This window comes from Ananas comosus, linkage group 1, assembly GCF_001540865.1.
Source record: "Ananas comosus cultivar F153 linkage group 1, ASM154086v1, whole genome shotgun sequence".
NCBI lineage: Eukaryota > Viridiplantae > Streptophyta > Magnoliopsida > Poales > Bromeliaceae > Ananas > Ananas comosus.
In genome coordinates, this window is record NC_033621.1 from 2,359,212 (window position 1) to 2,429,051 (window position 69,840).

General features: G+C 35.7%; 8 protein-coding genes across 10 annotated transcripts; 4 read left to right on the top strand and 4 right to left on the bottom strand.

The window, feature by feature from the left end:
- LOC109721287 (paramyosin) lies at positions 2,254-5,853 on the top strand. Its single transcript, XM_020248807.1, has 7 exons — positions 2,254-2,626; positions 3,138-3,240; positions 3,396-4,014; positions 4,333-4,468; positions 4,547-4,714; positions 4,952-5,062; positions 5,353-5,853. Exons 1-7 carry the CDS (start codon positions 2,294-2,296, stop codon positions 5,539-5,541), a joined length of 1,659 nt encoding a protein of 552 aa, XP_020104396.1. The 5' UTR covers positions 2,254-2,293; the 3' UTR covers positions 5,542-5,853.
- LOC109710659 (membrane-anchored ubiquitin-fold protein 1-like) lies at positions 12,621-15,670 on the top strand. The gene is made up of 4 exons (XM_020233385.1): positions 12,621-12,978; positions 13,250-13,404; positions 15,039-15,209; positions 15,295-15,670. Exons 2-4 carry the CDS (start codon positions 13,272-13,274, stop codon positions 15,348-15,350), a joined length of 360 nt encoding a protein of 119 aa, XP_020088974.1. The 5' UTR covers positions 12,621-12,978; positions 13,250-13,271; the 3' UTR covers positions 15,351-15,670.
- On the top strand, positions 17,441-21,059 carry LOC109715984 (heparanase-like protein 1). Its single transcript, XM_020241249.1, has 9 exons — positions 17,441-17,650; positions 18,103-18,139; positions 18,294-18,477; positions 18,665-18,816; positions 18,935-19,168; positions 19,342-19,531; positions 19,729-19,854; positions 19,954-20,053; positions 20,364-21,059. Exons 1-9 carry the CDS (start codon positions 17,441-17,443, stop codon positions 20,721-20,723), a joined length of 1,593 nt encoding a protein of 530 aa, XP_020096838.1. The 3' UTR covers positions 20,724-21,059.
- LOC109710666 (DNA annealing helicase and endonuclease ZRANB3) lies at positions 21,512-34,652 on the bottom strand. The gene is made up of 25 exons (XM_020233397.1): positions 34,157-34,652; positions 33,553-33,909; positions 33,172-33,304; positions 32,671-32,846; positions 31,864-31,937; positions 31,161-31,196; positions 30,945-31,035; positions 30,257-30,316; positions 29,596-29,821; positions 28,873-29,069; positions 27,526-27,627; positions 27,172-27,282; positions 26,484-26,549; positions 26,275-26,373; positions 26,029-26,098; positions 25,834-25,952; positions 25,516-25,680; positions 25,336-25,428; positions 24,283-24,597; positions 23,563-23,747; positions 23,385-23,487; positions 23,126-23,271; positions 22,623-22,702; positions 22,396-22,535; positions 21,512-22,025 (listed from the first exon to the last, which is right to left on the bottom strand). Exons 1-25 carry the CDS (start codon positions 34,478-34,480, stop codon positions 21,885-21,887), a joined length of 3,609 nt encoding a protein of 1,202 aa, XP_020088986.1. The 5' UTR covers positions 34,481-34,652; the 3' UTR covers positions 21,512-21,884.
- On the bottom strand, positions 35,719-38,329 carry LOC109721651. Its single transcript, XM_020249366.1, has 2 exons — positions 38,152-38,329; positions 35,719-36,815 (listed from the first exon to the last, which is right to left on the bottom strand). The coding sequence occupies exon 2, from the start codon at positions 36,702-36,704 to the stop codon at positions 35,904-35,906; it is 801 nt and encodes a 266-aa protein (XP_020104955.1). The 5' UTR covers positions 36,705-36,815; positions 38,152-38,329; the 3' UTR covers positions 35,719-35,903.
- Positions 39,941-43,541, bottom strand: LOC109718188 (tRNA (guanosine(18)-2'-O)-methyltransferase). 3 transcript variants are annotated; one of them, XM_020244265.1, is made up of 7 exons: positions 42,900-43,541; positions 42,216-42,354; positions 41,900-41,961; positions 41,091-41,229; positions 40,525-40,732; positions 40,286-40,331; positions 39,941-40,188 (listed from the first exon to the last, which is right to left on the bottom strand). In XM_020244265.1, the coding sequence occupies exons 1-5, from the start codon at positions 43,472-43,474 to the stop codon at positions 40,583-40,585; spliced, it is 1,065 nt and encodes a 354-aa protein (XP_020099854.1). In that variant the 5' UTR covers positions 43,475-43,541; the 3' UTR covers positions 39,941-40,188; positions 40,286-40,331; positions 40,525-40,582. The 3 variants fall into 3 exon arrangements, with proteins under 3 accessions (XP_020099854.1, XP_020099843.1, XP_020099862.1); XM_020244254.1 differs by having other exon boundaries at positions 39,941-40,331; XM_020244273.1 differs by having other exon boundaries at positions 39,941-40,331; positions 40,525-40,720; positions 42,900-43,539.
- On the top strand, positions 43,865-57,022 carry LOC109715255. Its single transcript, XM_020240183.1, is given in 8 exon segments — positions 43,865-44,113; positions 44,964-45,053; positions 45,140-45,236; positions 45,756-45,886; positions 54,385-54,577; positions 54,579-54,658; positions 55,534-55,656; positions 56,698-57,022. Coding segments are annotated over 8 exon segments (1,065 nt in total). The 5' UTR covers positions 43,865-43,917; the 3' UTR covers positions 56,853-57,022.
- On the bottom strand, positions 47,220-53,804 carry LOC109710260 (methionine--tRNA ligase, chloroplastic/mitochondrial). Its single transcript, XM_020232774.1, has 12 exons — positions 53,526-53,804; positions 52,707-52,850; positions 52,427-52,576; positions 51,974-52,141; positions 51,482-51,606; positions 50,999-51,092; positions 50,626-50,724; positions 49,749-49,929; positions 49,109-49,224; positions 48,285-48,440; positions 47,909-48,037; positions 47,220-47,701 (listed from the first exon to the last, which is right to left on the bottom strand). Exons 1-12 carry the CDS (start codon positions 53,802-53,804, stop codon positions 47,537-47,539), a joined length of 1,806 nt encoding a protein of 601 aa, XP_020088363.1. The 3' UTR covers positions 47,220-47,536.

Genomic DNA, 69,840 nt, shown 5'->3' on the forward strand with positions numbered 1-69,840 from the left:
TTTTGGAGGGCTCTTCTTTTAGTGAAATGTTAAATAGCTAGATGTAATTTACACATATTTCAAAAGAATATGAGTTGGACTGCTATACTATCGATAGTACGGAGACTTTCGTATACCAAACTATTTTCAATGATGCGACTTTCAAATCGATGATCGACGCTGTTAGACTTAATCTACACTATTGAAAGTATCTGAAAACTAAATTTTATAATTTTTCGACATTATTTGGCTAGTGATCAAAATATCTCAAAATTAACAATTTTAATAGTCGATGTGATATATTTGTGAATTTAACGATATAAAAAAATTCAAATCTGATAAGATTTTTATAGAAAACTCTTTTCACTATTTAGAATCAAATCAGTATCTTTGATCTTAAATTTTAATTTTTTATCATCATGCTTTCGATAGTATAGCAGCCGGTCTCAAAGTATACTACATTACAAAATCCAAGTTGTAGGGCACTGAGTTTGTGCTTAGGACTTTGTCTCACATAAAGTGTATGATTCTCATTTTCCCAATTTTCCTATTTTAAGTGCACTGTGAATTGCATGTAACGTGTGTGCATGAATAGTTCAAGTTACTAATTCTTCAAATTTGTTATTTATCAATTAAATAGTTTAATGTATTTTATTTATGTCCTTGTGGTGCTCATAGTATGTCCCTCCTTATTTGGGTTTACTATTGTTGTAGCATCTTAGGATGAAGTTTCATTCTATCCATCTCTGTACTTTTGGGCCAGGCCATTCATCGCAGTTGGGCATGTTTGTTTCACCGAAGGTCATGATGCTCAGGCCGAAAATTATTATTATTATTATTATTTTGTTGTTTGTTGGTATAGCTGCAGAACCAAAATTTTTTAGTTTTCGCTTTTGTTTGGCAGGAAGTGAATCACGAAAAAAATTGGAGTTATGAAAGATAAGTTAATAACTTTGGCCTGGTTTGGAGAGTTTGAGTGTTGATCGAAGGTAAAAGATATGATAAATTAAATAATAAAAATAAATATTTATGATCGAAAACTACTTTACCCCTCTCTACTTTCAGTGAAACAAACACACCATCCCAAACAGTTAGCATAGCTCGGCCAAGAATGTTTCACTAAAGAACTCAAGACAAAATATATGAAAATGGTCGAATATAATTAGATATTTGACAAAATTATATCTGTATCCAAATTCATATACAAATACGAATCGGGATAGAATATTAAACAGAAATTAAATTTTTTTCATAGATTTCTTCAAGCTAGTCTACGAATTTTAAGGCATGATATAATTAGGATGATTATAAGTTTCTCCTCTTTGATATAACTAAGACTAATACATTTTTTAGGTAAAGCATCAGCATCATATGTAATAACTAAATCTCCAGTAACACTCCAACTTGTAAGGACCACACTCTAAATTTGGCAAAATAAAGAAGCAAGTAACATTTTAATAATAAGAGATTAGTTGTTCACGTACTAGGGTTCTGTTAGGAATTTATGAACAAATGCCATATAATTTTTCAAAGATATATATTTTTCTCTCAAACTTTTTTTTTTTTTTATCAAATAGATTTAGATAGATCTAAAGACAATATGGCGAATAAAGTACCTCCCTAATGAGGAATAGGTTACATGTTCGATCTAGGGGTGTCAACGAGCCAAACANGCTCGTTAAAGTATCGAGCCGAAAAATTTAACTCGTGTTCGGTTCGTTAATAAATGAACCGAACACGAACCAAATACGGGTTGACTCATGAACAATAAGTTAAAAGAATTATGAAGTATACATATAAAAAATAAATTTATGAGATCTTATCGGTTTGACTTTGATTTAATAGTTAAAATTTTATATATAAATATTTTTTTTAAATTGAGTTGGCTTTATATTTTAGGTTGAGCTAAAAATTAATTATTTATTTATATATATAAATATAAAATATATGTATTTAAGCTGTTAGCGAGCAGAACACGAGTGAGCTGACCCAGCTCATGTTTGGCATGTTTATTGAACGAGCTGAAAAGTTCAGCTCGTGTTTGGCTCATTTATTAAACGAGTAGCTCGATCTTGAGCTCATTGTAAGCCGAACATGAGCGACGACCGAGTTGGATTGCCACCCCTACTTCGATTCATTTTGTGGGTTTATATGTATTTTAAAAAAAATTGAAACAATGTTGATTGTTGGGGTGACTTGTCCTCAAAATCCAAAGTTTTGAGGTACCAACATGCAAAAAAACCCTCATTCGAATTAAAATAAATAAAAAAAAAAGGCCCCTGGTTTGGGCATTTCTCCGAACGCCTCTTCTCCCATGGACTATGGCGGCGGCCACGCGGCCGAGAAAGGGGCGGCGCCGCCGCAGCCCCCGCCGGCGCCGCCGCCGCTCCGCCGCATAAACACCGCCCATCACCAACCCCAACACCGCCGCGCTTCCGCCTCCACCTCTGCCTCCTCCTCCTCCTCCTCCTCCTCCTCCCGCATCTCTTCCCACAATCTAAACCCTAACCCTAGCACAAGCTCTGACTCTGCCTCCCCTACGAGGCACGACGCACATGGCGCCGCGCCGCGCGCCTCGCACGCCGTAGGATCGTCGTATTGTTATGGCGGCGGAGGAGGAGAAGCGCACTCCCTGAACCATCGACCCGTAAGTGCGCCCTATTCCTTTCTTTGTCAAATTATAATTCCTTTTTTTCTTCCTACAGTATTTGGATAATATTGTGGAAAGTGAAATTTACTAGGAGTTTCTATGCTTTTAGGTTGCAATTATGTGTAGCATTTGGCGATGAAAATGCTAATAATGTATTTTGATAACTCACTGGAGAAATGGCATGGAATGATTTGAAATACGTATTAGTTTTGGATTATATACATTTAGCTGGATTGTTATTTGTTAGTAAAAGCTTCAAGATAACTGCTTTTAGTTTGTAAGTTAATGTTAAATCAATTGCGCTCGCTAATTAGATTATTCCTTGAATCTATGGGTGTTATCGCGGCTTAGTTTTTCCCTTTTGCATTTTCCGCAACCAAAAAGTTAAAGTTTTCCATTTTTGTCGAACTTGCAATTCCGTTGACATTGATTTGATATGTCGTCCTATTTCTTTGACAAACTTCATATGGAATTTCTTCATTTTAACCAAAAAGTTTGATTTTTACAGAGATTGCAGTTGGATGGAAATGGAGTATCCGGGGCATGTCGAAAAGACGAGATTTATATTGAGAAATTGGAAAGAGAACTTCGAAACTGCTCTCAGGAAATAGGTGACTCTTCTTGCGTGTTCTTATGCATTTTAACTAGTAATAACATCACGTATGAGCCTGAATTTGTTGCATTATGTATGCTCATCTGTGACAATCAACTAATTTGCATGGTGTATAATCTTTTATATAGCATTTGCTGATAATTAGAGATTCAGAATATTTGCAGGATCAGTTAAATCTGCGGAATGTTGAGGCAAATTTCATCGGAGAGCATGTACACAGCCTTGAACTGAAGCTCATGGAACTTGAAAAGTTAAATGATGAGGCCAATTCTCGATGCTTGGTTTTGATGGAGGAATTGAATCGTAAAGCAGCGGAGTTGCAAAATTCAGCTTTGGAAATACAGAAGCTCGAAACAATAGTTTTGGATTCCCAGTGTGAAGTTGAGAGCTTAAAACTAGACATAACTGCTCAAGAGGAGAAGTGCTTTGAAGCAGACAGCTTTTCAGGCCAGCAACTTGCTCAAGAGGAAGCCAGATTGGCTTTGCAACTGAGACAAGCCGAGTTACAGCTTTCTGAAGCGCAGCAGGTGATTAACAGTCTGGAGGGTGAGAATAAGCAGTTAAAAGAATTATTATTGGAGAGAGATGCTAAAACCAAAAGGTCCTTCTCTACAGTTGAGGAGAAATTTGATAATTTGCTGAAGCAATACAAGGAAACAAGCGCCAGCATTGGCAGCAAAGTAGACGAGGCTTTTCTTCTTGAGATAAAGAGAGGAAGCGAGGCTTTTCTTCTTGCGTTAAACAAAGAGCTTAGTTTGCCGCATGAAATGGGGTAAGCCTTCATGTAATTCTACCTCTCTGTATGTTGTTAATGTTGCCGCCGTCATCATCATCAACAAACAACAATATGGGGGACTGGGTTTTATTAGGCGTTCTGAATAATTTTTCACAAAAACACCATATTGTCCTTTTAAATGACAAATTGCTATTTGATCTATATTTGTTTTCTAAATTTAATTGTTTGTCATTTCGTCTCAGAAGTTGTCATCTTTTCATTCAGTACAAATATCATACAGATTAGCATTTAATATTGACTCCTATGTCCTTTCCTTCAAATTGTTAGTAGTAATCTTTGGTGCTATTTCTGAAGCAATTTTGAGGACTTTTTGGGCCAATTCCTTTCCAAACTTGCTGTTGTAACAGCATGTGATCAGCACATAAAGTACGAGATTGAGAAAATGGCGAATCAGATTCAGGAATCTGAAGGTCTAATTAAGCAGCTCAAGGTTTGACACTAAATTAATTGGTAAAAGAAGTTCCTTTTCTTTTCCTTTTCGGAAAGTACGATAACTCCATTGTGTCAGGAAGAGCTTCGAGAAGAAAAACTAAAGGCAAAGGAAGAAGCAGAAGACCTCACTCAAGAAATGGCTGAACTGAGGTACCAAATCACAGGCATGCTCGAAGAAGAATACAAACGCCGGGCTTTTATTGAACAGGCATCTATTAAGCGGATTCAGGAACTAGAAGCACAGGTAATATACTTCTCTTTCAGTCTATTTTGAAGGGGCCAATAGTTAGGGGTTCTCTCATTGTAAACTTTTCTCCAGTGCAATTATTTTCTCAGAATACGAACTTAGACTCCCTAGGAGCTCCTATGAAACAAAGGTCGATGACTTCTCTTCATAGATATGCAGTAAAAGTAAAGAACAGTTCCAATGGTGTTTCATCTTATAATTTCTGAAATGTCCTTTCTGCTGTGAAACTACCAGGTAATCAAAGAACAAAAAAAATCTATTGCAGCTCTACGGCGTTACCAGGAAGCACAGCAGCTAGCTACAACTCGATCGTTAGAGATCAAGAAACTAAGGAATGCATTAAAGGTATCTTTTTTTTCATCTCGTATTCTGAGAATATTGGTGCAATGCAGCTTTCCTCTAAATGTAAAGCATATAGGTTTCGATGTTCCTTCATATTGTTATGAGAATTCTTCTTCTATTTCATTTTATTTTGAACCCTAAATTTAAGCTAATGATTTTATCATGATGCAAGATTAACAAACTGTTATTTTAAAATCATCTTCACCAAAATTTCAGCTTGATTTGACTGCTCTGACAAAAGACTTTCATCGAGCTGATTATCTCTGTATATGTATATATATAATGGATTGCAGAGGTTTCACTCAGCAACAAACTCGGGGACAGATGAGAGACTTGAATCTTGTCCATGTGGTTCCTGTGATGAATCACTATGTTCAATGGATAACTTGGTTGGATCGTCTACAGATTCGGAAGCCTTGGAGAAGCCTTTAGTCCAAGATCTTATTCAGTGGTATCCTGATGACAATGCTTCGATTATCTGAGCGGTCATAGACAAGAATGATTAATGAAGATAAGGCTTGCGAGCATGGACCTTTTTCTTGGTGTCGAAGCCTTCTTTGTGGTTGATGATGTATCTTGATTTGTGAAACTGCATCAGTGGAACATTAAGCACAGGGATCGGTAGTACAATATTGTTAGTTTGTTCCTTTTTTTGCTTCAAAATGTACATATGATTATTTCCAGCTTACTTTTTTATGTATAAATGGGTTTATTGACAGAATAAACTCCAAACTCAAGTGTATTCATCTTTTTCTTTTTCATTATTTATTTTCTACACCTGTTGTTCCTTGGACCATTATGATGGAGGGGTGATTGTCGCCAAGATGCAGAACAGCATAGGATATTCGCATATTATTCAACTTTGGAGTTTAACATTGTGGCTAAATATTCGGCTACAGGAAACAAAAATGCAAACTACTCTTCAATTTACCAAGTGTCTGAGGCTTGCTGTGGGATGTAATGCTATTTGGTGAGGTGTTCTTCATAAAGAAGAAACACTCTATTAAGATTCTTCCAGTAGCTTTGTTCTTCTATAGCAGATTCAGAAACACCAGATTAGAACTGTGCTTTTGAGGCTCTTTCTGATTCTTGCTGCACTAGTAGAAGTTCCAAATTTCTTTCTTTGCCTAATAATTTACCTGCAACTACTGCTGCTACTAAAAACAGATGCAAGTGGGGCCTAACTGGCCCCTAATAGTATTAGCAGTTGATTCCTCCACTTTTGCACTGGTCCCTAAAAACTCCAGTACAATTTCACTTCTTCTTCATATAATTGTAAAGGCCCTCTCTTCTCACAAGCATCTTCCTTTCTTCTTGGACTAGTTCCCAGATCTGGAGACCTGGTCTACTGTGGCTTTCCTACACCTGGTCCCATGATGCCCAAAACTTTGAGTTTCCCCTCACCATCCATGTGAATATATGTTCACCCCCCATGGTACAATGGACCCACCAATTAGTGCTTTTGTTCATATTTGTGAGATACTTATATGTGCATGACTATTAGGAAGCACCAACTCACTTAATATGCCTTCATGGGTCTCTTGCCAATGTCCTTAAAACCCCACTCTATTGCTTTCTCCTTTTCCCACCCCTTGTTTCTTTTCATCCTTCTCTTACACTTCAAGCCTAAAGCTATGAAGAGCTCTCCTTGTGTTTCTCTTCATATATAGGCCTATAGTTTGCTTTGTGAGTACAAAAGCCATTCCTAAGCTTAAACAAAGGCATGAAGAGCTCCTACTCAACAGCAACAACTACCATAAGGATCCTTGGGCTACTCCTTTACATATCTATCCTCATCATGATAACATCTAAGATTGTACACTCTACTCCATCATTGCATGAGGATTCGTTGGCGCGGTTTAGCGATCACTACCGCCTCCTCCACCGCCGCCACCTCCGCAACCACAACCGCCACCATGAAAGTAGCTCTTTCATCGCGCCGTCGTGTCTCGCTCCTCCGTTTCGGTGTAAACAATCTCATGGAAGTTTGCCCCGACCACCGCCGACAGGCGAAATTGATCCCAGGTATGGCGTCGAGAAGCGGCTCGTCCCCACGGGGCCTAACCCCCTCCATAATTGAAGAGCTCAAGCTTGAGTTTAGAGGTAGTGGAATTCACCATGAGATCTTTCAACTCATATGTAACTTATCCCTTCATGTATGTAGTACCATGATTTTTTTTTTTTTTTTTCTTGGCCTTTATTGTACTCTACTTCAAAATATTTCTTAGGCTATTGTTGGGAGATCTTTTAACATGAAGATAAATAAAAGAAGTAGAGAGTCTCACAATAGAAAATTTTGCATGTTTCATTCTCAATGAATCTTAATTTTGTATTGGCCTTTTTTGCTTGTAGTTTGTTGGGCTTTGGAAGCTCCATTGCCAATATTTTGTATATCCACTTTTAAGTTTGCGTTTTAACTCATTTTTCACTGTTTCTAATCCTTTTTCTTTGTTTTTCTTTTCTTTTCTTTTTTTAATATGTGGTGCCAACTAAATATATAGGACCATTATGTTCTTTCAACTAATGTTTCTGAACAATTAATCATCACACTTGTGTAAAAAGATGAGAAAAAGAACTTTTGCTGATAACTAATTATAGTAGTAAAGTATTATAACTTACTTAAAACAACCAACCAAATGAATCTTGCAATTTTTTTAAAAAAATTTCAATTAAGTTTGGATCAAATTGCAGGAAATCACTTTCAATCCAGATGCTATCAAACTGGCACCAAATAAATGCAGCCATTCATTAGCATTATGTTCTTATCACATAATTAAATAGACTATGACTTGAAAGAAATCGTAACAAATAATCAACAATATCAAAAGGACCACAAAATTATATTTGAATATATAACTTCTTTAAATTTTGCTTTGCCTTTTTTCTTCTTATTAACTTTTCACATAAATCTACTTACATTGCTGCATTTAGGTGCTTGTAACCATTAACAACCAACTACCTATTTATGAATGCTTTGCTTTGTTTGTCACCTCCATTTAAAGGAGTAACAACAAAGTAAGAAAAAGTCCCACTCATCAACAGATCCTACTAAATTTGTTAGCTTATCAAAAGGATATTTAATATTTCTCATGCATAAGCTCCAAACATTTTTAAGGTTTGAAAAAGTGACAAAGAAAAAAGGTTTCGACATGTTAGCGACTCGTACTAATGATGCTGATTATTCGAATTTTAGACTTTAAGTAAAGATTTACTTATCTGTACAATCGAATCGATAGTTTTGTACATACAATAGTAACAAAGTAGTAGTAGTAAAGTTACGGTTAAATAATGCGCGATTAGGTCCTCTATCGCATTAGCCACATTCTTGATGTAGAGTTTATGCCAGATATTTAGGAGAAGGCATGTAATTAAGACAAACTTTAAGATCATCTGATTCTTGTTGAATAAAAAAGGAAAAGAGTTAAATTGAAGAAACTAAACACCAAGTTTATTGATCAATCAAATTTTAGTGGTAAAAAGGATCTGCAATACTCAGCAAAGGAGAAACTACCAACAAGAAAATGTAAAATCATGAAGAATTTTACTGGGCTGCTATCGGTAGTAAACTACTCGATTTACTACCGATTTGTTTTTGATGATAGAGCTTTCAAATCGACGATCGGCACCGCTGAACATGATCTAGACCATTTAAATTATCTAGAAATCAAATTTCATGATTTTTTGGCATCACTAACTGAACGATCAAAGTGTCACAAAATCTATAATTTTAATGGCCGATATGGTGCGTTTGCTCGTTTAACGGTATAGAAGAGTTCAAATCAACTAAATTTTTGTTAAAACATTCTTTAAACTATTTAAAATAAGATCTAGACTCTAGATCTCAAATATAAAAATTGTATCATCACTTTTTGAAGGATATTCATTTCCAGCCGTTCATTTTTCTGTTCACTTGATGGACAAGAGAACAATATCGAAAATGTGTAAAATTTGATTTCTAGATAGTTTAAATAGTTTAGATCATGTTTAACAATGTCGATCATCAATTTGGAAGCTCTATCATCGAAAATAAATCGGTAGTAAATCGAGCCGTTTACTACCGATAGTATTCTAGCAAAAACTCAAATCATGAAAATCTCAGTTACTCAATTATATGCTGATGAAATTTGCACAAGTATGAGAATGGTGGGTGATTTGAAATAAATTTTAAGGTTCTTAGTTAGGTAGAATATTGTGACAACATGAGATCTAATTAATGGAGATATAAAGGTTAAACATGTTTTTCTTGGGCCTTAATTAATTAACTCTCTCTCTCTCTCTCTCTCTCTCTCTCTTCTTTGTGCTTACCAAGTGTATGTACATTGAGCCTAACTTCTGGTATAACTACTGTAAATCAGGTAACAACAGGCTAAGGTCAGGTTCCGCGTCGCCGCTTTTTTTTTAAAAAATATTTTTTAACATTAATTTTGTATAATTTGATTCGCCGAAAAAAGTACAAATAGTAATTCGGTATAATTTAGTTTTTATGTAATTTCATTTGAAATTTCCCTTATTTTTTAAATATTTTGAATTTGAAGTTGTTTACAGAAAAAAAAAAAAAAAAGTATAGGTACCAGGTTGCCATAATGGGATAGTACAGGGGCTATCCCTACATTTTACCTACAGAGGATGGATCTTCTTAATAAATTAAAACGTTGACATTATTGTTCCGTGCCAGCTGGCAGATGGGCATTGGCTCTATTAAAATAGGTGCCTTATTAATTATTATTGTTCTTTTTCTTCAACCAATTATTTGCAATTGCTTGTTTGAAAATTTAAGCCTAAATTTCAAATAACGAGGGGAGATTTCGTGTAAAAATATATAATCAAAAATATTTATTTTTTTTTTTGCCTAATATTATATTCTGCATATTATAATAAGTCGGTTATGATATACATTTTAAGCTTCTACTAAAATAATACAGAAGCATATCACTATATATTTTCACCCAAACTTTATTTTATTTATTAGCATTAAATGTGCCTCAATACTAAACGAACACTAAATAGAATTATACTTAATTATACTTAATGGCAAATTTATAGAATTAAAAAAACTATACTTAATTATTTTATAGTTTAGCATATTTTTACTCTATCATTTTACGGTTCAAAAGTTGTACTAATTATTTTATAACTTTATTTCTGTTTCACCGTAAAAACCTAACATTAAATAGAATTTAAAAATTTTATTTTATTAACTTATTTAATGGCAAATTTTTTTTGACCAAATAAAAATAAATTATGAAATAGTTAAGAGCGACTCAGTGAACCAACGAGTAACAAAGTAAAAATGCACTAGCTAGTTTTCCCAGAAGTGGAGAGTGTGAAGTGATTTTCTATCGTAAGTGTCCACTCTCTTTGTTTGGCTCACCGTAACTTCACTTTCGTTCGAAACTCAAACTTTCCAGTACATCGTAATTGAATTTGGCCCATTATAGACCGAAGTCAATTACAAAAAAAAAATAAACAAATTAAAGCAAAATACTAACCCTTTTCTCACACCTTCAGTTTTTACATCATTTGTTTCCTGCCAAATAACTATCAAAATTAGAAAAATTTTACTTCCACAGCTATACAAACAAATAGCTAAAAAGCAGTAACTTTTATTTGAACTCTAGTTCATCCGAAAATCTACTTCAATCTAAATTTTACAATCGGTAATTATACAGGAACAAATTGAAGTTTACACAGAACTTAAACAGCTGAGATTTCTTTGATCACATGAAAGCGATTGTGTAGATATATACGAATTCATTTATCTTAATTTATTAATTAATCACTATCAATTTCAAAGCTGCTATCTACAAGAAAGGTATAGAAAAGTTTTTTTTTAAATTCTCTTTTTCTTTTTTGTTTTTAATGGACAAATCAGTGTCTATTTGCAATTCTTTTCATGAAAAGAGGACAAAGTGTACAAATTCACACAGCAAATGCATTGAAAATGATAAATAAATTAATAAAGTAAGTTGCAGTATTAATCACCAACAAGAATAGTTGGTTGTTATTTGGATTATTGCTATTCAAATAGTAAGATTTAATTCTGAACAAATGCATTTCAAAATTATGTAGAAGATTTGTGATCTCAACTTTCCGATCAGTGTACATCACTAGTGAATTTTAAGTCTTGGGATCAGGAGTTTTCAGAATAATTGTATAACACTCAAATAAACCCACATCGAAAATGACAAAGGAATTGTGATTGAAAATAAAAAAAGATCACGAAGCTTTAACAATAATAACCGGAGTTAATCATTTAGGGTTGGTGGTTTGGACTCAAGGAGTTATTAGTATTAGTAGGTCGGATCATTATATTTGATATCAGAACCAAATACCAATTAGAAGTGTGAGAGATGAGTGATATATAGGACAAAATACTGTACCATAGATTTGGTAGGGGGTTACTGAAAGGATTTGGCTTTAGAATCTTACATCGTCTAATACTTTTGAACTTTTTAGATTTGGATTTGGATCTAACGAAAACGTCAGTGTTTAGATAGAGGGAGTATGTAATGCTCTAATAATCCCACATCAGTTGAGATATTGGATAGAAAAGAAATTGTAATTAAAAACATGATTTCTGTAACACCCATATCGGATGTAAAAAGAATTGTGAGCGAAAACATGATTTTCATATGGTTGGAAAAAGAGTTGTGATTGAAAACTAACTAGTTATTACAGTAGCACTGAGATTTTAGAATAACTAGTTTTTTTCTCTTTTTTTTTGAGATGATTTCAAACCACAAAGTATTAAACTTGAATGGTTTAAAATATAAAATTAAATTACAAGTACAAAGCATTACACCTTTTAATTATAAGATAGGACTATAGGAGCAAACTACGAAAATGTGGATAAATATTTTATTAAAAGAATAAATTTCATACAGCTTTCTATAAATATATTTTTATAAAGTTCAACTTTTATTTATTGTCCTTATAAAAGTCCTAATATTTTCAAATATGTCCCTATGATTTGTTACCGTTAAAGCACTGTCTATTTTATAAATGAAATGATCTTTATTTCATTGCAAAAAAATTGAACTTATAGAAATACTTCTGTAATTTATTATATTTATAGGGACCTATATACAATTAACCCTTTCTTAAAAAAGACGAAAATCTTTCGTGAGGGAAAGGGAAACTTCCCATTGGCTCACAGGGACCCATTGTGAAAAAAGTTTATAATATATTATCCCTAACTTTTAATAGGTAAAAATGTATGGGGGCCACCTCAACTATATGCTATTCTTGAAATGATCCCCCAATTTTTGGTTCAGACTATTTTAACTTTCAGTTTTTGATAATTAAGAATTTTTGTCAAAAAAGGTCAGGAATTTCATCAAATTCGTCAGTAATTTTATCAAATTTAATAAATTTAGTCACTTTTTTTGCAAACAATATTGAAATAATTGATGATTAACGTATAGTAGAATCACAGATTTTAGCAAAATTTTCAAACAATTTACTTTTAAATTTGAGGGGGTGCATTTCCGAATTGTTTATAGCTGAGGGGGTTTCCATATATTTTACCTTTCCAATGCACAAAAAAAAAAAAAAAGAGGAGGAGGGAACCTTTGAACACTTCTTTTTAAAATTTTTTAACTTAATTTAAGAGCAATGAGCAACTTTGAGATTGGCCGATCCCTTTGACCACAAATTCTCTTCGGCTTTGATCTCTTCGTTTACGTAGTTGGTATTAATTTTGAGCTTTTCGTTGAGATTATTGCGAAACCAGTTGGTGAATTTGGTGGATTAATTGGACTTGGTCCGATTTTGAGGCGATCTCACTTCGTTTTAGGTGATTTGGAGGAGAAAAAAATGAGATTTTGAGGGCTAATTTGGTGGTTTTTGAGGTGGTGAAGGGTTTTTTGATGATTTTGGGGACTATCCAGATCGAGATTTGGGTGGATTTTTCTCATTTGGTAAGTAATCAATCATCTTTTTTATTTCATTTTCAAAAAAAAAAAATTCCCCTTTTTGGTTCAAATTAGTTTTTTTTTTCTTTTTTTTTGTTCATTCAATTGAAGGTTTTTATTTAGTGTCTATCACCTGTTTGTTTTATGTTCTCTAAGAATCCTATCATATTGTTTTCCAGTAAATTTTTTATTTTGTTGTGCAAAATTATCTTTTTTTTAAAAAAAATTGTTTCAAATCGAGAATTGCTATATGAAACTTCTGAAAATTTGGTTGCAGAAACTCTGGGATCTTCGGAAAGATGCCAGTAGCACAAGAGCAATTTGAGATCATGTTTCGGCTACAAGATGGATCGGATATTGGCCCCTTTACGTACCCGACCGCCGCCACCGTCGCGACACTCAAGGAAAGTATTATAGCTCACTGGCCTAAAGGTTAGTTTGAATTATATCTTCATTTTGTTACCAAAATAATTATGTTTGAATTATATTCCTGCATTTTGAGGTTCAAATCAAAAAGTTCTAAAATACTGTTTGATGTTGAATAACAATCGGATTACCTTTGAATAGGCACTTTTTTGAGCTCTTTCTCAAATTAAATCAGTGTTTAATATTTTTATGCATATGTTTAAATGGAATATCTTTCTGTTTGGAGTACCTGCGATTGTCGAATTTTTGGACAACAAAAATGTTGGATCTTTTTGTTGTTCCACAGGGCATTTCATCATTTATGCGAGATTATGAGTTGCTTGTGCACTCATTTTGTGACTATGAATCACTCGTTTTGTTCATGTTTGTTTGTCATTCAAATTTCTATACGAGAAGTTAAAATGTTAAAAGTGAAGTATTCCTAAACCTTGGAAGCATTGTATTTGTTAAATATAAAAATGTTTAAACATCGTTTTCTAACAGCTTAAGCTTTTAGAGTACAACGGTTGTTTCACATGGTATCAGAGCAGGAGGTTCTGAGTTCAAGTCATGCCAGACCTCTAGTATAATTAATTTCCTCCCATTTATCAAGCCCACGTCATGGGCCGACTAAAAAGTCTCGAGCCCAGACGTGAGGGAGAGTGTTAAATATAAAAATGTTTAAATACCGTTCTCTAACAGCTTAAGCTTTTAGAGTACAACGGTTGTTTCACAGTATTATCTCACTATTGTTTCGACTTTGTTGACGGCATGCAACCATTATCAAAGAAGAGGAACAATAGGAACAACATTAGTAACACAAAAGGTAGCCAATTCCTTATTAGGGGTACACAAATGAGTAGGATACTGCTAAATAAACTTTGCAGAACACTAGTTAGATCAGTTTGTTTCTTTCAAGCAACCTATTTGTTACATTAGAGAAAATAATATGGCTCTGACTTTAACTTCATGTATTATTTATTTTCGGCCGCATCAACTCTCTATGAAAGGATATGTAGACATGTTTTGCTTTTGGTAACACTAATGATAAAGACCAATGGAGTATAATAAGGTGTTTGTGACATGAATGTTGGTGTTGGTAAGCTTTTGTACACCGATTTAACAGGTATTGAAGATCAATCATCTCTTCTTCGTAGAAGATAATTGAGCGATAACCATTAAATAAGGAAGTTAGATATTTCGCCGGGAGTTGTTAAGTGAAATGATCATATTTGTTGATGTTCAAACCGACAAAGTTAAGGCTAGTTTCCGAAGTTTTAAGTTTTCCTCTGCCCAGAGTGGTGGATTAGCCTAATACGTAAGTTAGATATTTCGCAGATGTAGATGCCAAACCTCTTCAAAGAATTAAATAATCAAACACAAATTAAAAAAAAAAAAATGTCATCATCATCCATTGCTCTTTCTAAAATGACGAGGCCAACGGGACCACTATGCAAGTGCGAGAAGCATTGACAAATTCTTTTTTATTGGTTGTTGGTATGTCAATAACCTAACAACTGTTGCTAACTTTTATATCAGTTATCATATATATATTTGTGTGGTTTTATTGTCCCTCGCAATATGTTTTACTTTTCTATGTTGTTTTTTTTTTTACTCCTACCAACATGCACTAAACTTGAAGATATGGCTTTTAACTGCAGAGAAGGGACTCGGTCCGAGGTCCGTAAACGATGTTAAGTTAATTATTTCTGGAAAGATATTAGAGAACAGTAAAACTCTGGTGGAGTACAAAAGCTCAACATTTGATTTTTCTGGGGTGACAACTATGCTTGTTGTCATTCGCCCTCCTCCGCCTCCAGAAAAAAACTCAGGTTAGTACGTATCTTTTTATGCGATTGAACTATATATAACTTCACCATTCTCTTAACTGGAACATTTTATTCTCTCGACGAACAGATAAAATAACACGAAAGAAGCACAAAGATTGCAGTTGTGTATGTGCGATATTGTAGCGGTTTTCACGTGCGAAAGCAGTAATATGTGCAGCTGGGATTAGTCATTCTTTTCGCCTTTTCTCTAAAAGTGCTTGACCTTGTAAAAGATAAAAGGGATTTTACTCTTTTTTTGTTTGTTTTTTCTTTTATTTTTGATCTTTCATTGGATTGACAAAATTTCATTTTGAGTCTCCTATGTTTTGTGTTTCGGGGAGAATCAAAATTTGCAAAAAAAAAAAAAAAAATTGTGAATATGTAGACCTGGCGTTTGTATAAAGATTGCTATTGTTTTGTACATTCAGTGTAAATCAAATCAAAACAGTTGACACTTCTCTTTATTATGTCATGAAATTTATCGCCGCGAAGTATCTTTCGTGAACAATTTTACAAAAATTTACTGCTCTGCGTGACATCAATAAGAAAAACTATGTTTGGAGAATGGAAATGAACTTCTCTGAAACTTTTTAAGTTCTCAAACTTTTATGACTTTGGTGGCATCTTTTATGGTGTAGTTTGCTGGTGCGTTCTTTATCCCGTGTGAAATCTGAAAGAAGTTGAAGGGACTGGGTATCCAGAAGATCCAGATTGAATCCCAACAATTTGGTGTTGTTCTAAGTGGAGCTTGAATCCCGATAAATCAATCATCTAGTCCTTGGATAAATCGAGAAATAAATTGTAAATAATTTTTTGTGATACTCTAATGATCTCACATCGGATGAAAATGAGGTTATGCTTGGACATATCAGAGACCGTGGACTCTAATAATAATAATTGGACTTACATATTTTGAACTGATAGTTCGGCCCAACGAGTTATTATTGCTAGTGAATCGGATCGTTATATTTGGTATCAGAGCTAATCTTCCGGTCATCTTGAGCTACGTGTGTCATTGAGCATGAGAATGGGGTTGTGATTAGAAATTTAAGGGACCATGATGTCTCGACCCAATGAGTCGAATGAGAATGAGCGATATTTGGACGCAACACGAATGAGAATGGGATTGGGATTAAAATATACGGGGACCATGAGGACGGTAGTAGTCTCAATCGAATGAGAATGGGATTGTGGTTAGAAATTTAAAGGACCGTGATGGTCTGGACCCAATGAGTCGAATGAGAATGAGCGAGATTTGGACCCAACACGAATGAGAATGGGATTGGGGTTAGAAATTAATATAAGGGACCATGAGATTTTCATCGAACAAGAATGAGAATAGGATTGTGATTAGAAATATAAGGGACCATGAGGTTTGGATCCAATGAGTTGACCGAGAATGGGATTGATTGTGATTAGAAATATAAAAAACCATGAGGTTTGAATCCAACGAGTTATTATTGTTAGTGAGTCGGATCATTATATTTGGTATCAGAGCGACCAGCTGGAAGTACCGAAAGTGGAAGCAATAGTCCCTCACTGCATGATAATAGAATTATAATTGGACATATAAGATACCATGAACCATTATTATAATAATACTATAATAATATACATGAGTATTTTGAGCCAGTAGTTTGAGCTCAATAAGTTGTTATTATCAGTTGTTCGGTCATTACATATTTATACTCTTTTTTTTTTATTTTGAAAAAAAAAAAACCCAATAATTGCAATAGATAAATTTGAAATCATCAAGTTTATCCACATCTTTTTTTTTTTACTTTTTCAATAATTAAACACCTATTCCTCAAAACAACCATATACTCAATTGCTTTTTAATCAGTAATTAAGTATAATCAATAATCCTATTTAACCGAATCCCCTCTTATCTCTCTAACCCCACTCCCAACACCCCCCCCTACGTCTCTCTCTAAAATACAGGAAACAATATCTTACTCACTATAACTAACTTTTAAATTTTAAAAAACCCCAAAACAAATAATAAACAAACAAAATAAATAAAAGTGCATGCTCACCTATAAATATACATTTCTCTTCTCCTTTATCCCCTCTCCTCTCTCTCTCTCTCTCTCTCTCTCTCTCTCTCTCTATATATATATATATATATATATTCTCAACCTATATACTCTTCCATACACTCAGTTATTACTATTATTATTACTACTACTACTACTACTACTATTACCATATATTATTATATAATTATTATAATTATGGGGTTAAAAGGAGCATTTTTGCTCCTCTTCTCTGTGCTCTGCACCATCTCTCTAAGCTTGGGAGATGATGTCACCGTGACCGTCAGATCGGTCACCACCATCGGACGTACGGATGACAACTTGGTGTGCGCGACGCTGGATTGGTGGCCGAAGGAGAAGTGCAACTACGGGGTTTGTCCATGGACTAATGCTTCCATCATTGACATGGTATATATGCTTTCTTTTTCTTTTTCTTTTTAGTTTCATAGTTAGTTACGTTCTAATCTTCGTGTTTTCGATTGCTATTGTTGTTGCCTTGTCGCGTACTCTCTCGCGCATGCACGACGCATGCATGATGATGATGCAGCATGTGTTTCACGTGAAAAATAGTTTAGTAGAGGATACTGATTATTATATATATATATATACATATATGGTATGGATTACTGATGTGTTGACATGCTGATATGCCACGTACAAATTAAAAATAATTATAAGGAATATCTAAACGCAGAGTATGCACGTTTCTTTCTGCATGTTCAATGTAAATTAGTAATTTTGGAGAGAAAATAAACAAAAAAAAGCTGTTTCACTATTAATGTGGTCATTGATTCTCTACATCTCTTATTCATTGTTATCATAGTAAACTTGTTTGTTTTTTTTTCCTTTGTTTCTTGTAGGATCTCTCAAATCCAGCTCTTGTCAATGCTATCAAAGGTATTGCAACTCTGAAAAAAGATTGATTTATGTTCATGTTTACTACATTAGAACAAAAATATTACGCATTGAGTTATCGCTTTTCTATAAGATAATGATCTAATTTTGAGGTGATTATAATTTTTTTTTTTTTTTTTTTGGCTGTTGTATGTAGCTTTTAACCCCTTGAGGCTTCGGCTTGGAGGGTCACTCCAGGATCAAATAATCTACAAAACTGGAAAATATTATCCGAGGTGTCAAAGTTTCCGGTTGGACCCGAAGTCGCTGTTCGGGTTCACATCAGGTTGCCTCACCATGGACCGGTGGGACGAGCTCAATCAATTCTTCAATGAAACTGGGTGAGTAACTTCTACCTCTAATTCGCTAAACCATAACATGATTCAATGTTTATTTTGCGCCCTTTCGAACACAACATCGGATCGAAATGTTACCATTTGAGGCCTTTACTGGTTCGACCAGTGGTTCAATCACTAGTTTAAGTAGCTCGACTTAAGTTAATTATATGGTTTAATGTAATGTTTGCAGAGCTGTAATAACATTTGGATTGAATGCACTGATTGGGAGGAGAAGGGCTTCAAAGGATGGGCTCTATGTAGGCAACATGAACCCTACTAATGCTTACAACTTGATGAAATATTCCCTCTCAAAGGGTTACAAAATCGATTCTTGGGAACTCGGTACGTAAATAATAACAAACAAATAGAAACTTAATCTATGTAAGTTGTGCATTCTTTTTCTGATAAAATGCAGCTACATGTCACAATTCAACACTTATGTCGCGACATTTCTTGCTAGGAAATGAGCTCAGTGCAGGTGGAGTTTCCGCGAGGGTTAACGGAGTGCAGTACGGGGAGGACCTGATCAGATTGAAGGAGCTTATGAACAGATTGTATGCGAAAGAGGCGAATCCTCCGAAGCTTATGGCCCCTGGTGGCTTCTTTGATGCTAAATGGTTTGCTGACATGCTCCAAACATCAGGGCCTAATGTTGTTGATGTGGTTTCGCATCATATCTACAACCTCGGCGCAGGTCACTAATGTTCTCAAAACATTTTCACTTTCGCAATTATTCGTAACTTTTGATTATCGAAAACTACGAAGTGCAAATCGGCAGTATATTCAGAAGGATTATCCGCGATTTAGCCTAATTTAAACTTTCAAAATCTTTATGGAAACATGTGCAAAATGGGTTCATGTGTTCAGGTGTTGACAAGGACCTAATATACAAGATGCAAGATCCCTACTTCTTGTCTGAGGTAGCTGAGACATACAAGGATCTTGAGGTCACCATTCGCGATTACGGCCCGTGGAGCTCTCCTTGGGTCAGCGAGTCCGGGGGCGCTTTTAACAGCGGAGGCAAGGATGTGTCGGACGCGTTCGTCGACAGCTTCTGGTGACCCAAACTGATCTCCTTAAGCTTCTTCTTATTTTCTTTCTTGTTTATAACTGTGATACTCCAATAATCCCACATCAGATACTATAACAGAAGTGCTTTTCTATTTTGTTTAGTACTTTCTCTTTTAACAGATGGATCAAATTGTATACATTTATCCGAATATATCTGTGATGAAAGTGAGAGTGATTTTGCAGGTATTTGGATCAGCTTGGAATGGTCTCTACTTTTGGCCACAAGGTGTTCTGTAGACAAGCTTTGATAGGAGGAAACTATGCACTCCTCAACACAACTACATTTGCTCCTTTCCCAGATTACTTCAGGTTAGTATTTTTCGTATTAATTATAGAGCTCACAATTTTAAACCAAAAATGTTGATCTATACATGACTACCAATTCCTCCTTGTTTCTGTATAATTCAGTGCTTTGCTGTGGCACCGATTAATGGGTTCGCGAGTTCTCGGGACTTCTCACAACGGCTCGCCGTATCTTCGATCCTACACTCACTGCTCCAAAGGAAAGGTGAGAATAATATAAACTCAATTCATTTGCCTTTTTCGCAAAAAGGAATATGGATTGACTTTTTTTTTTTCCTCTGTTTAAAATAACCTAAATCTTTCCCTCCACTATACAAAGTTTGCAATTTTGAATAACTGTGCATTGCGGTTTCGTAGTGTAGATACACTTTTATTCTAGAAGCTAAATAGTGGGCTAAAACTTTAAACACAACAAAAACAAGTGGCAAGAGAGGCCTATTCATTCCTTCAATTATCTGCGAAACTTCGCGTTATGCTAACTAAACCTTATTCAATCTCCTCGTAATTTTGCGCAGTCGGGAGTAACTGTACTGTTGATCAATCTGTCGAACTCGACTTCCTTCGACGTGTCGGTTGTCGGAGACATGAACTTGTATCCACCTGTAGTCACACAATCTATTGAATCATCATCAACATCAGCATCATCAAATGGAGGACAAGGAGGACAAAGAGAGGAGTACCATCTGACCCCTCAAGGTGGTGACCTCAAGAGCAAAGTTATGCTACTAAACGGCACGCCTTTGACGGTCGGCAGCAACGGCGAGATCCCCAACCTGAGCCCTTCGGTTGCTGACGGTTCAGCCCCCGTACACGTCGCTCCGCTGTCGATCGTCTTCGCGCGGTTCAAGGACTTCAAGGCCCCTGCATGTTCTTGAGTGGTGAGAGCTTGTCAGTAGTCTCTGCAAAGAAGAGAGTGAAGAGTTGTTCGAATTGGCGAACTAGAATAAGTTCTTTTTCTCCATGTTTGGTTCTCCGAAGTCGGAGAGTATAGCTTTGTTTTTCTTTTTTCTTTTTTTTTTTTTTCTTAGAGTAGTAGTAGAGAGCTAGTGTGAGCAAGTGTTTTATGGTGTGGTGAGTCATGGTTGAACTGTTTGGTAAACTTTTGTGCAGCAAATAAGGGTTATGGCAGCAAAGGGACATCCAATATATAAGATGAACTTCAGCATCTCTCTCTATCATTCATATCTAATATCACAATTGTGATTTGTTAATGATTTATCTGATGAAATTTGTATGGTGCAAATAATAATTAAGGATAATAAATTACCCTTGTAAGAAATTTACAGGACCTAGATGAACACTGACAAATGGAACATAACAGAGATTCAGAAAGTTTCTGTATTTTAAGCAAGTGGACAGGAGATTTGTGATGTTTTACTTGAAAACTGAACTGATTCATTTCTTTTGATTCAGTTTAATTCTATTTTAACTCGGTTCATTTTTGTTTAACTTCGCGAATTAGATAGAATTAGCTTCTTCGAATATAATCTGTGTTAAATTAACAGCTAAAAGCGTGGTAACTTTTGAAGAGTAATAAAAATCTGAGATGCCAATTAAATGAAATTAGAGTGGCCTTTCAAAATACCTAGTAATAGATAGGATCGGAAATTCTGAGTGCATTTTTGCCAAAACTCAGCTTCCTGAATCCAGTACTAGCGTTGCAGAGCGTAAATGCCGCGATATCATTAAACAAAGCAGTGCAATATGTCACATCAACTAAAAGCATATATAAACAAACAATTTCTAGCACAAAGCCATTTTTTCACATTCTTAATAAGAAAAAGCTCCATTTTCACATTATGGTGGTTGCATCAAATGTTGTATCTGCAAGGGACATGTTCCAGCCTCTAAACAAAACACCAACCACTTTGATTAGTATTTGTTGCATTGACTGGTATCCATACAAGGACATAATGTAGTTAGCCCCAAAAATTTTGATACAACATAGACAGGGCGCATGACAAAAACTGTAGAGCGGCCGATGCCCCATAATTATCAACAAAGAGTACCACCCTTGCAATGCATGACGAAATTTACTATTCATCCATTGGAAGAACTCTTGTATCACATTTGTCGGAAACCTCAGTTTCTTCTCTGGAGTAAGCGCTTCCAGGAACCATAACCAGCAAAGGATCATCAGCGAGTTCCTCTTTCCCTGAGTCTCTCTCTTTGCTTCCCTGAAAGAAACATAAGTGAAAAGTCAGAGTTAGTGCTAAACAAATTGAAATCTTTTACGTACAAGGATAGAAGTGATGTTGCATTAGGGTATCTTGACACAACCGCCAAAAGCTATAAAGATGGAAAAAGAATTATACTTTATGTGTGAAAAATGCTTGAGAGGTATGCTTATTATGTCCATATCCATATATCAACAAGAAGGAAAGATGGATGTGGTTTCTACGCAGGTAAAAAGAAAAAGTGTCCATAGAGTGGTCATATACCTTAACCTATAAAAGAGAACTTACTATAAAAAAGAAATTACCACACTCGTAAATACTAAGTTACTAACTTCAGGAGCAAACTATTAATTGGTTTGATACTGCTTACATCTTTGAGCTCCTTCATGGTGCTCTTAAGTAGTTCTTTCGCCCTCACCCTTATCAAGCGTCTTTCATCACGCTGAGCCTTGGTAACCTCGTAGTGACAAGCCACACAAAGGGTCCTCATGTTTTCGAGCTTGCATTCCCCTGCCATCACATTGCATAGATTAATAGCTTGATTTAAAGACTAAAATAAGAAAAGAGTTGGGCCTCTTTTATCGACAAATACCGTACCTCCACCTTTGTAGACTGGTATCATGTGGTCTGCATGCCAAGCATTTCCTTCAGTTGGTTCATGGACTATTTTATCAAGCCTGTAACAATTCATGCAATAACAATCTTTAGCTAATAACCTCATGATTAGGGAGCTGCAAAATAAAAAAGTGGCTTATGTTCTCATGAGATAACAAAATCTTGAAAGCCCAGAACAACTTTGCTCGATTTCTCAGAAAATAATCCAAGATTTTCAAAAAATTGATATCTAACAAAATGCTTCAAATGCTATAGAAGTGCTAGTTGTTCATTCACAAAGCCCAAGAGCAAATTCATCCAAGCAAGATGCATTACATTTTTGTCAGCTTATGCATATTTGACTGCCAAGTGCCAACCCGAAATCTTTTTACTAATCAGAATTGAAAGCATCGATTGTCACTGATTCTTAGGCAAATAATAAAAAAAAAAGATCTTCCACTTGCAAGTTTATGAAGTAAAGCCAAATTAAATACAGAGTAACTCACAGCCTCTTTCTGCTTGCCAGTTTTGGAGCAACTTTAGCAATGTACTCTTTCCGCTTTTGAATGGATAAAGGCCTTATGCATTTGACAAGTTTGCAACAATCCAGCTTGCACTGAGTGCATATGCCACATTCTATTTGAAAAAGTGCCTGAAAATCAACATTGATCGAAACAACTTTGCCATGACTAATTCTCATAAAATCTCCAAATCAAACATATGTAACATCTACGTCGTAATAACAGCAATGTCAACAAAGTCAACCTGACGAAGGGCTCTTTGACTTGTTCTTATTCGATATTCTTGAAAGCAGCTCAGATTACAGAACAGATCCTCAAAATATTCAGGTGACTTTGCAAGCTTTCCACTGGGCACGAGAAAATTTCATTATTAAAAGTAACTATGAAAAAAATGTTTGAAAGATAAAAAAGGCTGAACGTACTTGCAAGGTCCTTGGCAGAGTTTGCAAAGAGGCTCATTGTTAACTGTCCAAGCCTGAGAGAATTCCTTCTCCTTCGAAGTACCACTTTGTAAGGTAACCTTCTTCCACTCAGCATTTTCTGGTAGAGGATGGCTAATATCACTTAACGGCGTAACACGTCTCTTGCTCCCACCTTTCAACAATCCCTGAAAGACAATTAAAGTAATGACATTTAGCTTTAAATAGTAGTTGCAAGCTAACGCTTAAACGGGTAAGAAAATAAATATTTGATCTCTATCATTGACACAAATCATTGAACATACAAATATTAATGCAAATTCCAAGTCTTGTTTTTTGAAAAATAAACCAGGTCCTATTTGAAAATTCAGTTATTCAGTGAGTGTAAATATGAGTCTACGTTAAAGTAGTATATTCTCCAATTTAGACATTGCTGATGCCAACCTAGTAGCCTAGGAAGAAGCATGCATTTCTACCATCAGTGATATGCAATCCTGACCCCTTACACAACCATATTAATCAATGCGGAATAGGTAGGTTATCTGAATATTTTTCGTTTGTAATTAATCACACATAACTAGGTCTCTGGTTCATCCAAACAAAATTGCCACCCTCTAAGATATGACGAGTGATACAAAATGCTGACACTCTCACAATAAGATTAATCATGTACCAACATAAGGCAAGATATAAACTCAGTTTAAAAGGTCCAAAGGAACATACTCCACAGTTATGGTTAATACTATCTTTCAAGTAGAGTAATTCAAGGCCCAGAGGAAGTTGCAACGGCTTCCCATGGAGTTTGTTCTGATCAATGGGTCTTAATGAATTCCACTCTTTAGTGAAAGCCTTCAAGGCAGAAGAAAATGCAGGGTTTTCCTTCAGGAACAGAGAGGTTGTTTCCTTTTCCCTATCACCGGAAGAGCATATAACTTCTTCTAGTTCTTCAGGCCGGAAATTTTTAAAAAGTGGCCTAGGTCTCGAATCCTCTCCCGGAATGCAAAGATACAAGTGAATGCGTCGAGTGTGTTGGCTCACCTGGGAAAGGGTATATAATCAGAAGATAAGAAGATAATAGATAAACCAGGTGTGTACTAGAGGAGATATACAATAGGAAAGAGGCTTGAAACAAAAAAGGCTACAAACAGTGTTATCGAAACAAAAAAAGGCCATAAACAGTGTTATCAAACACATATAAAACCAAACAAAAATGTCTGTTGAATATCCTGTTAGCTCTGACAGAATTTATGCAGCATAGATGAGCATAAGCAGTTCACATATAAATAATAATTTGATTAAACCAGAATTGTTAAGACAATGATATATAAAAGGAAAATGCATAAAAGAGTTTCAAGTAAAAGTATTGGATTCCCAAATACCTAAGAAATTACTAACATAGAAACTTGCAACATAATAAAAATCATTCAAAGGTCTCAAGAAATTTTATGAGAAAAAATAATTATCTTATGAGTAGATAATTTGCATACAGAATTTGATACTGAAGTATTTTAAGTAGCTGATCATCTCCATAACATATATTAACCCGCTTATCTCTACCAAGCAATAGCATGCATGGTGGTAGTAGCTGGCAAATTTACTACCAATAATGCATAAATCCTTGCGTGTTTATACTTAAGTAGTCACAGAATCAACTAGCACCAAAGTATTTTATTCAAAGCAGGTTTGAGAAAAAGAAAAAGCTAGCTGTTCTACCCAACAAACATTGAGTATTAAAATCAGAAAAGCATCAGCTCTAAGACAAAGACATGTTTTCACCTCAAAACGGAGGAATTCCACTTGAATAGAACTATTTACAATAGCCTTGCCACCTCCATGAGCTCCATTATCTACAGAATCCTTCCTACTAACCTGTAATATTCTAATATAATATGCTTTTGTGGGATATAGCATGCATTCTCTCATCTGAAAAGAAAATAAGCAAGGAAACAAAAGCACCTCGGAGTGTCCATTTCCTGACAAATCTAACTTCCTGTCTCCCCTTTTAGCTTTGCAACTTGAAATACCAGATTGTTCAGATTGTGAAGTTTCAAAATCATCGCAATCCTGATTTTCATGTGACGAAGCATCCTCTTGAATATCCATGGCATGAAATTTGTCATCCTATCCCAACATCATAAGCATTAAAACCAAAATCAAATTCACTTTAGTAAGCAAATTAAGATTATCAACATTCTTTGTAATGAACATAGCATAGCAAGAAAAAAAATTAAGCAATGTCGAACAAAGACAATACAAAGAAAAAAGCATTTTAACCTCAAACTTGAGAGGAACAGTATGAATGATGAAATCTGCATCATCTCCGACGCACTCTGCAGCAGTATTTACTAGTTCTTCTGAAATTTCACCTTGCGATCCAAGTGATTCCTGCTTGACTATCAAGTTCATGAATTAAAGTCAGCTCTATTTTGGGCAGAACACTAGTATAAACCCATAAGTTGAATTATTTACCTGTGGGGACCATACATGTGCTTTCTGGATCAGGATTGCCACTATTTTCTAGTTGGAGAACTCTGTCAACCTGTCAAGTGAATTGTGAAGCATAGACCTCAAGAGTTCAACAATAATTATTGCTTTTGGGTCATATGGAACAAATATGATGTTGAGGAGGACGCCACAGGTTCAGCACGGTTAGAATTTCAGAACTTCATAAGGGAAAAAGAAAACAGGGTCGCAAAAGTAATAAATAATTTTTACCTCTATCTCTCTTATAGCGTCCTGTTTTCCATTCATCACAGATGAGACACGAAAGAGACTCTCGTTTAATTTCAACCAATGTGATTCATCATACGTACCCTGTAAGATTATATTTAGCCTTCTTTACAGTTGCAAGTTCCCCCCCACCCCAAAACCCCCGAAAAAAAAAAAAAATCCTCTCATCAGAAAAACAGTCTTCAATAGTATACCTTTGCACAAAAGATATATATGTTGACTGCATTGGTTTGTCCACGCCTATGAGCTCTATCCTCAGCCTACAACAAATAAAGGCATGCATACAAAGCTTTAAAGTTGTCTATTGTAGCCCATAACAATTACTTCAGATGATAATCCCCTGCAACTTATTTCTTAAATAACATGAACAGACCACTTTAATTCCTCCTGAATGACCTTTTCAAACCTTTTTCTTGTTGTTACTTCTATCTTGCCTCAAATGTGCCACTTAATTTATCCATTCAACCAAACCACATATCACCACCATTCACTTCTCGTTACATATTATTGCAAGGAAACAATTCATGCAATGTATTCATTTAACATTCTTACTAATAGCCTAACCAAGAAAGCAAATGATTCAAAGCAGAAATAAGAGCAACATGAATAAATGTCAGAAAAATCTGACAGTTGTAGGCTCAACAAAACTTAACAAATTAATCAATTTGCTAACTAGAGATTCAACAATACTGATCAAAGACTAGGCCAAATTCTTAGCAATAAATTCAGAACACAAATTGTAAGATCTGTTTATCTCATCGTTCAAAGAATTACCATACCTACCTGCCAGACCATTTCTAGCATCAACACAAAAATGTATATACTGAAACAAGAAATGTAGAAATAAGTAGATCATAACAATGTAGAAGAAATAAAATTAACCTGCACCATCTCTGAAGCTGTTTTGGGCAGCTCCAAGAATACAACATTTCGAGCAGATGACAAGTCTAGACCACAACCCCCAGCAGTTATTCCAATTATTGCAATCTTGACCTGATGGATCAATAGGGAGCCTATTATAATTTAACAGTCAAGCACCTGACTAGGATTATCAACAAACAAGGAAACCCACAGACAGTCGGCAAAACAGTAGGGAAGCACGATAGCAAAAAGACAGATAAAAGAACGAAGTTATTTCTACAGAAAGTGATGAATGTAATAATGCCAATCCCAAACAAAAGCAAAGGTCTATCTTGACCTTGTAACACCAATTAAAGAGGTGAACGAAGGAGCAACCTCAGCTGAAAAATGAAAAGCATCGACTGCTTCTTTCCTCTCCTTAGGAAGAGTGCTGCCATCAATGCGGACAAATTTGACACCATTCTCAGAGACAAATGCCTACAGGATTCATATGAAGACTAAATTCAAACCAGCAGAGAAGATAAAAAGAGTTTAAGCTCTAAATTAACAAACATATAAAAAGGTGGAAACTGAAATTTTGACCAACTACTTGATCGTATATTTTAACCAGAAAATAAGCTAAATATTTTATCAGCACAGTACAGATTTCTTGCATGACTAGCTCCAAGCTGGAAAGAAATGAACGAGCCAAAAAAAAAAGAGAAACAAACACAGATAGCCAACACACTTTGTTAAAGTTTCTTTGGAGATAGAAAGGATTACTGGGTCAAATTCATACTCTTTCTTCTATCTCATATGTTTAATCTTTCCTTTTTATGTAAATTTGCGAGAGAGAGATTTTACAAGAGGAACCTTCAAGCTTTATTTTCCTCTGGTACTTCCAAAGATGCATGCTCAACCACTTGTATAAATATATGCAAATACATATATATATATATATATATATATATATATATATATATATATATATATATATATATATATATATATATATTCGAACAAATGTGGACACACATGTGTACATATACGTGCACACACACAGATTCAGGTTGAGAGAGAGAGAGAGAGAGAGTCCAGCTACAATATTTTATTTAGACTTAAATATCTATAATGTTAAGAAGACTAAATGCAGACTTTCGAACTAATTACTGCATGCATCATGAGGGCACAATAGGCAATGCAAATTGAACAAGCTAATTGAAATTAAGTGACAGATTTCTCAGTTACGAAGCAAAGCACTTCACTGATTGGAAGCACAAACAATAAAGGCATACAGACATATAGACAAATACACAAACACATGCACATGTACAGTAACAAATAAAGACATGCATGTGTACATCAGCATTTGCACAAGCAAAAATGCGAAGCGCTTGCAAGCACACACCTGAGCATGTGCATGGGGATGCACACAGACAGTGCTTCTGAAAGCACCAGCTCACTGGTGCTTTCGCTTTTTCACCTCTCAGCTCCACATTTCATCAAGTGCACACCAGACAAGCAGGAATCTTGATGCACGCAAAATTGGTGTGCAATTTTGAAGCCGATTGAGTAGCCAATTAAATGAATCTCAACACGGATTTGGTGTGTGTAAAATACAAAATATTGGGACAAGAGAATCAGACACTAATGGAATGGCTTAATAATGGTAGCAACAGTGGGTAGCATTACAATCTTAATTAGGTAGTTGACAGATAGTCAGACTATCATTGTAACACTCACCTGTATTCCATCTAGAACCTTTAAATGATGAGCAAATATTATTGTTTTCTGAAAGCCAGATCCCACGTCTGAGCTAGTGTCGTCATCTGTTTCTCTAATTGGACAATGGTTGGAAAACCACTCACCAAAACCAGATAATTTTGCAATACCAACTTCTTGAGGAGAGAGTTTCCTTGGAGTTTTCTTGCAGCCATCATCTGAAAGGAATTTTTTTAAAAAAATGAAAAAGCAGTAGTCAATATCCTTGTCCATGAATCTTTTCAGCATTTAAATCATACTAGAGTTCATCATTGCATCAAATAATAGAAGATCTTGCAAGCATGGAGATACAACTATCATGCAAATCACCCCATCCCCCCAAACAAAAAAATCCTTAAAAGGAAAAAAAAAAAAAGAAGAAAAAGAAACAGAGGGAGGATTGTATTGTTTTCTTTCAATAATTAATATCAACTCATCCTTAAATCTGTCAATAAAACTCAGTTTCTTCTATGCTCTCTTTGCATGCGAGAATGACAAGAGAAAGATATCCTCTAACCTATACCAAAAAGGCTGCTAGTTCATACATGACTAACACAATCTGAATAATGCAACTGAACTACAACGGGTTGCTGGTGATAATATGCAAAACAAATTTGGTGTTTACAGCAAAGGATATCATGCAAGTACAGAAAAAGGAAAATGAGAAGAAGTCATATAATAGAAAGTAAGAAGAAGAAATATCACCAAAATTGTCATCTTGCTCTCCTCTCTCGCTTCCGCCATCACTATGTTCGTGAGGGAAACAATTCACTGAATTATCATTCTTTTTATTGGTATCCGTAACTGTCCCCCTAGTAACCCTACATGAAGCAGTTGCTATGTGTATATCTGCCGCCTTCAATTTCAATCGTATAATTTGCCGACGCTTAGGAGGTAGTTGAGACAGCACTTGCCCCTTTAAGCGTCTTATCTACAAGATGAAAATGACCAGCACAATGGTAAGTGAAGCTAACAGCTTCATTAAGCAAACGCAATGTAGTAATATCATAGAAAAACTTTTGTATGAGAAAAAAACAATTATTATATTTCTACCTTCCAATAAAGATGGAAATTGACCTATCACTTTCACATAGAACATATAACTAAGAAAACTTCTAGTAAGTCCTTGAAAAGAAATGGCAAACTGGAAAACAGAAATAATGTAAGCAAGCTGTGCAGTACTAAATCCACTACAAGTTATCTAATTGTAAATTATTTGTCATTGGTATAATTATAAGGTCAATAAAAGATCCTGATCATTAATAGTCGTATATCAGTTCCTCTGACAATTATCCAGATCATTCAGATTAAATACAGATTAAAAAGATGCATACAAAGCTGCATAACCAAAGGGATAAGAACAGACCATAAGGGTTTGCCTAAGCAGCACATTTAATTCTGCCAACCGAGTGCCTTTTGAAAAATCCTGCATAGGATTAATTCATTAGATCAGATTCACAACAAGCTTCAAAATTAGAACTTCCAGAGTTTAAGACTTGTAAGAATGGGTAACCATAAGCTGCTTCCGTATAAAGCACATGCTGACCAAACAATGCTACACCAATGAAGGACAAACAGAACAGTGCTGAAAGTGTCTCACAAACTATTGTAAGCTTTCATGTACCATGATACTTGACAGGTTAATACCACACAGGGAATGAATAATTTTTGTATATATCTAATGTCTGTCAAATATTAACCAATAGAATATAAAACCATGATGCCTAAATTTTCAGCATTGTCTCTCAACTCAACTCACTTTAGCCTTCATCCAATGCCAGGTAGCGTAGGTCCCCAGAAGAACTAGACAACATGAATCATACTAATCCCTTCGCCAGTCAATCACATTTTGAGCTAAGTACTCCCATAAACAAATGGAAGCTAATTCTTTCCTCATCACTTATGGACCCTCATTTCCGGCCTCTCTTTGCCTATTTTCACACACCAACTTGGATTGCCTTGCTCTTACTTAAACACCACAAATATTTCAGCACTAAGATCAGAAAAATTGCCAAAAGTAGTAGATGATAATTGTAGGTCAATTATCAATATACCTGATAAAGTTTCCCATTACAGCCATGAGAAAGTTTCATCAAGCAATAATTCTTTGCAAACTCATACTTATCATTTCCGAGCAACCGAGGCCTGAAAACAGAAGTTTTGTATTGAAATGGAAAAGCCACATTAAATGCTCAACAATAATAAAGCACGTAGGACAAAAATTAAGAAAATGAAACACAACAAAACAAATAAGATGAGGGTTAGCTCACCATAACACATTTATTTGATGAAAAATGTCATAGGGCCTATCATCACCTAGGAGAAAACAAAGAACTTAGATGTGCTTGTAGAAGTTATGATATATCTGGCAGTAAATAAAGATTGCAGAGATGAGATCTAGTACAATAAGCAACTACTCCTCACATTAAAAACAGCATGAACAATAGTTACAACATACGATTAGACAAGATGGCAGGCAAAGAATCTAGTTTGGAAGTTCTCTGGAATCTAACATCTCTGAACCATTTTTTCTGCAATATTCATTAAAACAATTTAAAAGTTCTGCGGAATTTAATTTCCGTGAACCATTTTTTCTACAATATTCACTAAAAAGAAGAAAAAATTAAAGCACTCAGGGGATAAAGCAAATAAAAACTTTACCTATTCTATAGATATAAAACATTAGATCATTTACACTGATAAAATTAGACCCGACAAGAATAATTGACACACAAAAGTTGCATGGAGAATTCATAGAAAATTAACAGAGAATAATGCTGTTTTTTCAGTTTTTTAAGATTGACTTTATGCAGATTCATTGCAGATATTTCAAACAACACAATTTAAGGGTGTTGGAGAAGAAAATACAAAACTAAACACATCCTTCTTAGAAAAGCGTACTCAACGTATTCAAGCAATTTATAACAAATAACAAGAATATGTGTGAGAAGACAGAAGTCCATTTTAAACAACCTAGACAAGGAAGGTGTTCCAGAGAGCATAATGATGTGCTTGACATTTGCAGCCAGTTCGAGTATGACTCTTGTCTGACAAAAAGCAAAAGAAACATGTGTAAGCAACAATACAAAGAATGCAACCTACATGGCACTGTTGGGGATCACGGCAACAAAATGCAAACAAAAGGATAAGCACAATACATAACAAAATTTCAATACAAACCTGAAAGTTGCTGCAGACATATGATGCATATGCAATAACCAACAAATGCCAGATGTTCTTGCCACATTTAACCTAGTATTTCTTGTTCTAAAAATGTCATGGGGAGAGCTTATCAAAAGATATTAGGATTTACTTACTAAGGCCTTTCTTGGTATTATTGCCAATTTTTTTTAAATTGCAAATTCTATGTGATTAGATTTGTCAGGCCGATGAACTTACTCTCTTCTCGTGTTTGTCAGCATGTGATGCATTTTGCTGATGCAAAACTGCACCTTAAAAAGGAAAATGAGTTACTACTTAATAAGTTGCCAGGCCAACCCCCTAGATGAACAGACTGCTAATTCCGTGATAAGCCACCACACTTCGTTGTATGGAAATTTTGTTTAAAAAAGGAAACAAAAAAAACGACTAGGCCTAAATAAGTAGTTTCAAAATTCTTCTAATAAATTCTTACTTTCTTCGTATTCAAATATTTCTATTTCTCACTCAGTTCCCTAGAAATTGAACAGATAAGAAGAATATTCAACAGTAAAAACGATACAGCATAGACAGAAATAACAAGTTAGTCTATTATTTAATGCCCAATAGTCCACAGAGTACCTCATCTTTTTCAGATTTCTTCTTCGTGCAACGTATGTTATGTGACTCATCAATTATCATAAGTGCCCATTTCCTTCCAATCATACTTTTCCTAAGGCGATTCAACATCCTGTACGAAACAACTACCACCTTCGGACAAGCTTCCAGATAGTCAAGACTATTTTGGCGGCCAAATACTGGAAACGCAAAAAAAAAAAAGATGAATAAGTAGATTTTAAAAAGAAAAATCTCATAAACTTTCCTGCACAATGATGAGATAACCCAAAGATAAAATATTTGAACACCCATCTTGCGACACAAAAAGGACAATTTCATTAACTAAATAGTGAAGATGCATTGTCCAATTAAGTTGGAACGAGGCATGCGATGGACACTAAGTAAACATATAGTAACAATGCTAACACATAAATTAGACTAATTGTACAAGAAATTTAATAAGTTATACGAATCAAGAGAAGTTTTCTGAAGCAACAATAATAAAGAATATCGTTCGGAAAGTACCTAAATGGATATCCTTCGGTAGAAAGGTAGGAAGCCAATGCTCCAACTCCTCTGCCCATGAATATCGCAAAACAGCTGGACAGACGACTAATATAGGACCTTCATCCTGGAAGCAACATGCTATAGCAATTGCCTGCAACAAAACATTAGAAAATTCTGGAAATCTGATTTCAAATGTAACTATATAGTATTAACCGAAACTAGAGGATTTCAAGATTATCAGAACTTGCATCTTGATAGTAACTCAAATTATACATTGATGATTTCATATAGCAATCAACAACAAACGAATTATCCACCTGTCTTCTCCAGATATATGCTATCGATAACCCAAATGAAGTAGAGGTTCCATTTCCAAATTCGTGTTTTTACAGAATTCACCTGAAGAGTCTTTCCAAGTCCCATCTCGTCTGCAATAAGGCAGCGCCCGCCCCTCCGCAGGCCAAACTTTATGCCTTCGAGTTGAAACGGGAGAAGGGCATCTCTCAACGACTTAGGTAGCTTCCCTAGGAGCTCGTCAACTTGTTCCTCAGAATAATGGCCCTCCATCAAAGGGGCCCAGTGATCACCAACAACTTGCGAGAACTTGTGAACGACCACGCGTGTAGTGTACGGTATGTCTTGCGATTGAATGCAGGGGACCTTCTTTAGGCATTTCAAGACCGAGTCGTAATCCGAAAGCTTAAAGATGGAAGACAGCCGACCAGTCTGACTTTGCATCAGGGAAAACGGTACAACCTAATAATGTATCAAAACGAACTACATTCCATAAGTAACCAAATTTACATAGAATCTTCTAAAGGAAAGGATCAGTATGGTATGATAATTTCTTGCTTAAAAACGAAGTTTTTTCTGCCGAAACACATAACACTCAGACCCATAATCAAAAACGTTTCTTCCAAGAACGCATATAAGAAGTAAATAAATTTAAAGAGGAGCACATAGATGAATTGCTGGATAAGAAGGGGAGGCCACAAGAACGAACCGATAAGAGGCAATTCTCGATGATCCGAAGGCACTCGCTTTCTCCGGGAAATGGCGCGCCCTCCAACGGTTCCGGAGATACGGAGAACTCGTCCGAAGAGCAGATCTCGAGGACGGCGCGGAACCGAGGACTCGGCGTCGGTGGCGGCGGTGGCGGCGGCGGCGGCGGGGCGGATTGCGACGATGCGGATGCAGAGATGCTCCGGCATTTGGAGAGCCTCCACGCCTCGGCCTCGCCGAGCTCCGCCGTGCGCTTCCGCTTCTCCAGGGCCGCGAGGCGGTTCGCCTCCGCCCTCCGCCGCTGCTCCTCGGTGACCTCCATCATTGATTACGACGCCGAGGAGGCGAAGGATGGGGGAAGGTACGACGATCGCAAAAGCGTGGAGGGTTAGGGTTAGGGTTAGGGTTAGGTTGGGGATGAGGAAGTGGGATGGTTATTAGAGTTTTAGGAGGAGAGAGAGAGAGAGAGGGAGAGAGAGAGAGAGAGAGAGATAGAGAATGGGAGGGATTGGAGAGAAAAGGCGGGCGAGGCGAAGTGCATAGCATCGCGAGTTACAAACACTACTACGAGAAATGTATGGACTAAATTTAAACTTTTAACGTTTTCTGAAAATGACCATTTGAAGCTTTAAAAAATTTTCAATTTTCTATGTACGCTTTCACATTATTTGATTTAATTTTTTTAAAAACTATTGCCCACACACCTAACGTATCCAAATATTGCTACATGCCTACGTCACGTTTTTTTTTCGTTGTTAATATGATTTTTTAAAAAAGAAATGCTATGTGTACATGAAAAATAGACGGTAAATTTTACACCCATTTACACATGTTTTTAATATTAAAAAAGATTAATAATACTGGTATAATAATATTATATCCTGAATGATTAGAGTATAAGATTTATATTCAGTTTTTTAGATTTACAAATATCATTGCTTTATAAAATATTATAAGCAATTTAATAATGATGACATAATAATCAGATTAAACGTAACTCAGATAAAAACGTGATGTAAGATTGTATAGATGCACTAGTAGGTGTAGAAAAAAAATTAAAGCCATAAAATGAATCAAATCAAATAAATTAAAAAATTAGAGAGTAGAACTAAATTTTTTTAGGTAATTACTACTTAATGGTTCAAAGTTTAGATTAGTTTCATATGTTTTTATGAGAAAATAAATAAATAAATAATTTCTTCTTTTAAAGAGAAATACTCTGTGAACTAGTTTGATATGTTACCAAATTTATATGTTATTTTTGAAATGTATGTACGAATCAATCAAAGTTCTTCATTTTGAAAACAGTAGCATATTATTTTTCTTGTGAAATTAATACTAGTTTATGTATTTTTCACTTCAAGAACATTAGCCACTCCTGTTTCGCTTTCATTTTTATTCCATAAGGAGTTATTTGGTTCCTGAAAAAAGTGTGAAATAAGAAATTTCAAGAAAAAATGTTCATCAAAATTTCTTTTTTGAGATGGAATTACATGGTCCATACACATCATCTAATAAAAAGGGAAATTGCGAAGAAATAAACAAATCATCAAAATTGTTCCATTAATAAAACACTAAACTCCAATTAAACCAATAATGAAGATAAAGTCAACCAGTAAAGAACCAAAACACAAAGCTCCACATTACAAACTAGCATGAATAATAATGCATATCTCACTTACATCATCCATGCACACATAAAATGCGCCTAATATTACCAAATTTGCCTTTCCTTGGAAAGGAAAACTCTATGTGAAAATCTCTCTAACAAGCCAATCAAGGCTAGGATATGCGAAATATAATATTAGAAAGGACGGCAAAGCGAACAGGACGGTCACTAGGATGTACAAGACTAGAACTGCAGCACTCGCGGGAATTGCATATAAGACTATGAGGAGGAAGATGATTACAAGCGGGAACTTCGCGGTCAAGTGAACTAAGAACGCCAGCGACTTGCGAAAGGAAGCTTGAATCCTCTCTCCGTTGAAGAGATTTCCGACGAGGTCCACACGGCGTCCGTTGGAGTCGGAGGTTCCTGCATGTGAAGCTCTTTGGGCTTGATTGAAGTACCCAGTGCTTCCAAGGGTCGTACGGGCATTAGAAGGCCACGCGGGATGGTGGTCGCCGCGAATCGATGGCTGGGATTTTGCCCGCTCGCCATTCATCCCCTCGACCATCCAGAGAAGGAAGTAGTTCTTGCGAGGGAAGGTTAGATTGCCTTTGTAAACAAAGCGGAACGACAAGATGTTGCACCATGGGCAGGAAATGAAGAAAGGAAGCTGGAGGGGTACTGTCGGGAACTTGATTACAGCCCATTGAAGCCCTAAGATGCAATTCTTGCACATGGTGTGGCCACACCATAAGACATACGGCACGTTCTCGACAATGTTAAAGGATTCCCAGCATATTGGGCATTCGAGGCCTTCTTCTCGGCTGGCACACGAAGAACAGTCATCGTCGGAGCAGTCGGGGTTAGCAGTGCAGCACTTTTTTGAAATCAGCTTTTTCCCTAAGCTTCCCGCAATGGCATTTGATGCAAAGTTCCACATTCTGATTGTGGAAGGAGTGGCAGTTTAGGATAGAAGCATTTCCTTTTTGCACTTGGATTGATGAAAGACAAATAGGTGTAAGCTGGAAGAGAGATTCCCTTGACGCCAAACCTGAATCAGCAGAAGTGTAATATACATGTCACTGGCACAGCATGTTTAACATGCATAGAATATGCAATATATAGTTTTTCAGTATGCAAGGAGGATATCGGGATCAGCTACTCTACATTTGATATTGAAACTAGAAAAAGGCAGATAACCAGAGTGTTGATATCAGCAGATGACATGAAACTGCAAGTACAAGGACTACATATGGTGAAGCAGGTGAGTTATTACGACTTCATGTTATTAAATTCTTGATTTGTAAATAAGAAGAAAACAGAGATGGACAGAATTACCATAAACAATCATTATAACACAACATGAAACCGATATTAATGACCGGAACCCAAACAAATTGGCAAACACTCGTCTGATGACCAAACCAGCGCTCAATAACGCACGATAAGCCCTCAGAAAAGCACATTTGTCTTTCCCACCACTCAATAACGCTTGTGTAATGACCAAAACAGTCTACTTGGAAATTCGAATGACGGGTCTTTACTAACATAGTCCAAAGTACTCGAGCTCAACTCACTAATACTAGCTACCCTATCATGTATCCTCATTCTAAACACGACAAACTCTCCCGATTCAAACCTCGACATCCTTATACTCACGTCGACACATGTCACATTCTTTCCCTGGTACACATTTGAGTAACGGACTCCAAAGATGTGTGGGCAACTACTTTGCGAGCATTCTCAACCGAACGAAAGCAACATCTATAACGCTTAATTAGGTAATCCACATGATAGAACCTTACAGAATGGATCCGATTCGATTGCTATCATTACTTTAGTAGTTTATTACCACTAACAATAAGTGAAACTAATAGACCTTTTTATTAGTTTATTACCAGTTATTTTAGCTTCAGCATTCTTCACATACATTGATGCTAAAATCAAGTATCCCTCCAGATGACCAGTATAATGTATTAGACATAGCAAGACATGGCAAAACAGACATCTTTTCCACCAAAAAATAAAATACATGAAAGAATTCTACAAAAATTGCAGCATATTAAGTCTTAAAAAATTGAGTTATCATACGCTACATCCACTCAATAAACACTAAGAGATCAATAGCAAATATAGACTCTATAATCAAAAACCAGTTGAGTAAACGGATACTAAATTGATCTAAACCCTGGGAACCAATTAAAAACCCTTAAAACAATCAAAATCACGCAGATTGAAAGGTTAATTCACTAATTAACACTACGAGATCTCTCCTCCGCGTCAACTTAACCTAATCGCTACAAACACTCCCAAAATCGATATTAAATATCAGAAAAAAGAAAATTCTAATTCCACATGTAGATCTGATGAAGGAGAGCAAATCTCACCATCAACCATCGGGAACGAAGAGATCTGTGTAGCAGGAGAAGGATCGCGGAGAAGAGTCTTCGAGATCGAAACCCACCTCCATTTCTCTCTCCTCTCTCCCTCTCTGTCTCTCTCTCTCTCCTCTTGTCGCTATCGCTCGCTCTCAAATCCACGGGGGAGAGGAGACCTCTTGAATCGACTTGAGAGAACCCCTTTTAACATGGCCCACGAAAGTGTAAAATTACGATATTGGGTTCGCAATATAGAATAATTACCAAAATGCCCTGTCAACTCACCGCATCATACGCCGTTAAAAACGAAAACGAGCAGTGCCGTCTGATTGGGATCGGACGGTCGAGAAATCACAGGTGTTAAGGACCGTAAACGGAATGCGGATTTCATCCAAATATATAATGTACAAAATCAAAATTGAACCATCCAAATCTAATTGCGTAAACTTATTTACTTTGGTAACGGATATATTAAAAATATCATATCAAATTAGAATAGTGGGGTTTGATTTTGTTTGGATATGTCTAATCTAAACAGATTGGATAAAGTAAAATATATTTTATTTAATAACAAATTATTTGCAACAATACATATTCGATTACATAAATAGAGTGGATATTGTTTAGTTATTCACGTAGATCTACTCTAGTTTGTTGACATGACACGGATCACATCATCATTCTCAAAGTTTCAATTCTATCAATTTAGCTACGAAAGTTTGATTTGATTTTGATTTTCTCTTGGCAGTTTCGAGTGTAACAATTTAGTTGCATTTCAATCTCGCCTTCAAGTTCAAATTTCAATTTGAATAAGCAAAGTTTTTTAACAAACTGGTGTGGTGGTTTTTTTTTTTTTTTTTACTCCAGGCGATTAATTAAAGTTCCAACACTAAATCCGAAATAAAATGGCAGGAAAAGAAAGGGTAGGTTCAACGGAATCAAACGACTGTATGAGAGAGAAAGAGAGAGAGAGATAGGTAGCACGCTACCCGCTTCGTTTATTTTATTTAGAAATAAACTTAGCTGAAAATATAAAACAACTAGGATTCAAACTTGGGATCTCAGATACCAACCACCAAGCCCTTTGCCAGTTGCCTTTTGCCATACTAAATTGTTACAGTTAACTCTGCAAAGATGAAATGGAAACAATGGGAAAAGCTTATGATTAATTAGAAGGATAAATTGCACGTTTGGTCCTCAAACTATGAGTCGGGTGATTTTCTAACTCGAATTTTCAAAATTATTATAATCAAATCAAACACCTTAATTTAATTAATTAAATATTACTGTACCATAATGTAAAAATGATGTAGAATTTAAAGTATTGGGGCATCACTAATAACAAAACTGCTACATCATTACTACATTAACGATATATTGACATTTAATAAACTAAATTGAAAGAACTTGATTCCAACAAATCGAAAAGATAAGAGTCTGAAATTACAATAAATTAAAATTTGAGAATCAAAATGTCAGTGTGTCTTCTAGTTTGAGGACCAAACATGCAATTTAACCTTAATTAAAACTTACAAGCAACATGTTCCCCCACAAACTGCAAGGAATTGAATGAGCATGTCTCCCCTACAACTGCAAGAAGTTACTGCAGGATATCAGAGACTTACGCAAAGTGAATTATTTACTCATAGATGCCATGTGAATCACTGGTGGAAAGTAAAGGACTGTTTGGATGCATGGATCTTCTGCGACCGGTCACCGGCCGAAGATGTCACAGCTAGCGCCTTTTAGATGGGCGTAATAACTTGGAGATCAACCATAATGTGATGACATTAGAGACTTTCAAGAAAATAAAATAATTGCTAGCACTTCTTTAAACAGCTCTGCTCAAACACGACACGATTCAGTGTCCTTCGTATTACCGAAAACCAAAAACAAAGTCGACTACAAAACCAATATGCTTCCAAAATACAGGTTAGATAACACAAAAAAACCCACTTATTAGTGAGAACCCAATGAACCTCATGTGGGCCGATCGTTCATGTTCGCGTTCGGTGAAGCGCAGCGTATCTCGAAGTGTTTCCACTTCTACATGAATAAAGTGAAGCCAACATACATGAATTGCTTCTCTCATCGGAAAGTATCAATAACACGGCGTGCTTCTTGAGAAAAATATAATAAGAACCTGGGAGGAAGTTCTTTTCCTCAACCTTGAGGTACAGTGTTTTGAACTGCAGTTAAAGATAGACATTTTTTCAGGTTATATCTTTGAATGTCAAATCATGCACAGCACATGCAAATAATTTTAGTAAAACTGCAATGATTTCCAATGAAGATGGCTAAACAGTTAGATATTTCAAGTAGTATGTGGTAATAAAGCAGCAAAGTTACTATATGAATTCAATGACTCTAATGCTCGGGTACCTGAAAAGAGTCGGATGGTGACCTGAGACATTAAGCAGCAGTATTAAGTAATTTTATCCTATAGTTTGGCGCTGAGCTTCTCCGCTTTCCTTTTAGCATACTCATGAACAATACTGATAGTGCTCTCCCTATGGCGCAAATAAAACTCCGCAAGCAAGATCTCACTTTCTTCGGGCATCAGATCACCATGATGACCCTGCAAATTATACTATAATTTCATAATAGTTCCCTTCGTATTTTGAAGACAATAGTTTCAATTTATAAATCTCAAGAAATTTCAAAAAAAAAAAGAAAAGAGCACATAGGAAACATGATAGTTTATCAGATATAATACTATCTTAACATAAAAGAGAGATGAATATAATCCCAAAATACATGATTGCTTTTGAATCTGTTCGAAACAAACAGGGAAAGATCACTGATCTCAGCAATAGTATGGTATCACTAAAAATATACTGTCTAATTCAAAAAACCTGGAAGGGCAGTTCTTATGATCTTAAAGGTAATCATTACTCTCGAGACAAGGAAAGATATATGAAGTTAACTGAGAAAGTTCCTATTCTTACAAGGCGAGAAACTCTATCACACACAGCATGGTGCATGAGAATGCCAGCCGCAACAGAAACATTGAAAGAATCCACCATGCCTTTCATCGGAAGCATACAATGCAAGTCTGAAAGGGACAGAGCCTCTTCGCTTATACCCCTGCCATGCAGCAAAAATCGGGATTAATAAGCTGAAATAAATCTCTATCTCTTTTAGTTTTTCCAAAGAAATAAATTATCAATAAATACAAAATGAAAACCAAACCAGTAGCATATTAAAGCACCATAAATGTCGCAAAAAACAATATCTTAATGATGAACCCAAAAAAATTAATCATAGGGTCCATCAAAGAAATATTAAAGTAAGGTAATTATATGCTACTAAAGAGCATCATCCACTAATAAAGCCGTCCCAAAGCATAGATAGGATTGGCAGAATAATTAAGAATGCTCAAAAATAATTTAAAACGATGGGCAGCACATTCCAGACCTTGTCAACCATCCTGAACCAATTTTTCATGTAATCATGATAAAAGGCATAATGATATCCAGAAATATAACTATTAATGGGACGAACTATAGTGTAAAATTCAGTTCATAGATCTTCGTTTGAGAGCATAAAATTATCACAGATCTTGATTATCAATACTGGTAACAAAGAAAGAGTTACTCTGGTGCTCTAGCGAGAAAGAACAATGAGAAATCAACATGCAAAGTATGTGATTTGTGTGGAGTCATTTAACGAGGAACCTCACGGTACCAAATGCAAATGCAATGAATTATCAAATCTCAGAAAGCCAAATACATATGCACATACACAAGATACTTACATATGTTCATTTCCCACAACAATAGCAGTTGGTTGCGACCAATCCAACTCATATACAGAAGCCTGGGAAAGAATCAAAAAGTTATCAATTCAAAGAAAGTAAACCATCTTGATAACTTGTAAATTGATCTTGATTGAAGAATAAAGTGCAAAACATGAAACACCAAACTCATTGAAGAATAAAAAGCTACAAAAGGAATTGCAAATAAGCTATTAAATGTGTCACATTAACAGCCATATACGGGAAACACGGAAGTTCATTGTAGAATTGAGAGACCAAAAAGGTGATCCGACGGACATGGAACATTAATTCATACCGAATCAGTTCCCAAGCGAGCTGTTGCAATGCGATAACCCCGCTTTTTCAATGCCGTAAAGCACTCAGACGGCGAATTCCACAGCTCAATGTCCAGCCATTTCTCAGCACCCATGCTAACATGCCGATTGTCCCGATACCTGTTACAAACAACAAATATCTAACAATAAGCGATTAACAAATTAGTAGAAAATCCCGTTCCGCCCATGGAACAGAAACAAGCAAATGCCCTTTTAGACCCGTCAGAGTTTCCCACCCTCGCTCACAGGATAGTTGCTCATGTTTGTTCCTGCTGTGTAGAGTGTAGTGCATTTCGATGAATGTTATTTGAATAATGCTATTAAGAGAAGCACTATGCTGAGGTCCCTGACGTGCTTCTTTCTGAAGCAAAAGTAAAAGCTCCAATTAGGAGCGTTCTGCTTTCGGATCCTACTGCAGTAGAAGATCCAGGACTCCCTGTTTGCCAATTACTTTGCAGCGGGAAGAAGAAGTAGAAGCTGAGCCAAATAGGCACTAGTAAGCTCATTGTACTCAAATCCAAGCTCTCTCACAATCCTCAGACTAAGTACTAACAAATCAGATCATCCAAATTTGTTACATTGATACGAGAAACCCGATGCCACACTGCTTCGAAGATCAAAGGAGTCAAACAGGGCGTGCCGTTTCACCGCAGGCGTAGCTGCACCTTTTACTGCCGCCGCAGGAGATCACATGCACCGACTGCACCCCGAGCGCGTCCGCCGACCTGAACGCCGCCGACACGTTTCCGAAGTCCGTCAAGCCCTCGACCACCAAGCACACCGAGTAGCTCCGGTTCGCCACCGCCCTCCGAATCCTCTCCTTCCTCGCGTCCATGATGTACGGATCCAGCGCGTCCACCACCTCCCTGCTCGACACCTCCACCGTCCCCGACCTGAAAACATCAATATACGGAAACCACCGCCGCCCCCGTACTTCCTCCGCCAATGGCGGCGGCTCAGCGCGGCGCTCCATCTTCATCAGCCGCTCGATGCGGTCCCCTTTGGTGAGGAGGTCCTCGACGGTGTCGTCGGAAGAAGCGTCGGAGGGAGGATCCATGGCGGGGACGGAGGCGCAGCGCGCCGATAAGGGCTTGTTGGATCCATGGGACCCTAGCCCTAGGAATCGAAGGGGAGAGGAGGGGAGAGGGTGGAAGGGGAGGAAGGGAGAGGGGGGTTGGTTCCGGGTTCTATGGATCGCGGGGGCGAGGGAGGAGAGGGTTAGGGTTTTAGAGGCGATCATTTGAAAGGGATGAAGAGGAGGGAGATGAAGAGTGAAAAGCGAGGAGGTGAGAGGGAATGGATAGGGTTCGACCGTTAACGGCGAACGGTTGATATTTGGGTCGGGTCGGGTCGGGTCGGGTTAAGTTGTGGAGTAAATGGATCGGGTAGCTCAGTTTGACGAAAATAAAAGAAGAGAAGGAAAAGAAAAAAAAAGAGGTAAGAAAATTATTTTCTCTTATTTGAATGTAAACTTGATTTTAATCTCCAAAAATAGCCTAGGAATCTCCAAATAATTTTTTTTTTTTTTGAAAAAAGCGGGTCGGATGTTAGAGGTCCTACCGAACAACTGGATCCGACTCCGAAGAGCTACTCTGATATTATTTATTATTATTATTATTATTATCTCCGGGCATTTTCACGATTTTACGAGCCTCAGCATCGTCGCAGGGGAAACACGGCACGATGCTCTTCTCCTCTTCGTCGTTCCTCGCCTCCCCTCGCCCTCCTCCGTCCATCTCCCTCACCGGGAAAATCACCGCCGTCGACTCCGCGCCCCTATCTCCGCCACGTCATCGATCCAACCCCTCTCCCTCTCGAGCTCTCCATTGGTCCCTCCCCGCCGCCGCCTCCATTTCCTTCCTTCTTTGGTCCACTCCAGGTGCACTCCTTTTTCCTCCTCCTTTTTTTTTTTAACACTCCTTAGCCTCAATTACTTTAATTTTTTTCAAAAAAAAAAATCTACTGCATACAGTGTACTACAGTAGTTTCATAGAGTATCAATTTATATTCCTGCTTTAAGTTGATACAATATATATGTTTTGTCAATAATAAAATTAGCTCGGTAGTTACCATATTTTAAGAAATCATTAGAAAAGGGGTACTATTACAAGGTTCCTCCTCGTAACATGTCTTTATATATTATTAATGTACTGAAGCTCATAATTATTACAATGGTTTTTAGTTAAATTTGCCAGCACATCAATAATTCATAAAAATAAATATTTTGGCGTATCCATCTACTGTATCTAGCGCAGTTGGCAAAGAATATGATGGTTGATACCTGAGATTTCAAGTTCGAAGCCTAATTGATTCACATTTCTAGCGAAAAACAGAACCAAAACACTTTCCATAGAAAAAGCAACGAAATATTCTACGGTATAAACCACGGAATAATAAAGTATAATACTTTATCCTTCCTTGTTTGCAATTCATTATAAGATAGTTTACTACAACTTCCATGTACCATAGTGGGGCATTTTTGAAGTTTTACCTTTATTGATTCCTTGCATTAATCATGCATGTGGTATCATCTTACATTTTACAATCTCTTATTTCTCAGAAAAAAAGAATTATGTAAAATATGAATATTGGTTCGCATGTAATTCCTCGTATTTTCAATTTGTTGTCACCCATAGAAATTCTTAAGCATAATTCAGTTTCACTTCTTTCATAAGGAAAAGAAAAAAAAGGTTGATGTGTAATGGAGTTTTCGGGCATTTGATTTGCAGTGGATGCTGGAATTCTCTCGGGTTTCTCGGGGTTGGAATCGGTTCCCGGACCTCAGCTCCCGCAGTTTGATTTCCTCAACAAATGGAACGGTTCGCGCCCTGCTCACTATCTCTTTTACGTTCGAATATGTTCTTCTCTAATTTTATCATCAAGTATTGTTTTTCGTCTTTCGAAGAGGATAATCAGAAGAAGTATGCTGAGTTCGACTCGCGATTCAAATCTACTACCGTGCTTAAGGAGCTGCTGGAGAAGTCTAGATTGAATAAAGAAAGGTAAGATTAGTTTTTTTTTTTCGACGAATATTTGAATAGAGATTGTTACTGTTCACAAGTTTGATCTTCACCGTAAGTTGTTACAAACTGGGTCTTAATTACACTTCTGCATTGAATTTTTTCTGTAAAAATGGTTGGAGATGTGTGCATGAAATCACCACCTAGCTGTCATCTCATTTTGCGTGTTAAGATTGATTTTTCTCAGATTGCGGCGTTACATGATAGTTAGGTGGTGACTCGAATGTATCAACATTTTTTTCCTAATTTAATGGGGAAATTTTTAATGTAAAAGGGTATATTGCGACTCGTCAGTTACAATTTATAGATTGAGGACCAAATTAGAACTACATTAATAGGATCAGGACCGCTGGTATACATCATCCCCTTTCTGTCAGATGCACTAGTGCTTTGCATCAGAGTATACGGCAGTAACCCTCTTTGAAGTTGTGTTTTTTATCTGACTATAAAATTGCGAAATAAGTGCATGATTGCAAATTAATTGTGTGGATCCTTTTCCAGGAATCAGAAAGAACTCCAAGATAAGTATTGCTTGCGCGGCGCGGAATGGGGTGTGGGTGATTGCTCCACTGAAGGGATGACACAAGAAGAAAGAGATGAGTTTGTTGGAATGCTAAAGAAGAGAAGCAAAGGTGATTAAACTAGCCATGTAACTCAGGTAGTAGTCTTATATGTACAAGAAATTTTTACACTCTACTATCTTTTTTACGAGTAATTTTTGGCCAAGGAGAGTTGCCTATGTTCCACTTACATTTACATGTGGTTGTCAAATTGAGTTACTTTGATTTGATGAAGTTACAATAGAGAAAGCAGAAGAGATTATTATCCCTATATCTAAAGAAAAGGAAGCAATAGCTTGCTTCTAAACAAATATGCACTAAGTAAGTTACTGCTAGGAAAATATTTAGTAGTTTAATGCAATCTGGAAAGAAAATTTCAACATTTTGGTGAAAAGGCTACTATACAACTATGCCACTCTTTTTTAATGAATAATAAATATGTTAGAGCTGTTACATCCATTGAGGATCAACCAAGATCATAGTTCTCTGCCACTTCGATAAAGTGTTTAAGTATAGTCAAGTTGGTTAACTTTGACTTAATCAAAAGCTGCAACGTTGTCAACAACTAACGATATTTACCTTGTTAGAATCAAATCTTACTAAGTGGCAATTTTTAGTTCGATTTAATAGTTGTTTTTGACGGTGGAGACTCAATTGAAACAAATAATAAGGGTCCTGGGTTAAAGTTTGATTGCAACAGTGCGTCCTGGCTTATTGGCTAGGGGCCATCGTATCCGTCGATGCAGAACTTTCTCAACATTACCACAATTCCCCTATGGCCTTCTGGGTATCGCAGAAACCGACGACTTTGAGAGAGTTGGAAGTGTATGAAGTGATAAGAGCCTTGCATCAGTATCATGTGAAAGTGAGCCAGATACAGAGATTTTACAACAGTATTAGGATCTGATATGAGGTACTTAACCCCATCAATTATATTGGTTTCATTGTGCTCTTATTGTGTTGTACCGGAGAGGTAAATTGCCTAAGGAGGTGTTTACACTCCAGGGCTGTTTTTGGATCTACTGATCACCAAGAACGGTTGCAGGAGAATGGAATCTTTTTCGATTTTGTTTCGAGGAAACGCAAAACAGAGGATTTAAAATGACCGATATTTCCTCTTACTTGCTGGATACTGTGAACCTTCATTCAGTACAATCTAAATGACAATGGATTAATGAGAAGATCCTTTTTAATTGGTTAGCATCCTCTTTTCAGATATTCGATATGAAAGGTATAAGAGGGGCTTGTTTGCAGGCATAGTAGTAATATAATAGGTGTAAACTTACGCCGCAAAAAGGGGTGTTCTTATGTTGAAGCATTTCAACAAAAAGGTCTGGGTGTGTGTGGAGATCTTGTTTATTTACTATTAAACGAGTAAGCAACACAGGAACAAAAAAGTGACCAGTATTTCGAATATGACCACTTTATAGATTAGCTGCTGATCTTTTCCATACTATAATTCAAGTTCAAATCATCAAAAATGGAAACATCTACAACTTTCATTTGTTGAAGTCAACATCATTCTTTGAATGCAAATCTAAATTCGACTCAAATATGCAACAAAGATGTGGAAATAGTGGTAGATTAGTGGATTCAACATCAGCAATCTCTGGGACAAAAAGCAGGATCCATGAACAGCTTACGGCTCGGTCTCGGATCCTCCAGCTGATTGCGGGGCATCCATGGCTGCATAACTAATTACGAAAATGTTGAACTTCGTAATTATGCCTCTACGAGTCCCTCACTACGAGAAACCTTTTTCTTGTTCTTCACGACCTTGAGATTTGAATCATTTCCGCCTTCCTTTTCTGTTTCAATCCTCGCAAAGACGGGTTTTGGGTCTGGCATTATGTGGCCTGCTCTCAGCCTTCCCCAATCCGTGTCGCTCTAGAAAAAATAGAAAAGTTAAAAAACAAAGGAGATGATAGCGAAGTAAAAAATTTAAAGTAAAAATAGGGTAAAATTTAGCCAAATGTATATATTCTGTAGGATAACACTCCTCTGCTTTTAACTGTTTTCTTGCTTTATATTCTTTAACATAGAGCTCGTTACATAGTTGCTGAAGAGCAAGCATCAGAAGTGGAGATAACTTACCCACGTTAGTGCTCCAAGTTGATCCTCTGAGAACCCGAGCTGTGAAAAGATTCGCCAACATAGACTTGGAGTAATTGGAGATAATGCTATTGCAATAATCCTCATTGCCTCCAGTATAATTACAAGGTCCTGCTTACAAATGCAAGAATGTGAGCAATTCATTACCACACAATTGCTTCTTGATAAAGTGTATCAGAGACTTGCATGGAATACTAGAAGATGACATAGAGGTACTAGTATCTAATCAATCGGTCGAACCAAGGTTTCTCATTCTTAAGAAAACACCCAGCAAATAACACACCACAATGGCTAAGGAAGTAGGGCTCCCAAAAATTACATAAAGAGGCAGTTAGTGTAAGTGAATGAGGATAATAACCTTTGCGGCCATTTCAGAGCTAGTACCCCCTTGCTTGAATCCAGACCATGGTGCATGCTCATCGATGTACAAGTTACCAGCATTGCCGATTTCAAGAACAGATTCACAAGCTGCTGAGAGTGAGAGATTTTCATAATGGCACCTCGCCTTTTCCACCTACACAAGATGGTTATAATAAAAATAGTACATTGTATATGTAAAAAATAGCTATCATTATAGGTATAACTTAATTAATGATGAAAGAAGAATAGCAACAATAAAAAAAAAATGACAGAATCCAAAAAAAAAAGCAACCAAAAAAAAAAAAAAAAAAAAAAAAAAAAAAAAAAAAAAAAAAAAGAGAAAAGGTTGGCAGTATATCAGAAGGGATATTTTAAGAGAATCTCCAGCTCTCAGAGTGTTGCAGCTGATATATCAGAAGGGTTTAAGAGAATCTCCAGTTCTCAGAATGATGTAGCTTGACTAACTCAGATCTCACATATTAAAGATTGCTATGTAAAAAATTTATATTCCAGTGGCAACAGCAATAGTGATTCTTTTACTCAAACAACTCCTGTATATGTTCTTCCAGCTTTAAAAACCCAACCATAATTTTATGACTTCCAAAACTAAGTACCGTTCTTGTATAACATCAAATTTCAAGATCAATCAATAGTTCGCCATACAAAAGTAATGTCAGAACTGCTTGAGAAGGAAATTAAGTTTTACACGCTAAAAACATTGTCGACAACAGACAATTTTTCAAAAGGATTGTAGTAGTCAAACACCATTTTAGAAGATTTTGTTGTAAATGAAATGATCAATTAGGTATTACTATGTCATACCAATTTCTCCACAGTATCTTTGAATGGATTTCCTTCTGCTGCTGCCATGGAATCAAAAGGTAATGTGGATTGGCAATTCTTCTTCAGAAGTCCAAGGGTCCGGTTGAGAAGGTTTCCTGCTCATATAAAATAACAATTAAGTTACAAGACAGTCACAATTCACAAACTCAGATGAAGGATAAGGGGCTTTACATATATACATCCCTGCAAAATCATCTCTCTACATATTTCTTTGTAAAATATGAATTTTTTATATAAGCACCTTGAAAGTGTAGTTTGTAACACAAATGCCGTTACATTATGATAGGGTCAGGCAAATTCATGGGGGGAAGTTGGTTTTCTATTAGAAAATATTTCTCCTAGTGGTTCATTTTTCTGAGTATGCGGTGTATATATAAAAAATCAACATTTTGAAGGGAATATACAGAAATCTCGGATACCCTTTAAAAGAACTTTCTTAGCCGCCTTCCGCCCTTCAGTGGTTCATTAGACAAAAAAAGAGGAGAAAATTTTTTTTGCAGGCAACAGGCTTTAACACGAATACCTTAATGTAAGTAAATATTACTATATTGATATTTGAACGTCTTGAAAACCTTCCAACTAGAACAACAGGTTAATGGGGAACTCAAACAAATATTACCAACAGTATTTGCGAGGTGCGCGTTAACTATATTGATGAAGCGATCCTCTGAGTAGTCCCCATCATTCCCGAACTCCACTTCCCTCAAGAAGAAATACCTAACAGCATCAGCTCCAAATCTGTGCACCAGATCCTTTGGCTCAAGTGTGTTTCCCAAGGATTTCCCCATCTTCATACCATCCTAAAATTTTCAAAATAAAAAGCAGTGCTGCATGAAATGAAAATGAATGTATGAGATAGAAATCATGAAACTTATAAATAAAATGTACATGACAAAAGAAAATGAGAAAAAGGTTTAAAGAAAAGATTCTTGATATTTACCCTGATACCATTAAGAAAAAACATACAAGTTAAAAAAATTTGTTTTTTAAAGTAATATTGCAGCCTTATTAGAATAAAATGATTTTTGACAAATAAAGTAATCCTCTTTTTAAGGAACCCCGGAAAGTAGGCTCCCACAGTGAAGCCATTTCAGTTTAGAAAATGTGCAAATATGTAATGCAAGAGATCCACCGATAAGCAATTTAAGAACAAAGAATCTTGGCCATAATAAAAAGTTCATAGGTATCTTATTATCTCAGCAAAAAAGGAGACATAATTCTCGAGTGCTAACTAAATGAACATTGAGAAGCACTTAATACTGTTAATTAGACATAGGCATTCTACTAAAGATCGATTTTATAATTCTCTTGTGGAGCCACAAGAAAATACGGTGTTTTGATGGGAGCCACATAATCAGATAAAGAAAAGCATGCAATGCATAGAAAGCTTTCAGTCAAAATACAAAAAACGGATTGATATTATCATTTTACTGCTTTATTAATCATTTTTTGAATCCAAAGATTGCAACAAGACAAAATTGATAGAGCATAAGTACCTTTGTCAAAAAGCCATGGCCAAAAACCATTTTCGGAAGAGTTAATCCAGCAGACATTAACATCGCTGGCCAATAAACTGCGTGAAACCGCAAGATATCCTGCATAGTGCAGACATCAGGAATGACCAGTAATAATGAAAACACGGGTATAAGAGATCCAGAACTACCGGCATATTATATACTGGGAATTGCATGGAAATATACAGCATGCTACAAAGTAAATCATTGATGTACCTTCTAGCATGAGATCAAACATATTGTATGATAAAATTCTCTGATACAATATTACTGATATGGCAAAAAATTAGCAACCTTCACTATCAGTTAACAAGAAAAACTTTCCTACAAATATAACAAAAATTAAGTAAGCTACCTTGCCTATTAAGTGCAATGAGGCAGGCCAGCCAGAATTAACAGCTTGTTGTAAACTTGGACTCTCCTCATTCTCTAACAATGCAGAAATATAACTGTAGGGAAAGAAAGAAAATTATGTCACTGCATAGAGACTAAGTACTCGTGAATTATATCACCGGATTAGAGTTAGTCTCGCAAATAAATTAACAAAATCATGTAGTTCTTGACCAAAAGAAAAGAAAAGAAAAACATTAACTCTAGCAGGCGAGGGTACTAATTTTGTATTTAAAGTGAAGGGGACGTAGAACTAAGTGGCAAGAAAAGGATTATAAAGCAGCAAAAGTGTCCAAAATAAACATTTATATCACCATTTATTGATGCGAGAGATCCAAGGTATAGTGAAGTACTGTCAACCTTTTAGATCTTACAAAATAATGCAAATAATACAAATAATAATGTGCAAACTGCAATGAAAGCTAAAGATGTAAGTTGACAATCTTACCCCAACAAAGCATCAAACCATACATAAATAGTTTGCTTATTGTCGTTTGGCACTGGTATGCCCCAGTCCACAGAAGAACGGGATATAGAAAAGTCTCTTAATCCACCATTAATCCAGCTTTGCACCTAAAATCGCATTTGAATTTAAAAGTGCAATTTGAAGTCTAAACATACACAATTTCATGCAAACATGAACTAATGAACTAAAATGCATCAAACTATATTGCATTTCTGACAATAGTAGAACGATAAAAATGCACAACGTAAACAAAAACAAAGCAAAAACATAATAAATATCAAATTGGGTTGATGGAAAAAAGAAAAACTTTTACTCTTTTGAATTCTAGTAACAAGAATAATAGATCAACATTAACTACAAAAATGGCGGACACAATTACTGTTCTTCAAGCTTAATCTGTGGGGAAAGAAGTATTGGCAGGTGAAATTACAAACATAAGAAATCACAGTAATAGGAAAGACGTGAATTATTCACCTCATTTAAGCGAAAAGAAGGCTTCACAAAATCTGGGTTGCTTAGCAATAAATCTTCCAATTTCTTCTGATACTTCGATAAGGCAAAAAAGAAGTTATCCTCCTTCCGAAGTACACAAGGCTTTAGGTGCATAGGGCAACATTTATTCTCAAGCAATTCTTTCTCATCCTGTACATTATCACCAGAAAAGGAAGTTAGAAGCAACTTTTATGCATACAAGCTCATGGAAAAAAAGCAACATTCATGCACACTATACTGTAAGTTTGACTGGGAAGCACATCTCTGCAATATTTCGAGTAGCACTCTTTTTTAACAAACTTGGCGCTCAAAGCAGCACCACACAAAAGCACTTGAAGTTCAATTCATAAAATATCTCATTAGAACCAATTGATTATTTTCCCAATTTCCTCCTGTAAACAGCCATATATCTAAACAAATGATATGTAAATTTACCTTGTACTCCTCACAATTTATGCAGTAGAGCCCCTCGTAGTCAGCCCTATATATGTCGCCATTGTTTAGTACTCTAGAGTAGAACTCCTTCACGACAGCTTCATGTCTTGAACTGGTAGTCCGAATAAATTTATCATATTTTATATCGAGCTGCAAATTAACAAACAATATGAATAGTCAAGTTACGCAGGAATTTTGTCAGTTCAACCTATAACCTAAACAACTTGAAAAAGAATAGTTTTATAGAGAAAATCAAAAACCCAAATGCACAGGCACGTACATCTGCCCAAAGCAAGCGGTAAGAATGGGAAATGGTGTTGCAGTGCTCGCTCGGGCTATTGCCGCTAGCTTCTGCTGCTGCAGCAATTTTCTCTCCATGCTCATCTGTTCCTGTGATGAATATAACCTTCTTCCCTAGAAGCCTCTGTTGCCAGATTAGCACCATTAAGATAAATTTTGAAGTCCTAGGGTGATGTATGCATTATATTAGTAAGTATTTTAATAATCAGTTCTATTGAATTCCTGAAAAACAACTTACTAAAAAGAGATTAAAGCTTTAGAAAGCATCGACAAGCTAAGACCCAATTCTACTCAATTAGAACATCAACGAATATGATCACTAAGTAGAAAACCACAATATGGTGTCGTTTTACACAAAATTAGAAAATTAATGCACAATTAACGAGCCTAAACTCTCCAATTAAGGGGGCAAGAGGGATTTGGTAGCAGTTGACGTTAAACCCCAAAGATTGAGGAAACAACTAAAACAATGACAATGATGGGGCTTCTTATCCATATTCAAACTGCCTAAACACACTAGCCACATATCGTCGACGAGCTATCACCCAATTCTAGTAAATTAGAGCCTCAATGAGCAAGATCACAAAGTACAAGTGCACAAAATGGTATCTTTTCATACAAAATTAGAAAATTAATGCGCAATTAACGAGCCTACACACTGCACTCAAGGGGCATTAGGGATTTCATAACAGTAGACATCAAAACCCAGAGACTGAGGCAGCAACTAAAAATTGACCATGATTGAGCTTCGCACCCACACTTAAAACTTCTCAACACACTTAAAACTTCTTAAACACACCTGGAACCGGGCGATGGCGTCGGCGGCGATGGTGGTGTAGGCGCTGCCCATGTGGGGCGGCGCGTTCACGTAGTAGAGCGGCGTCGTGAGCACGAAAGGAGGCGCCTTGGAGGGCTCCTTCGCACCCTCGGGGTCGGCGCCGAGAGGGAGGGAGGATACGCGCGGCGCCGCCGAGGAGGAGGAGGAGCATCGGCGGCGGAGGAGGAGCGGGAGGGGGGAGGAGCGGGGCGCGAGGAGGGGGTAGGGTCGGAGGGAGGAGAGCAGGGCTCGCCCCGCCATGGATGAAGCTCGGAGCCTTGGTCTCGTCCCTCCGGAAGCAGCAGCAGCGGCCCGGGGGAGGGGACGTTATCGTTGAATGCTTCGCGCTGAGACGGCTTCACGCGTCGACCGTAAAATCACCAGTCGTTCCCTGTGCTTTAAGAATCGTGCCGAGCAAAGATGGACAATAGCGGAGAGATAAAATGGACTCACTCGGCTCAACGGGTAGCGAATCCGGGCCATCCAGCCATCTGTCCATCACGGCCCGTTCCAATTGGGGCTAGCTCGGCCGGGCCGTCCCCGATAAAATCCAAAACTATAATATATATTTATAGAGTCCGGCTAATATTCTCTCATGAGTATAAACTTTTTTGTACTCATAAATTTTTTGTCGTTAAATCTAACTCCTTTGATTCTTTTCATCTATTACATCATACTATTCAATCAACTACTCACTCAATCCTAGAGTACCACTATTATTCTAATCAGAAATCCCTATTATATAATATATAGTAGTCCTATCCAATATTTATATATAAAGAATTAGAATAATAGGCAATAGTGTTTCGTTTCGTTCATTCAATATTATTGGTTTGTTTAGGTCCTTGGCATCGGGCCGCCATGGGCTCTTCTCCTCCTCCCCTTCCCCTTCATGGGAGGAGCGGGCGCGGGGGTGACGAGGAGAGGGAGAGGGAGAGGGAGAAGGAGCAGCGGCCGCGGTTCTTCGACGCGAAGGCTCGGGCGAAGTGCTGGCAGAAGGCGGCGGTGGTGAGCGGGCGGCATCCGGAGCGCTGGCAACGTCGTCTGCAAGCGCTTCTGGAACTGCCACGGCTGCCTCTGCTACGAGTACGATCACATCGTCCCCTTCTCCAAAGGCACCCACACACACCCCTTCTTCTCCTTTTTTTTTTTTGAACTTTTCTTTTAATTTTCTTTTTTCTGAGAGGTCACAAATTTTGGACGCTTCAATCTTAATCTCCCCCCCATTTTGTGTAGTGTTGTTGTTAGATAAAGTGCTGTTTCAGTAACTAGTTGAGTAGTACTTTACTTTTTAGAAGATAGAAAATGTAGTGTATTAAAATTCCTTCAAATCATCAGTTTTAACTTCTAGGACTCGGAAGCTCGTTATGGTTCTGCAAAAGCACCGTACTATTCTATTTGCCAAATGTTCTACCGGAGGCGATAATTATTTTGTTGAAAGCAGAAGCAGAAGTGGAGCCAACCAGACACTATAGCACTTCTTAGACAACACTTTATCTAACAGTTCTACACCCTGCATCCCAAGGATTTAAGTGCCATGGCACGGGATGGTGTTGAAAACTTGCCAGCATTGTACGGTACGGTGCGTGTTAGGTCATGTCGATGCGTGTCAATCATAAAAAAAATATATTTGTGCCGATACGTAATGGCATGAAGTATTTACTTTCTTTAGTAACAGAATATGCCAATTATTTATTATGTATTTTTATCAAATCTTTTAAATTTTATTAAGAAAATTACTTACTATTCAAAAATAGAGGGTTTTAAGTTGTGCCATCGGCACGAAGGTTGTATCGTGCCGATATTTTGCTGGCACGATACGGCATAATGGATACGGCCCGTGCCGATAGGCACTATAATCGTTGTTGCATCCTACATCAGGTTGGGCCAGACAGGCGTCTAGTCTTGATTTTGTTCTAGAATGGATGCTTTTACGGGTAGTAGTAAGCGGTTCCATTCGATCTGAATATGAAGAGAATGGTTCGTGTAGGCGGAGAGTCGACTGCGGATAACTGCCAAATTCTGCAAACAAGGGTGAACAGGTTCAAATCGGACAAGGAATGGGTGGGCAAGGCTGAGCTCAAAGGTTTCTCCTGCGATATTCAGTTCACTGGTGAGTGTCTCCCCTTTCCACACCACGGTTGTGAATTAATTTTGCGTCACTTATCTGATGTTGGAAAAGAAAAATTTCATGTTATCTGTAGTTTCGTATTACTTAAGCTCTGCTGTAATACTCAAAAATGAGAGCCCAAACTCGAAATTATAAACCTCGACCATAAGATGATTAGGCGAAAGGCGAAAGCACATTCTAATATAGGCCTGAGAAGTATTGCGCGGGTCTCCTATAAGAATCCAGCACAAGACATATTTCATCACGAAACGAGGCTATTATTGGAGGCTGTTACATTTAAATTTCAGCACTTATTTGTTGTATCCTTGATCCAGAGGGATTAGCCGAGAAGATGGGAATGGTTTCGGGGATAATTATGCAGTTGAAAGCATTAAGAGGAAGTTTGATAAGGTTACAGCAATAAATATGCAAGTTTTTCGACGAACTAAATGTGCCAGCTGCCCAGCTTAGTTTCATCATTCATAGGATTTCATCTTCAAAACCATGTTGTCGGATCCTTTAAATCGTTATGCAACTGGCTAAATTTTTGAAACACCAACAAACTTCCTGGCTCACCCTTAAGATGACCTAGTTCATGTAACTCAAGATCTGCCTGTGTTCTGATTCTTCTGAATATACTGGGATATAACTCCTTCATTACCAACTCAAAGTTCAAATTCATGTCCACATCCAGTGTACCCTCAATTCCAATATTTTGAGAAGAGTAAGGTGTTTGCAGAGGGAAAACTAGGGAAGTGTTAAGGCTTTTTTATCACTTGAAACCGTCTGTGGTATGTTCTAGTTTTGCTTTGCACAGCAATCTGGGGAATACTAGCTATAGTGCTCCAAACAAGTGGAATAGATTTTAAGCATAACTCCGAGTAACAAGTTGATACGCCCATTTGACCCGAATTCGTTTTGATATTTTATGCTAAATCATTCTTTTGGACATTTATTCTTGCTGCACCGCACATTCATTCATTTTTACTATCTCGAAACACGGCTTGGCGTTTGATATCTATAGCGCTGCATGTTGATTTGCAGACAAGGAGCTCGACATAATCGAGATGGCGGTGTACGGGGATGTCATCCGCCCGGGGAAACAATGCCGGTGCAGAACTGTTGCTGAAATGCTCGGGCAGATGAAGTCGAAGAACCACTTGGCCGCCTGCGAGCTACCATACAAAGAACCACAATGAACCTGCATTCGCCGTAGTTTTTTTTTTTTTTTTCATTTTAGCATTGTGTTGTACTATACTATTATTTAATATAAATTAGATATACTTTATTTGAATGGCATGGCTGATGTTTGACTCCAACTCCCAATCAATGTTAGATGGGTTTTATCTGATCTCTCTTTTTACGACCTGAAAGCTTGATGCTATGTGATGATACCTATCTACACCATTTTGTTTGTAGGAAATGTCGTGCGATGCTCGCCATTTCAGCAGGCCAATGCAGCTCGCCTATTCTATGCCATGGCCAATTCAGCTGGCCTATTCTGTGTGTATGGCACGATACTTTGTTTAAATGGCTTCCTAGGAGACAAAGCAAGACGGGAGAACGGGAAAATAATTGATTGGACTTGGTACGCTGCGTGTGCTTGACAAGCTATCTGTCTCATCTTTACTTTGGAATATGCGATAAATTTGTTCACATCTTAATATTTTTTATTTTGAAGTTGCAGAAATTAAAGCAAATGTGTGACAAAAGACAGTTCTGTAGGGATTGCCAGTAATTGAGCTCCAATTTATTCCAAATTATTTTTTTTTATTTCTACTTTGATTAAATTATATTTTCTGAACTAAGTCTAAAGTAAACATTTCTAGTATACCAAGGTCCTAAAAAATAGAAAATAGGAATTAACTATAATAGAAATTTACGGACCGTCCCTAGCACAAGTGGCAAAATGGGTTGGTGATTGGTACCTAAGACCCAAGTTCGAATCATAGTTGATTTACATTTACAGCTAAGTTTATTTCTAAATAAAATAAATGAAGCGGGTAGTATGCTATCTTTCTCTAAAAAAAAAAACTATAATAGAAATTTCTTAACTCTTGAATTTATAATAGTACTCTCACAAAATAGTAAACTCTATATATATCTTCCAGGATAAAAAATAGATAGCAAACACTATTTTTTTAGTATGGATAATATTTTAATTTTTCTCCACAAAATAGTTATATAAAGAAAAGGCTTAAAGTAATATGAAAGGTTCATGGGCAAGTGTTCAGAAAAGGAACAAAAAAAAGGAAGGGAAAAAAAAAAAAGAAGGGAAAAGGACACAGTGTTCAGAAAGAGCAAAAAAACAGTAATTTACTTACACTTTTAATCCATGTTGCTGCCTTTTAATTACCATCATTAACAAAAAGAAGAACGGAATTGACATAATAGAAAGATATGTAGGACAAACATTTTATAGGCACCGTGCCCAAACAATTTGTTTGGGCATGGTGCCCGAATGGGCGCCGCGTGTGCAGCGGCACCTATCCGCACCCTCCTTTCCCCCTCTTTCTCTTTCTTCTTATAAACCGAGCCCACCATTTTTTTTTTTTTTTGAGGGTTCGGTTTTTAGGAAGAGAGAAAAAGAGAGGGGGAAGGGAGGGTGCAGATGGGCGCCGCTGTTTTGAGGGTGCGGATCCGGGCACCGTGTCCAAACAAATTGTTTGAGCATGGTGCCCATAAAATTTTTGTCCAGATATGTACGGGGAGAGAGAATCAAAATATTGAGGTGGACTCACTCAATAATTGTAGTAAAAGCGAAAGGATCATGGCTTGTTTTCCATATTAAAGTTAAGCTTGGTTTTTGTTATAGAGCATGCTGTCGATTGATGCAGTGCTTTTTAAAAGTTATTTACAAAAAAATCAAACTTAGAAGCACTCAACATTAAGCTTTCAAACCATCTTCGTATTGTACTGTAACAAAAGGTTTTTTTTTTTAGAAAAAATAGCATGTTACCACTTCATTCATTTAGGAGATGAACTCAGTTACAGACTGAGACAACAAAGCCTCGAGAAACAAAAAAAAAAAAAGATTCTAGATTCTAGGTCGATAGGATTTCTGACATTAGCTGACAGAGAAGCTGTCCCAAAATTTTCCGAGGGAACGAATCTTGATCAACATGGTACCCGGTGGATTTTTGGACTTGTCAAATATACGACAGTTACGTTCCAGCCAGATCACCCACCATGTGGTGACGACCGTAGCTAACTCTCTCCTTTCTACCGAACCACCTTTATATTTGCAGTCGTTCCAGAACTGGTTGATAGTCGAACAAAAAGGACGGGCCCGTTTATTTGGCAGCCGAATCTTCAAAAGATTTTTGGTGATTTTAAAACTTTTTCTATTATTAAATGTTTAACTATAGATAATTACAATTAAAACCAAAAAATAAAAATAAAAATAACAGGAGAATCAAACAGCCACTGTGAGAAAGAATCTACTTGTATGTAAAAATAACCAAGGCATAGAACAACACTGGAAAAGAGATATAATAATCTACAGTAAAGTTCACTTCTTTAATGCGGCGGTGTTGTTGCAAAACTTAGAATCTTTTGTGTCTTCGAAAAAAACAAATTGATAAAAAATATAAGCCATTCTGAAATAGTTTTGATTTTTTGTTTTAGAATTGAGTGATTTCAGTAAATTAAATTAAAAAGTTCGATAAATGATCGATAATTCCACCAAATTTAATAGTTCCAATTATCTTATGACGCATAAAATTGGACTAATTAACTGTTAACAGCTAATTAAGTCATGAAATCTCTCTCTCTCTCTCTCTCTCTCTCTATATATATATATATGGAGTCCGGCTGGAATATTATCGATAGCACGAAATATTTGGTGCTATCAAGTTTTCTGCCGTTAGATTTGTCTTTTTTATTATTTTTATTTGTTCGATTATACTATTCAACCAACCACCGACTTAACTCTAGGAGGTCCACATCATCCTAATAGTACATCTCTTAATCTAAAAATAGAAAACTTAATAGTACAAGCCATTGGTGCTATTAATAATATATATAATCAAATAATAAAGATTCAGTTAGAAAATTTATTGTTGAGGGGTCTCCACACATTTATGCCACTTTATTTGGATTTGTTTATTATGCTTTGAATAGTGTCGGGGAACACACGGCAAATAAATTCATTTGAGAGAGAGAGACTTGGTTTTGATCAACATTGATTTCAGTTCACGCATTAGTTTGGGTGATTAATTCGTTCATGGACCAATGTAACTAACTTATCTTTTATATTAAGATGTTTAGATTTTTGAAGTTGGACAATCTATAGAAAGCTGGGAAATAATTTAAGTATAAAATATAAAAATACTATTTTCTAATATATCGAGCTTCTCAAAAATGATTGTTTTATATTATTTACTATGGTATAACAATAAGAAGTTCCGACTTTGATCTTATGAGACTCCTAGTTTCGAGCTCAGATGCGGGCCGAAGAATATAAGCTTTTAGAGAAAAATGATTGTTTCGTATTTATACACTATTTAGCTTCGCCTACTTTGGTTCGATCAAATTGTTTTTTATTTTAAATATTTAAAGACTCAATTTGAGATTGCCAACAAAATGCATTGAGAGAGAGAGAGAGAGGTGAGAAAGCACAACGAAAGAAAATATTTTATTTGTTTAGCACAAGTTGACTTGTCGTGTAGATCACAACTGATTCAAGTAAAATACGATTTTTATTTTTTTTGCTGAAAAATAGAAAAACTTATTTTCAATTCTAGCTCTTTTTAATCCAATAGCATTGGTCAACTCTCAAAACCAAACATGCACAAAGTAGTTTCATCCGGAAATAAAAATAGGGAAACACTTTAAACAACAAATCATCTTAGTTTTGATTTGTTTTGGAGTTTGACAATTTTTTTTTTAAGAGAACAAAGCTATCCGCTACGTTCATTTTTTAAAAATAAACTCAGTTAAAGATATAAAACAACTACGATTTAAACTTAAAATTGCAGGTACCAAATATAAAGCCTTTAGTGAACTATATATGATCGGTAAATTTGCAAAATAAGAGTAATATATAAACAAGATATTTTTTTTAAAAAAAAGACTAATAAGCTTTTTGTTATAAACAAATAGAATCCAAATTCCTTTGTCATGCCATTTTGCATCCATTAACAAGGAGAGAATATATTGGAGAGACCAATTAATAATATTGTACTATATATGTATATATCTTTTTAATTTAGAATTTTTAGGCGTGAGCATTGTATGTACTCGCACTACAATAAAAATGGTCTATAGTGATACTTTTAAATATAGGTATATGTCAAAAAAGTGCTGCTAGCTAAAATTACCGACACTTTTAAAAAGTGTTGCTATATGTGGGGTCGCTAGGTATATAGTGACAGTTAAAGAGTGTCGCTATAACCTAAAAGAGCGCTACTAATTTACCAACACTTATTTAAGCATTTAGCAACCGCCAAAATTCTATCTCGTTGGCTGCGGTGGCGGAGGAGGACGACAGGAAAGGCTCTTCGTTTAAAATTTCAGTGGATTGAGTAAAGAGAGAAGAAAAGATGGTAATTGATTTTTCTTTTTTTTTTCTTTTCTATTTGTAATCGGGCCAAAGGGACTAGGTGTGGCGGGTTGAGTAGAGTAATCTTTTATTTTTGGTTGGATTGGACTTTATATTTAGACATTAGTAGATATTTTTTAAAATTTTAAAATAAATAGGACACTTACTCAAAAGTGTCATAAACATATATTTTTATAATCTAATTCTGTTGTAGTGTCGTACGTGTTGTGTTCCTGGTTTTGGAATGAACATGAAACCTACGGACGAAAAAGAGTGGAGAAAAGGTTTTGGGCTAATTAAAAGATGCACGTGAAATGGTTCTATTTAAAAGTGCACAAAGCTTTTCTAAAGCAAATTACTGGGAAAATAGTAGACATCTATGATGGCTCTGCATAAAGGATTCAAGCTCAAAAGTAAAAAAAAAAAGGAAAAAAAAAGGGCAAGAATGTGGAATCCTCATCGAAATGTGTAATTAATCTTAAGCCACATCATGTGTATCGTTCTAATAGTTTCACATTGCAAGCGGTTAGAATATTTTTAAACATTTTTGTACTTTTGAGCTTGAATCCTATAGTACTTTTTTTCTTTTTTTTTATTTAATTCAAATTTGCCTTCTGGATATGTAAATAATTCTTGAGTCCGAATATGAAAGATGGCGTTAAATATAAAATAAAACATTAAAACATTGTTCTCAAGTAAGTAACAAGATTACTTGCAATCAGTAATATAAAATATCCACCCCTCTCCTCATAATATTTTATGAGTAATTCAACATTGTTAGTGATTACATGTGGAATGACTTTTTCTGCAGGATTCCTAATAATTTTGACTGAATGGGACGAACCAAATGCACCCTAACTGGTACAAGAGATCTCAAAGCATGCTATGTTCTCAACAGAAGCTGAGGATGCAAATGGATCTAGATTGGTGGAGCTCCCGTCCGGAATTTGCTCCAAATCCGTGAAGGAAATAGAGTTAGAGGCGGGAGACCTTTTCATCTCTTGATCTGTTCCGATCTATCAAAAATTTACTAAAAATCCGCTCATATTCCAATTGCCTCCTAAATGGAGCGGTAAATAGAAGCATAAAAATAGGAATAAAAATAGCTCATCCTTGTTAGGATTTGGTTAGATTTGTAGTTAAATCATATTTGGATAAGAATTAATATTTAAATCTGTTTGAGATAAATTAAGATTTAAATATTAATTAGAGGATAAACCTAACTAGATTAGGATTAATATTTAAATCTATTAGAGATTGATTAAGATAGATTTAGATATTAATTAAAGTATGAATCCTAAATATATTAGGATTGGGGTACGTTTTAAGTTGAGCATTATAAATAGGCATTGTGGCTCTCCTTTTTGAAAGTAGTACCGCTGGACTCGTACCAGAGAAAGAAAAAGAGAGAGAGAGTTATTTTAGTGCACCTTGTGCACGGGTGCACGCGGAGAGGTCTTCTTTGTGGGTTTATAGAAGACGAGAGAATGGTATAAGAGATTCAAGAAAGAGGGCTCGGATTATAGCTATTCTGTGCACAAAAGAAGTTAGGTGTAATCTTCTCTTATTTAATGAATCTTATTTTACCTGCATATTTTTTTTCTTTTATGATTGTATCAACTTTTGCTGAGGAGACGGGTTTATGGTAAAAACCCGATTCGACACTTCCGTTGCGGATTCCCAACAATCGATACCGGATCCACAGCAGTCGGTATCGGAGCGGGTTGCGGATTCACGATATCCGGTAACGGGGCGAGTACCGGAATTAACAACAATCTTGAAGTTCCCCGTCTGGGGGGGGGGGGGGGCATCACTGACCGAAGCTTCTTGCATCTCTACAACAATAGAAGTACTAAGTGTTATTGTTATTTCATCCCTATTTTGAATTTGAATTTGAATTGAATGGCAATGGACACATTGAATCATCAATTGTGAAAATACAGACAACGGCCAACAAGGATCACGATAGATCTGTGAAAGATAAAAAGCAATTAACAAAGTCAATTCATGATTTGATGCTCACTATTGTCAATACTCATCATCAGAATCCAATCTTGAACATGCGAATACATGATCCCTTTTTTCAAGCATGATCAGTTAGCATTTTGTCCTAATAGGATTCCATTATTAGTTAATTGGTATTATTGAAGTATGGAGCCAGAAACTAATTAGGCAATAGCTAAGTTAGGCGTTTTATAGGGCTTATTTCGATATAAAATAACTTCTGTTGTATACGAAAAATTTTCTTATCGTATCATTACTTAGCTAGAGGGGTTCGCAAGTGGCAAGGCCTTGGTGTGATAATTCGAGGTCCCAAGTTTAATTCTAGTTTTATTTACATTTCCAGCTAAGTTTATATTCTAATAAACGAAAGCCGAGAATAGCAGTGTTACCGTATATCTCAAAAAGAAAGACTTTAATAATTTCTATTGAATGTCATGAGTAGAGATTGTATACATGTGATATTTAGATATTAGTTATATATATATATATAAATATATAAGAAGAGAGGAAGATGAGAGAGAGAGTTGATCTAGGATACTTTTATCAAGTAATCATCCCATGTTTGCTATCGAACGTTTTTAGCCATTGGATCTACTTTTGAATTAACAAATAGCCTTGGATCAACACTATTCAACCTACACACCTACCACCACCACCACCATCATTACTCAATCCTTACATTCCATCAAGTGGCTAAAAACCAGCAGTATCACTTTGGTAGATACTTGTAAAAGTATCTAGGCCTACTCTCTATATAATTATATATATAGTAATTAGGCTGGAATACATTAATAGTTAAACGCTCTTTTTGCTATCAATAGTTTTTAAACCTGATGAAAAAATTGTTAAGGATAATATTTAGTCGGTTAAGTTAGTGCCCACTGGGTTTAAGTATTTAATCCTGAATTGGTTAGAAATAATGAAAAGAAGTTGATCAAAGGCTAAAAAATTGGTAGCAACAATGGATATTTGCTACCTATAGATAGCCCAGTCCTAACTTATATAATATATATATATGATATATATATTATATATATATATATATTATAGATTATATATATATAATTATATATAGTAGATAATGTAATGTAAAAGTATCACAATGATTATTGTGTGTTTTTAGTCCTTGGATGGAAGATGTAAGGTGTGAGATGATGGTGTTAGGTTGGTGACGGTGAATATGTTTGATCTAAAGGCTATTAGTAATCAAAAGTAGATCTCCAATGTTAAAAATAACAAGTTCCTTTGGGTGATACTTGTAAAGTAATTCTAGTCCTCACTCATATAATATATTAATATACATATATTATATATATATATTTTATATATATCTTTTCAAACTATTAACCATAAAATTAACTGAGTAATATAAAGTGATATGCCAAAAAGATAAACGAGCCTTTACTTTGGGGACGAAAAAGATTAAGCAATTACATTTACAAATAAACATGCTTTTAATAAAAACAAAAAAAGATTAAAAGACATGCACTACTATATGAACTATATAATACATTTGCCTAATGATTAATCAACCAAAAAGAGAATTAAAGGCGTTAATATTGAAGCGCATGCCAAACAATAAAGATTCGATCTTCTGTCATATAAATTTTAGGATCAATTTCGTCCCCCCTCGCGTTTATACCTTCACTATTAAACGTCTACCAGCAATGTTGGGCCTTTTTGCTATTAGGGAACTATTATTATTTTATCCTTACCTTCCATAATTATTACCTATGTCTCGCATGATCCGTCTTTTTCTACTGTTGTTATGTTTCCTCGTATATTGTAAACTTCTCTGTTTTTTTCTATCGTCCGGGCGCTCTCCCGTTTTAATCAAGTACATATAGTTTACAACCACGTCGCGAGCGACAGTTAGATACTCTATTCTGCATATCTATTCCAAAACCATATCAAGATTAGGTCAGTTAGTCCTTTATCACATCCTTATTTTAGTCGCGAAAGAAGTTGTAATAATTTCTATTGAATGTCATGAGTTAGAGATTGTAATGATATGTGATATTTGAATCATAGTTTATATATATATATAATATATAAGAGAGAGAGGAAGAGAGAGAGAGAGTTGATCTAGAGATACTTTTACAAGTATCATCCCATGTTGCTATCCGAACGTTGTTAGCGCATTGGATCTACTTTTGATTAAAATAGCCTTGGATCAACACTATTCAACCTACCACCTACCCAACCACCACCTACCATCATCTCAATCCTTACTCTCTCATCAAGGCTAAAAACCAGAGTATCACTTTGGGTAGAACTTGTAAAGTATTCTAGCCTACTCTCTATATTAATTATATATATAGTAATTAGGCTGGAATACATTATAGTTAAAACGCTCTTTTGCCTAATCAATGTTTTTAAACCTTGGATGAAAAATTGTTAAGGATGCATATTAGTCGTTAGAGTTAGTGCTCCCACTGGGTTTAAGTATTAATCCAATGAGTTAGAAATAATGAAAAGAGTTGATCGCAAAGGCTAAAAATGGTTAGCAACAATGGATATTTGCTACACTAATAGATAGCCCAGTCCAATACTATATAATATAATATATGATATATATATATATATATATATATATTATATATATATATATATATATTATATATATAGAGTAATTGATGCAAAACTGTAAAGTATCACCAATGATACTTGTGTGTTTTTAGTCTTGGATGGAGAGATGTTAAGGTGTGAATGATGTGTTAGGTGGGTACGGGAATATTTGATACTAAAGCTATTAGTAATTCAAGAAGTGATCCCAATGTTAAAAATAACAAGTTCACTTTGGGTGATACTTGTAAATAATTCTAGTCCTCATCTCTATATATATATAATATAGATATATTATATATATAATATTTTATATATATCTTTTTTCAAATAATTAACCATAAAATTAACTGAGTAAATAAAGTGATATGCCAAAAAAGATAAAACGAGCTTTACTTTAGGGGACGGAAAAAGATTAAGCAATTAATTCTACAAATAACATGCTTTTAATAAAAACAAAAAAAGATTAACAATACATTGACACTACTATATGAATATATAATAATTTGCCTAATGATTATCAACCAAAAAGAGATAAAGGTTAATATTGAAGCGATGCCAAAACAATAAAGATTCGATCTTTGTCATATAAATCTTTAGGATCAATTTCGTTAGCGAGGTCATTTTGAAAAGTGCTGTTTGAGAAAAAAAAAAAAAAAAAAAATTGTTCGAGAACCTAAATAATTTCTTTGAGAAAGTCCTCTCACGCAACATCTTCATTAAATCTACAACTAGATTTGTTTTCTTTTTAATATGAAAAATTAAAAGAAGAAATTTTCATTAAACCTTTTACTTTTTCAGAGTTAGAAACTCATTTTCTACGCAGTCCACCGAAAAGGTTATTTTTGTTGCTTAATCCTTAGGGGATGTTTGGTTTTTCGGACAAGATATTTTTCATAAAAAACTTTTTCTTTCATACTTTTTATTTTTTGAATAAAAAATTTGATAAAGCATATTATTTTTTCATGAAATCTAAAAAAATTTAAAATTTTCTTAGAGCCGAACGCAAAACAATATTTTTCAACCAGAAAATAATATTTGGGATATTTTACGGAAAAAGCAAAGCAAGTATCAAACACCACCTTAACTTCTTTTCTCACTTCATTGAGCGATCTCCATCACCCCTGCTACACCTCTCTCTCCTTACCTCTCTTATTACTGCTTACTTATTACTAGTTACTTTTTATTCCTTTCTTTTATTATCTCGTTCTTTTTTCTGTACCTTTTCTTTCTCGGAGACCGGAGTTGTTTCCACTATGTACGCTGAATTCATCTCACTTAATGAATAAAGCAGGTAGCTTGCTACCTATTTTCTTAAAAAAAAACTTCTTTTCTCACTTGAGCAGGGGCGGAGTCATTGAGGGGCCCACAATAGCCATGGACCCCCTAAACTTTTTAAAATTATATAAAAATTTTTTATAATAAAAATTAAAATATTATAAATTTTAATTTAAGGGGGCCAAAATTAATTTTTTTGATAAAATTTGTGTCTTAATTTTTTTTTAAACCTCTTGGTCCTTTTCCTTCAGCTTTTACAGTATATTGTCGCTATTATTGTTATTAATAGTTGAGCGGTGAATCCGACAAACTTTTTTCTTATTATCCGGGTCAAATATAAATCTTGGCCTCCCCCCTCCGCTCGAATCTTAATTTCTGGTTTCTTACCTGGGCCTTGAGAAGTAGAGACACGACACAGTAAATGCATGTTCACCCTCATCAATCCATTAATTAATGGTGTCCCACATGCTCATTGGACTTTCCCATGTTCATCAAATTTTTTTAAAAAAGTTGTGTTTGGCACTGACTCCTCTAATCATCTTTTTTGTTTTTTATTTTCTTTTTGCTCTCTCTTTTTTTCTTTGTTTTTTTAAACAACACACTATTTGTTTCATTTATTTATTTAAAAATAAACTTAGTAAAAAATATAAAACAACTATATTTCAAATTTAAGATATCTAAATCGATCATTAAGCTTTAAGTTAGTTACGTTACAAGCGATTAGTCTCCAAACTTACATATATAATTTATAGCCACTGTTATCCTTGCTTTGACTTTAACATAACATTTCCTCTTTCTCATTGCTCTCCCTCCATTTTCTCTCTTTCCCACCCTCCTCCTTTATTCTTTTTCTTTTTCTTTTTTCACCTTATTTTGTTACCTACCCATTTGTATACTATTGGTATAATTTACTACACATTTTACAAAAACTTCTTCTCCAATATAAAATCCCTACTTACCCAAAACTACCCAAAGTTACATATTTAGGTTCACATCCCAATATATATATATATATATATATTTTTACAATGTCTTAGAAGGTTAAAATAATATTTTTGGGTAGTTTTTTTCTCGTCCCTTATCTCAATTTGAAACGTTAGAAAAAGACAAACCATACGTGATACGACTAGTCAACTACTACGTTGACTTACTCTCATTACAAATGCAATAAAAGGAGCCAAAGTGATGTAAATAAGGCCAAAATGTACCTAAAAATCTTTGTCACATTTATATACACCCCCTTCAAATATACAAAATTGCATAAAAACCTTCATAAAGTTACTATTTCTATTTCATATTTAAAAACTTGGTTTATTTGCGAGCCATGTCTTTTGTCAACCATATCCATTTAAAAATCTTTTTGTGTCGATGCTTTTAATTTTTGTTAAATATATCTGATCAACCAAAAGTGCGAAATCAAATATATAATAGTAATATAAATTTAACTGAACCCATCAATTATTCTCCAACGAAAGTAGGATTAGAAGTTTTGAACTCACTAACTATTGCTATTGGGCTAGAAATAAATTATAAAAAAATATAAATATATTGTTATTTGTTAGCACAACTATATACATTATAATTTAATAAAATTAGTACAATATACTCGACATGTCATAACTTAATTACTCGCTCTTGAATCTCTCTTGAATCTCTTTGATCCAAATCGGAGCTTTAATTACAGTAGCGTATGGACATTTTTTGAGTTTAAATAAAAGAGTTAATTACCTACAGTTCTCTATAAATATATTGAATGATAAATATATTTCTATAAAGTCCAACCTTTTACTGTTATTTCTATAAAAGTTTAGTAATATTCATATTTGTCCCATTGTGTTTATTATTGTTAATAAATTATTTATTTTTTAATAGTAAATAAGTGAAATGTCAATTTTGTCATCATAAATATACTCCTCCAAAAGCCCCAAATATTATAATTGTGTAGAAACATCCTCCAAACAATTTTCAATTGTCATCTTCTTTTTCTTTAAAATTCAACCCAATTTATTATTGTCATACCCTCTTCTCCCACTTCTTTTCTCTTAAATATTTTCTTTTGAGCAAAATAAAAAAAAATCATAAAGGAAATTAAAATTTTTTAATAAAATGAAAAAAAAATAAAATAAATTAACAACGCATCATCAACCCAAAATACATCAAATTGATAAAAAATTTCTAATTAATTACAACAACCAAATTTTGGATTCTTAGTGCATAGCAATACCTCACCTTATTCTCCTCGGAAGAGGTGGGAGTATCGGAGGCCGATTCTTCGACGTTGGATGTGGGCGAAGCAACATGCATCGTGGACAAGTGGGATGTAAAAAACCCTAGCTACGGGATCGAAACTCAAAATAGCATAAAGGAGAGAGAGAAATAAGATTTTCTATTGCTAAAATTTTGATTGAAAGAAAAAGGTATAATATTGGAGGGGTAAAAAAATCAATTTACCTTACTAACTAACGAAGGTTAAGTGTTTTACCTACGGTCAACTATATTTGTCTGACGGATCCTAGCACCTAGCAGTAGAAATATATTTGACAACGTTAGGACTTTGCAGAGATAGGAATAACAAGTTGAACTTTATAGGTACTATTTGATTCGGGTATAAGTAAGAACTAGTTATTACAGGGATAGGTACAAGTATGGGAATAAGAAAAATAGCGTTTGGATGAAAATTGGATTATTCTCGGGGATAAAAAAAATAACGTTTGGATAGATAATATGAAATAAGAAAAATATTAGGTAGCTTTATATAGAAAATGGAGGTGTTGGTGGGGATAGTTATAACCGACTAT

What these genes read in the sequence shown, in the direction of transcription:
- LOC109721287 (XM_020248807.1), top strand. Translation starts at nt 2,294, where the DNA reads ATGGACTATGGCGGCGGCCACGCGGCCGAGAAAGGGGCGGCGCCGCCG. An exon ending in ACTCCCTGAACCATCGACCC is followed by an intron (nt 2,627 to 3,137) that starts GTAAGTGCGCCC and finishes TGATTTTTACAG; the next exon opens with AGATTGCAGTTGGATGGAAA. An exon ending in GTCTAATTAAGCAGCTCAAG is followed by an intron (nt 4,469 to 4,546) that starts GTTTGACACTAA and finishes CCATTGTGTCAG; the next exon opens with GAAGAGCTTCGAGAAGAAAA.
- LOC109710659 (XM_020233385.1), top strand. Translation starts at nt 13,272, where the DNA reads ATGCCAGTAGCACAAGAGCAATTTGAGATCATGTTTCGGCTACAAGAT. An exon ending in TATAGCTCACTGGCCTAAAG is followed by an intron (nt 13,405 to 15,038) that starts GTTAGTTTGAAT and finishes TTTTAACTGCAG; the next exon opens with AGAAGGGACTCGGTCCGAGG. An exon ending in GCCTCCAGAAAAAAACTCAG is followed by an intron (nt 15,210 to 15,294) that starts GTTAGTACGTAT and finishes CTCGACGAACAG; the next exon opens with ATAAAATAACACGAAAGAAG.
- LOC109715984 (XM_020241249.1), top strand. Translation starts at nt 17,441, where the DNA reads ATGGGGTTAAAAGGAGCATTTTTGCTCCTCTTCTCTGTGCTCTGCACC. An exon ending in TCTTGTCAATGCTATCAAAG is followed by an intron (nt 18,140 to 18,293) that starts GTATTGCAACTC and finishes TGTTGTATGTAG; the next exon opens with CTTTTAACCCCTTGAGGCTT. An exon ending in GCGTTCGTCGACAGCTTCTG is followed by an intron (nt 19,532 to 19,728) that starts GTGACCCAAACT and finishes GTGATTTTGCAG; the next exon opens with GTATTTGGATCAGCTTGGAA.
- LOC109710666 (XM_020233397.1), bottom strand. Translation starts at nt 34,480, where the DNA reads ATGATGGAGGTCACCGAGGAGCAGCGGCGGAGGGCGGAGGCGAACCGC. An exon ending in TCGAGAATTGCCTCTTATCG is followed by an intron (nt 33,910 to 34,156) that starts GTTCGTTCTTGT and finishes ATACATTATTAG; the next exon opens with GTTGTACCGTTTTCCCTGAT. An exon ending in GGAACACCTTCCTTGTCTAG is followed by an intron (nt 31,197 to 31,863) that starts GTTGTTTAAAAT and finishes AGGTGATGATAG; the next exon opens with GCCCTATGACATTTTTCATC.
- LOC109721651 (XM_020249366.1), bottom strand. Translation starts at nt 36,704, where the DNA reads ATGTGGAACTTTGCATCAAATGCCATTGCGGGAAGCTTAGGGAAAAAG.
- LOC109718188 (XM_020244265.1), bottom strand. Translation starts at nt 43,474, where the DNA reads ATGATCGCCTCTAAAACCCTAACCCTCTCCTCCCTCGCCCCCGCGATC. An exon ending in CTCGCTTGGGAACTGATTCG is followed by an intron (nt 41,962 to 42,215) that starts GTATGAATTAAT and finishes ATTCTTTCCCAG; the next exon opens with GCTTCTGTATATGAGTTGGA. An exon ending in GTGATAGAGTTTCTCGCCTT is followed by an intron (nt 40,733 to 41,090) that starts GTAAGAATAGGA and finishes ATGAAATTATAG; the next exon opens with TATAATTTGCAGGGTCATCA.
- LOC109710260 (XM_020232774.1), bottom strand. Translation starts at nt 53,804, where the DNA reads ATGGCGGGGCGAGCCCTGCTCTCCTCCCTCCGACCCTACCCCCTCCTC. An exon ending in TGGTTTGATGCTTTGTTGGG is followed by an intron (nt 51,093 to 51,481) that starts GTAAGATTGTCA and finishes CTTTCCCTACAG; the next exon opens with TTATATTTCTGCATTGTTAG. An exon ending in GCCATGGCTTTTTGACAAAG is followed by an intron (nt 49,930 to 50,625) that starts GTACTTATGCTC and finishes TGAAAATTTTAG; the next exon opens with GATGGTATGAAGATGGGGAA.